Source organism: Eumetopias jubatus, unplaced genomic scaffold (genome assembly GCF_037043125.1).
Source record: "Eumetopias jubatus isolate StellerSeaLion01/CBP00866 unplaced genomic scaffold, mEumJub1_p1.0 scaffold_12, whole genome shotgun sequence".
Lineage (NCBI taxonomy): Eukaryota > Metazoa > Chordata > Mammalia > Carnivora > Otariidae > Eumetopias > Eumetopias jubatus.
In genome coordinates this window covers 24,863,488-24,924,435 of record NW_028274818.1, presented here as the reverse complement: position 1 = coordinate 24,924,435, position 60,948 = coordinate 24,863,488, and the positions used below count along the sequence as shown (strand labels likewise).

The 60,948-nt window shown below is 46.2% G+C and overlaps 2 protein-coding genes and 1 long non-coding RNA gene across 8 annotated transcripts; 2 read left to right on the top strand and 1 right to left on the bottom strand.

Annotated features, from left to right (window-relative positions):
* The first annotated feature begins 269 nt into the window (after window positions 1-269).
* RHEX (regulator of hemoglobinization and erythroid cell expansion) lies at window positions 270-17,119 on the top strand. 5 transcript variants are annotated; one of them, XM_028120212.2, is made up of 7 exons: window positions 270-288; window positions 12,757-12,901; window positions 13,124-13,224; window positions 14,269-14,397; window positions 14,893-15,002; window positions 15,670-15,765; window positions 16,306-17,119. In XM_028120212.2, exons 1-7 carry the CDS (start codon window positions 270-272, stop codon window positions 16,504-16,506), a joined length of 801 nt encoding a protein of 266 aa, XP_027976013.2. In that variant the 3' UTR covers window positions 16,507-17,119. The 5 variants fall into 5 exon arrangements, with proteins under 5 accessions (XP_027976013.2, XP_027976016.1, XP_027976012.1 ...); XM_028120215.2 differs by lacking the exon at window positions 270-288 and adding an exon at window positions 295-507 and having other exon boundaries at window positions 15,695-15,765; window positions 16,306-16,408; XM_028120211.2 differs by lacking the exon at window positions 270-288 and adding an exon at window positions 298-507.
* A 5,820-nt stretch (window positions 17,120-22,939) lies between these two features.
* Window positions 22,940-28,050, bottom strand: AVPR1B (arginine vasopressin receptor 1B). Its single transcript, XM_028120045.2, has 2 exons — window positions 27,111-28,050; window positions 22,940-23,386 (listed from the first exon to the last, which is right to left on the bottom strand). The coding sequence occupies exons 1-2, from the start codon at window positions 28,048-28,050 to the stop codon at window positions 23,007-23,009; spliced, it is 1,320 nt and encodes a 439-aa protein (XP_027975846.1). The 3' UTR covers window positions 22,940-23,006.
* A 696-nt stretch (window positions 28,051-28,746) lies between these two features.
* On the top strand, window positions 28,747-36,743 carry LOC114221870 (uncharacterized). 2 transcript variants are annotated; one of them, XR_003611827.2, is made up of 3 exons: window positions 28,747-29,119; window positions 36,394-36,490; window positions 36,579-36,743. It is a non-coding gene; the product is annotated as an uncharacterized LOC114221870 (long non-coding RNA). The 2 variants fall into 2 exon arrangements; XR_015766451.1 differs by lacking the exon at window positions 28,747-29,119 and adding an exon at window positions 33,418-33,623.
* Window positions 36,744-60,948: the final 24,205 nt, after the last annotated feature.

Genomic DNA, 60,948 nt, shown 5'->3' with positions numbered 1-60,948 from the left:
TTGCTAATATCTAGAGACCTACTTCTTCATTTTATAGAGGAAGAACGTGAGTTACCTGATGGGAAAGTGATTTGTCTGAACTCATGCAGCAAGTGAATGCGGGAGGTGGAATTTGAACCCAGGCCTCTAGACTCCTCCGCCAGTGCTCTTTCCATGCTACCAGGCTATGTGCATATTTGTGGTATTTAAATGTGCATTCACATGGAGATAAAGAGACTACTAATTTCCTCCATCTACGTAAACTGTCTGCAGAGGAGCAGGTTAGAGCCATGCTGAGAAAGATAGAAGGTATTATCTGTTGCTTCACTCTGCTGTCCTCAACTGAGCTAGATTATTATCTTCCGAGCATCAGGCCCCCGCCCTCTTGGCAATGGTGAAACATTTGTGACTGACCTCCAATGACTGAGAAGCTTCTGGGTCAGGGTGGGGGGGTTGGTGAGGACGATGTTTCCCTCAGGACGTTGCTGAAACACAAGCTGGGGTCAGACTTTGCTTGTGGTCCCAGGGGTAAGTATCATCTGGGGAGATGGATTTTTTATATTAGTTGGAGGAGTGTGTGTCTGTGAACATAGAGGTGCAGAAGTCTCAGGGGATTCTCTGTCTGTGTGCTGGGATTCCAGAGGGTGGAAGTCAGTTGCATTTGGCTTGGAGGGGGCCTAAGACTGAACGGTTTGTCCTTGATGGACATTAGTCTCTTGTTCCCAAGACCTAAGATGTGTCTACGATTGCACTGGCAATCAGGGCTCCGGCTAGAAGCCACGTAGACCTTGGATCCAGACAGAACTAGAACCAAAGAACTCTGCTAAACCTGTGTAAGCCTCAGTTTCTTCTTTTTTTTTTTTTTAAGATTTTATTTATTTATTTGAGAGACAGAGAATGAGAGCCAGAGAGCACAAGAGGGAAGAGGGTCAGAGGGAGAAGCAGACTCCTCGCTGGGGAGGAAGCCCAATGCAGGACTCGATCCCTGGACTCCAGGATCATGACCTGAGCCGAAGGCAGTTGCTTAACCAACTGAGCCACCCAGGTGCCCAGTTTCTTCTTTTGTAAAATGGGTATATAACCACCCACCTTCCAGTGTTGCTATGAGGATAACAGACAAGTAGTAGATTTGGTGCCCAGTGAAGGGCTCCATCATTAATAGTTATTAATTAATCACTCTTTTTTTAAGTCAGCAGGGAACCAGATCCCAGAGAACGTCTCCCTGCAGGAGTATTTTCTTTAAGATTTGTTCTGAGTTGCAAAAGACTGGCATATGTGCAGGGAAGGGACTGGGGTGGCAATCTGAAAACGTTGTGAATGGGAGTCAGAGAATGCATGCTGTCACAGAGGAAGGTTGTGGATTAACTGCAAAGAGTGATCCGTGACCCTTACTTAGAGTTTACCCCGAGCCAGGAACTGTCCGAAGAGCTTTACATAGATTAATTCCTCTTATCCTCACAGCAACCCTGAAGATGCCAGTGCCATTAATAACACCTCTTTACAGTTGAGGCAACTGAGGCACAGACGTGTCAAGTGACTTGACCGAAGTCAAACAGGGAAAGAACAGCTTGTGGAGAACGTTAGTGCAGTGTGTTGGTTGTTAGCGCAGAGTGTGCTTAGCGCCGGCCTCTGGGAGTTTCAGGAGGCTCCGTGCTTGCAAGTGTCGATGAGGCACTCGGGGAGGACTTGGTGATGGGCCCACCTGTTTCTTGCTCTGTATATTGACCTTGTTGTTTGAGCTTTGGCAACTCTGCTCAAAACCCTACCTTGAGTGGGGTCGGATGTGCAATTGGCGGGACCCAGTGCAGATGAAAATCTGGGGTTCCTTGTTAAAAAATTATTAAGAATTTAAAGATGGCAACAGCAGAGCAGTAAACCAATCCAGGGGCCCTCGCCCCACTAGACTGCATAGGTGACAGGCACATGAAGCCCGCCCTGGCCCTGAGACCCAACAGTGAGGCAGAAACAGTGCTGGAAGTTTCCACAGTCTCACTTACCCCCCGGGATAAACTCTACGAGGGAGACATTTGACTTCCCAATCAGGAGAGGAGAGACTGAGACTCAGGGACATTAAGTGGCTCCCCCAAGGCTCCCCCAAGGTTCTAGGTAAATGGACTGAATTGCAATGTGTACAGAACGTGACAAATTGCTTGTTCTACACATTGTTTCTAAGTCTTCTGCCAGGAATTGTGGAGTATAGAATATGGACAACATGGGCCCAGCCATCAAAGCACTCACAAACTGAGCATAATCTGTAGAAGGTACTTAGCGTCTATGAAATTTAGTTGGGCAATCTATGAAACAGGATGATTTGGCCCTTTCGATACACCTGGAGCTTTGTGGGAACCAGCAAAGATGAATCCACGAATACTGCTGAAGTTGCTTGCAATTCCTCGGATACTTGCTGATTTAGGACTGAGGACTTCCCAGGACCATATGGCTTTGTATCTTGGGTTGCTTATACCTCTCATCTGAGAATCATGGGTGAGCCCCGTTTTCTTACAGGGCCCTCTGGAAATGGGTGCATTTTTATAGTTAAGCCAGTTTGTGTTGAATCCTCTGTTTGGGTCTGAGGATCATCCCCTGTTGAGCACCTATATATGCCAGGCACTCGACTAACCTTCTTAAATATTGTATGCAGTATGGTGAAGATTCTGGCCCCAAACAGCCTGGGTTTGAATTCTGCCCTCTTCAAGGGGTTTCTCATATGTAGAATGGGGACACTACCTCATAAGTTTGTTATTCCGATGATTAAACAAGATAATTAATAGGGACACCTGGCTGGCTCATCAGTAGAGCCCGTGACTCTTGATCTTGGGGTTGTGAGTTCGAGCCCCACATTGGGCAGAGAGCCTACTTTAAAAAATTTAAAAATAAATAAGATAATATATGCAAAATGCTTTGCATGATGCTGGCACATAACATGCCCACGAAGTGTGTGAGTTAAAAAAACGAAACAGGTGCTGTCCCCGTTTTTCAGATAAAACACTGAGGCCCAGAGAAAGAAAGCAACTCATAGCCAAGAAGGTCAGAGCTGAAATTCCAAACCCAAGCCATCTGGCCACCGAGTCCCCACTCCTCACCATCTTCCTACACTTACTTGTGAGGCTGCCTTGCAGTGTATCCAGCTTTCTCCCACCGTATCTTATTTACGTGTGGCCAAATTTATATGGAAACTTGTTGAAGGCAGTGGCTTCCCCTGCAGCCGGGGCTGGCAGACGCCTTTCGCTGGGCTGCCTTTCCCTCCTCCTCCATTCATCCATTGCTCGTTCTTCAAAGTTCCTACTCAGTGACTCCTCTCTGAGTGTTCTCTTGAGTGGGGATCAATTTTTCCTCCGAGATAGCACGTATTATGGATACCACTCCTTCATCATGCTTTGTTGTGACATCTCTTCTGCTTTTTGATTTTTCACATAATTAATGTCTTGATTTTTCAAGTACAATGTGAGCTTTTGAATGCTCAGATGGCTTTCGTCCTATCCATCAGACTATTTCACACAGGGCCACGCACCTAGACCACTCAATATATATTTGATTGGAACTCACACACGTAGCTGATTATTTCAATCCTTTATTAACATGGTAAAATACAATTTAGATTGTAAATAAATTTTTTATGTAGATAAATTTAGCACTATGTTAATTGAGGGACTCAGAGTTTCTGGGCTTGTTTCAGTACTCTTAAAATATTTTTTTTCCTGATTAGAAAAAAGATATGTTAATTGCAGAAAACCTTGACAATGACAGATAGTAGAAAGAGTTAAATAAAACGTCATCCACAATCCCAATACCCAGTTTTGTTAACATTTAGGTATATTTTCTTCTTTTTCCTCTTATTGAACAAAGTACATTTAAGTGAAATTCCCTATTTAATTTCCGTAAATTTACATTTGTGAATAAATCTATATTTGATAGGCAAAATTACTGTCAATGAACTATTCTGGATTTGGTGAACCGAATCAGGTGACTGGGGGTTATTACTAAACTAATATAATAGACAAAAAAGTTTAATGACCCAAAGTTTTCTTTTTTGCACAAATTTTTATTCTTTTTATATTTTTTAATATGTTTTGTATGTAGCTAAATATAACTGCATGGTACTTCTTCATGGAACAGACTCCTTCCCCAGATTAATTTTTTCTCAATATAAGTTTAAATGTTGGTGTAATATTCCATTCTATACCTTCACCCTGATTTATTTAATCTTTGTTTTTCAATTAGATTGCTTCCCATTTTCACTTTTATAATTAGTGGTGGATAAGGCTACCTTGTAATAATAGCTTTGGTCCCATTCCGGATTGTTTGTAAATTGTTTGTTCCATGCCTTTTACCAATTGGAGGTGTAGGGTTTTTCTCAAGAATTTTTGTAAAAGGGCCCCTGGGAGGCTCAGTCGGTTGAGCGTCTGCTTTTGGCTCAGGTCATGATCCCAGGGTCCTGGGATCCAGTCCCATGTTGGGCTCCCTGCTCGGCGGGAGCCTGCTTCTCCCTCTGCCTGCCACTCTCCCTGCTTGTGCTCTCTCTCTCTCAAAGAAATAAAAATCTTTAAAGAAAAATAAAAAAAAATCTAAAACCTTTTAACGTTCTGTATTGCACACGTTCTAGCATTTTTATTTATTTGCCTTTAAATTTTGTTTATTTGATTTAAATATATGAAGTTTTAATATTTTAGAGTCAAATCTATTTTTCCTGTTGCTTTGTGATTTCTTCCATTGCGTATAAGCTGAGAAAGTTTTCTCTCATCTGGGATTTAATAAATATTATTGAATATGTGAATATCCAATCCATTTCCTTCTACTTTTAATGCCTCAACTTGAAAATATTTACTTCTTTAATCCCTTTGGATTTTATTTTGTTATATCATGTCTGGATACGAGTTATTTTTTGTTTTTCTTAAAGGTAGCTAATTCATTATTCTGTGCACAATATTTCTTAAATGACGCTTTCCTTTCCTCCCACTGCTTTGTGAACCACTTTTGTGATTTATTTATTATACATCCTAGCGAATTTTTTCAAGTCTACACCACCTTTTAAAAGTGGTGTGTCAGGGGACACCCGGGTGGTACAGTCGATTGAGTGACCGACTCTTGGTTTCGGCTCAGGTCGTGATCTCAGGGCCGTGAGATGGAGCTCCGTGCTCAGCACAGGATCTGCTTGAGTTTCTCTCTCCAACTCCTTCTGTTCCCCCTGTGCTCACTCTCTCTCTCAAATAAATAAATAAATCTAAAAAAAAAAAGTGGTATGTCAGGAACCTGCCTGGTCACAATTCCTTTTCACACATGTTTCAGCTCTTCTCAACTGTTATTTTTTTCCCCAGGTAAATTTTGGAATTAATTTGGAGTTGTAAAAAATTCTCATTGTAGTTTTGATTGGAGTTATACAGAACCAACAAATTAATTTCAAAGTGATTTTTTTAGTCTTTTGGATTCCCAATCTGAAACATCGTGTGTCTATTAGTGTATGTCTCTTTAAAATTGATTGATTGATTGATTTATTAAAGATTTTATTTTTAAGTTTCTGCACCCAATGTGGGCTCAAACTCACAACCCCGAGCTTAAGAGTCACGTGCTCCACTGAATGAGTCAGCCAGGCACCCCAATTTTTAGATATCTCAGTACATTTTTATTACTTTCTACAAATTACTCTTCAAATTATTCTCAGCTCCATCTGGTGTGATGGCCGCTAAGCTCCCTGGTTCACCCTCCCTGCAATTCCATTTCCTAACTGGTTATTGCTGATATAATAGGGAGAATAGCTGATAATTTTAGAATATTATCATGCCCTCAGGACTTTCTCGAGTACTCTCATCAATTTCACTACTTTTTCAATTGATTCTTTGGGGATTTCTAGGTATAAAATCACGTCTTTTGCAAATAAGGATGAATTTGACTTGCCCTTGCCCCAGACCATACCTTTATTGCTTTCATGTATCAGTTAATAGCCCAGGCTCCAGCACAAAACTCCCTGGGCACAAAGCCCTGTTAACTCTTCTTATCATCTTGAGCAAGTTGTTGAACCTCTCCGTGTCTTAGTTTTGCCCTCTATAAAGTGGAAATAATAATTATACTTCAATTAAAAAAAAGAAAAGGAAAAGAAAAAAATAGTACCTACCTCTTCGGTGGCTGTGAGAATTAGATGAGTGATATATATAAAAGTGTCTCAGAACATGCTCAATAACTATTTCATACCCTTATTATTATTGGAGGTTGGAGGTTGGAGGAACTTCCAGCTTCCTAGAGTTAGAATTGCCAGGATTAATTTTTTTAAATGGTTACGGCAGACATCCTTGTTCTCAAATAACTGCTAAAACATTTTACCACTTGTTAAGGTGTTGATTATTGGTATAGAAGAGATATTCTTTATTATAATAAGAAGTCTCATGTTCTTATTTTATTAACTTTAGAAATAAGAAATGAGTATTTGATTTCATCAGATGAATGTTTTTTGGCATTTTACTGAGATCATCATTTCAAAAACTTGATCTATTTATGCTCTCTTCATATTATGTAAGAGGCAGTTCCCTGTAATGATTGAGAGCTGAGCTTGGTTTGAAATTTGGCTCTTCCAAGAGGGGGGACCAGGGAAAATTGCTCAACCTTCCCAAGCCATACTGTCCTGTCTAGGAAACAGGGATAATGTCTATTACTGCAGAATGAGAATATAGAAGAGCATGGTAAATACTCAACACTAGTTTTCATTATTGTCAGAGTTGATTTCCTGGATGTCCTGGAGTAACTTCTTGATATTATCTTATATTTACTTCTGTATTCATAAGTGACATAAGTGATCCTGCAGAGTTTTCCACCTTTTTTCTGTGCCCTGGATCTGAATAATAGCACAAAAATTACGTGTTCCTCAAAAGTTTAAAATAACTCATTTTCTAAAACTATTCGGACACAAATTTTGAGTAGATTAATTCCAATAATGCTTTTAATTTCTGAATAATAATAACTGTCATTTATTGCATGCTTATTATTATGTGACTAATAGCTATAATAATTACTTCACGTAGCTCATCTTATGTCATCCTCAGAAGCAAGTATCATTTATATTTGTCCTATTCAAACCTGAGAACTAGTTATTATTGTTCCCATCATACAGATAGGAAAACTGAGGCTTTGAGGAGTTCAAGAACTAGACCAAGCTCATGCAGGGAATGAGCGAGGATGTGAACTCAAGCTGACTCCAGTTCTCTGCTTTTCCATGCTGCTTCCCAAATGTCTTTCTTGTTTGCTTTGTTTTCATTTTGGTCTCTTTAAGCTTCCTGTGCCTTATGGAATCAATTTTGCTAATTTATATTTTTCTAGGAAATCATGAATTTTATTGAGATTTCATTAAAAAAAACCTTAGTAGCCTCATAATTTTTGATCTCCTCTGTTTCTGTGGCTATATTCATTATGAGTTTGGCTTATTTATGTTTCTTCCTTTTCCTGATTATTCTAAAGTGCATCTTAAATTAGGGGAGAAAAGTCCAGTAATGTGGAGAAGACTGGATGATATTATAAAATGGAAACAGATTTTTTTTCTTTTAAAATATCCCATTTCCATCCAAATTTGCTTCTCTTTCCCCTTCCTTACTTCAGTCCTTATTATTTTTTAAAAGATTTTATTAATTTATTTGACAGAGAGAGAGAGAGCACAAGCAGGGGGAGCAGCAGAGGGAAGGGGAGAAGCAGACTCCCTGCTCAGCAGCAGGGAGCCCGATGCAGAACTCGATCCCAGGATCCTGGGATCATGACCTCAGCCAAAGACAGATGCTTAACCAACTGAGCCACCCAGGTGCCCCCTACTTCAGTCTTTAAAAAGCAGAATGCTTGGAGCTTGAAAGAGCCTGAGGAGAGCTTTCAAGTGTCCAGCCCTTCATTCACCAGGGCCTAGAAAGGACTTCTACTTGTCTCAGTTCCACGGTGAGCAAGTGGTAGGGCTGGGAGGAGAAGCCATGCTCTCATCTTTTTGGCTTGTTCTCTTTCCACACCATTCAGCTGTGCTATCGCTCAAAATTTTAATTTTAAAAACAATAAATTAATGAAGATTGCAAAAAAAATCTTTTTAAGGGACGACTGGGTGGCTCAGTCAGTTAAGCGTCTGCCTTCAGCTCAGGTCATGACCCCAGGGTCCGGTGAAGAGCCCTGCTTTGGGCTCCCTGCTCAGTGGGGGGCCTGCTTCTCCCTCTGCCTGCCGCTCCCCCTGCTTGTGTTCTCTCTCTTTCTGTAAAAAAAAAAAAAAAGATTGATAAAACCTTAACAGTATTGATAGCAATTATTGATTATTATAATCCATATGGTTTTCATATAAGTCATCTTCTATTGTGCTCGTGTTCTAAACCACTCTTCATAGGATGACTCTCTCCAAAGAAAGCATGTCAGGCAGGAACGAGGTGTGTCTTTATTATTTCACCTCCATGTTAGGCTGTATGGACTACGAAGGCGCCACGAAATCTCCTCTATCATTAGAAAGGGGAAGTAAGGGGCGCCTGGGTGGCCCAGTTGGTGAAGCATCTGCCTTCGGCTCAGGTCACAATCCTGGGGTCCTGGGATCAGGCCCCGTGTCGGGCTCCCTGCTCAGTGGGGAGCCTGCTTCTCGCTCCCCCTCTGCTGCTCCCCCTGCTTATGCTCTCTCTCTGTCAAATAAATAAATAAAATCTTAAAAAAAAAGGTGGGGGGGGAAGCAATATGATGGGATCCCCGCCTAACTGGAGGTCTTGGGATTTCCACGCAGGCTTGAAGCAAATAGAGCAAATGCTCCCAGCACTCTGCTGGAGCGGGGTTGGCAGGTCCCTGGCAGGGAGCTATGTTAGTGTTGGTTTCGGTGTCAAAACTCAGCGTGCGAAAGATGGCAGGACAGTCCAAGTCTTGATGATGGAATGAGCCAGTGGCAAACTCTCTCATGGTCCAGGCAGTTTTTTCACAACCTAATTGCCCTAATTTGCTCATTTCCTTGTTATTTGGTATGTGTGCGGGGGGAGGTGCAAATGAGCAGATGTTTTTGCCCACTGTCTGATCAGCAATCTGCAATTAGACCCCAAGGAACAACCTGTTCATTGCGGTTAGGGGCCATTAGCCACTTAAATAATGACATCTGTCATCATTTTCATACCTCATCCTGTCCCGGATCTTATCTACAAACTATAGGCAACATGAACGTCTGAGTTTCCTAAAACAGACCAACTCGATTTTAATAGCTCTCCTCTAGGCGCCATCTTGGTGAAGCATTTCACATCTTCCTCCATTTACAACAGGGTCAGGTCCCCATAATCCCATCGTAAACTGAAAATATCCTGTCAGAAACGCAGTTACTCCCCCTAACGTACTAAGCATAGCTTCGCCTAGCCCATCTTAAACAAGCTCAGAACACTTACATTAGCCTACGGTTGGGCAAAGATCATCTGATACAGAGCCTATTGTATAGCAAAGTGTTGAGTATCTCACGTAGCTTATTGAACCCTGCACTGGAAGTGAAGAACAGAATGCTTGTAGGGGTACAGAAGGGTCGTGAGTGTATAGGTTGTGGACTCTCGTGGTCGCATAGCTGACTGGGAGCTGCCCAGCATCAGACAGGGTACTGCACGGCTTATGGCCAGCCCATGAACAGATCCAAATTCAAAGTTCCAAGTCCAGTTCTACTGAATGGGTATGCTTGTCACGTCTAGAAATCATTAAGTCAAACTGTCGTAGGGGCCCATCCGTAGTCACTGAGTGCTTCCCACGCGCCGAACATTGTACACTGGTCTTTAGGAGCAGCACAGGGCCTTGAGCCCACACAAGAATGCCCACAGGCAGGTGCTGTCATTCTTCCCACCTTCCGGTCCAGAAGCCGAGGTCCTGAGAAGTTTAATAATTCCCACCTAGAAGGGGACAGAACTTGGATTCTTACTGATGTCTGTTGGACTTTAGTCTATATCCTGGCCCAGGTACTGTGTGTCATTTGGCTAGTAAGATGTTCATAATATGTTAAAACGATGGAAGAAAGTATAGGCGTTATAGTTTTGTATAAAGAGCCAAAATAAGACATTGGTTTTAAAATAATGGAACACTGATTTAATGCAGTGATTCTCGACTGGGGGCAGGAGTTGCTGCCTCGGGGTGGGGCATTTGGAAATGTGTAGGGCCATTTTTGGTCATTTTGGTTGTCACATTAACGTGTGTTATGATGGTGGTCTCCCGGGATGCTGAATGTCCAGCACAGTGCAAAACAGTTTTAGACAACAACAAAAGATCTGTTGGTGCTAGATCTCAGAAAGTGCTCAGAAACACTGATAAAGGCGAATAGTAGGAATAGCAGTAATTCACAATGATGCCATAAAACTCAAGGTTAGCAAACTCAAATGACTTCAGGGGTCAGTCAGGGACTGAAGAATCTCAGGGCATCGAAATCCAAGTCTTGAGAAAGCATCTCATTAAACAAAATCACCTTGGTGCCGAATTTGGCCTGTGGGCCTCCAGTTTGGAGATTTTTAATGGAGGCTTTTCCGATCTGGAAACATGTTTACAGTGTAGTCAGCGAAGAGGAAAAGCTGCTAATCAGTATGATGCCGTGTTTAGAAAAGATTGTATAAGTGTATACATATATTTACATGCACACATATACAGAGTACCTATAGTTATATGAAAATATGTAGAAAATGTTATGGAATAAAATGTGGGTGGTTTTGTGAAATGTTTTGCTTATTTGCATTTTAAATTCCACCACAAATGTCTGTTGGTTGTTTAATTTTTAATAAATAAGGAGAGAGAGGAGCCTTAAAAAATTAAAATTTGAGTGTGGTTTCAGAACACAGCCCTTAGTGGCTTTCTGTCCATCCCCTTTGATGAAAGAAGGAGAATAATTTCTGTGATTAAGGACAAATGAGACACTGAAGATGAGGTAATCAATACTAAAGCACTAGAGCGCCTTTAAAACTGGAATACCACTTGGTTTCCCAGACACACTGGCCTCGCTTCTAGTCCCATTTTCATGTCTTTTGTGATTCAATAAAGCTCTCCTGGTAAAGGCCAATCGCCCTTTTGCAGCTGCCCCGGAAGTCAATACTGGAATTTGCTTGAGAAATCAGTACCTGTCGAAATTTTAAGAGGGTTTATCCAAAATAAGGCAAGGGCAAGGCATTAAAACTATTATCTGTGCCTTTTTTCAATCAAGTTGCCCAATCCTTCAAGATCATTGTTTTTATCCTGAAAAATCCTCATTTTGCTTCATTTTTGTGTTTTATTTCCAGCTCTGCAAATTTTATTTTGTGCACAAGTCATTTTTGACTGAGCTTTCTTTCTGGGGTTTGCTGATCCCCAGGGGTTGGGGGGGATGGAGGGGGGTGAATACTGGATTTTCTACCCACTTGTCTATGGACTTTGGGAACTTCCTGGAGTCCTTTCTCACCTGCCTGTCTGGGTTATGTCTACCTCCTGCTCCCCCGTAGCCCCTTTTTACCAGCACCTGATGCTCATGAGGCAACCCGACATATTCAGCTTGAAAAGCAAAAGGTAGCGGGAGAAGTAACTAGAACTTATTATATAGAAAAGGGGGTGGGTTAAAGATGTATGATGAATAAGTTGGCTATGTGTTGCTTCTAACTTTTGATCTTTTAAAGTCATTGCCAAGGGCTAGCTTTGTAGGTGTTGAAGAGATGGTGGTGTTTTCTCTCTGGAAACTTCCAACTGGCCAATAACCCACAGCCCTGGGAGGCTTTGGTGGCAAACCCCACACATCTTCCCGCCCATCACCGCCTTCTCTCTCTCTCGACTCTTGGTCCAAGTTCTGATCTTAGAAAGCCCCTGTGTGAAAACCACAATAAAAACAAAAGTTTTCAGGACTTTCCACACCGCCCTTAGCACTTGGAAACCCTGATGGGGAAAATAAGCCACAATGGCAGTAAAAGTCTATTAAAGGTTTACAGCCTGTAGCGGGAAAGTAGGTGGTCTCAGTGCTGAGTAAGTATCCTTTCAAAAGCTTTGAAATTGGGGCGCCTGGGTGGCTCAGTCGTTAAGCGTCTACCTTTGGCTTGGGTCCTGATCTCAGGGTCCTGGAATCGAGCCCCGCATCGGGCTCTCTGCTCGGCAGGAAGACTGCTCCTCCCTCTCCTGCTCCCCCTGCTTGTGTCCCTCTCTCGCTGTGTCTCACTCTGTCAAATAAATAAATAAAATCTTTAAAAAAAAAAGCTTTGAAATTATCCTGCCTTTGTCTTGTAGTAAACTCCATATTCAGCAACATGCTGATGAAATGCATAAGCTGATTTTTAAAATCAATGTATTCATGCGTATAACAGCATCCAGCACCTTGGTCCTAAAACCCCATGAAACCACGCCTGGTGTGTGTATTTAAGATCTGGATTTCTTTCATGACTCTCTGCCACTGTATTTGCTCCAGTGGAACCCTTGGCACTTCCTGCAGCAGGCTCTCTGGGAGCCGAGACCAGGGGTTGAAACTGTAGCCTTGGGTTTAGAGCCCAAACCCAGGCCCAGCCGCTTGCCAGCTGTGTGACTTCAGACGTGTCCCTCTGCTGTCGCAATCTCATAGGCTCCTTATTAAAGGAGGGCTCATGACATCTCAGCCATGGGGCTGCGTGAACGAGGTAGGATGGGGCTCAGAGTTGAGGTCTGCATCGAGTGAGTGCCCCCCCCACTGCTGTCAGGTACTAATATCTAATGACTAGTTACTGCCTATTTTATAGATTCAGAAACTGAAATCTGGGGAGAGGAAAGCCAGTGACCCCGGAGCAGCCGAGTTTGCCCAAGGGGAACTGGGGTGTAGAGCCCTGGAGTCCTGAGCAACCACCTTGCCTCCTGCAGTTCTCCCGGACGGTCCTGCGGGTGGCACTGTGTGCAGACCAGGTGCCCAGCGTGGTGCCCCCCACGTCTCTTCCTTCTGCCCCCGGAAGAGCCTGAGGCTCACTGACACCCCACCGCCGCCCTGCAAGCTCATCATGCTGACAGAGTGAGTGGGGTTTCAATCAGGCTGATGGGTGTAGCTGGCTTCCAAGCATGCACACCACCCTCCCTGGCTCCCCATGTCTTACCATCCAGAGAGGCAAAGGGACCGGCCCTGAGACACAGAGCAACACTGGATGGCTGTCTCTGGCTGGGGGGCCAGGACGGGTGTGCAGCTATATTGGAATCACTGCAACCTCTAACTCCAACCCTTCTCCTCTCCCAACAGAAGCATGAAGCTCTGGCATGGGTTAGTGATTGCGGTGGTGTCGCTCGTCCTACAGGCCTGTCTCTTTGCTGCCATCAGCTACCTGCTCAGCAGGCACATGGGTAAGTGGACTGGCATTCTCTTCCCTCCTAGCCACGTGCAGGGACCATCCCCGAGCCTACAGCAAGACGAGCCCCCGAGCACCCCGGAATACCTACTTGAGGATCCACTGGCCAGATCACCCCTTACTGGGTAATCCCCACTCTGACCCAACCTATTTCCAGTTGGGAATGACAGCCCAGAGCCCTTCCACCGCCCAGCCCTTCTACCTAAGACTAGCTCCTGCAATGCTCATGAGGGTGGGCTCATTTAGCCTGGGTCTAACTAATTTTCTTCATCACCACCAAAGGACTCAACGTGAAGAAGTGGCTTTGAGTTCCAACGGAGGGATACTAAGAGATTAGCTTAAACTCTTGAACTGATTCACAATGGAAAATAGAGAAGTTCTCTTCCGGGATGGCATTATAATTAGGGAAAGTAAAATAAAGGAAGTCTAAAATAAAGAAATAAAGGAAGTAAATAATGAAAGACTTCTCGAGCCATTCATTCATTCATTCATTCATTCATTCATTCATTCATTCATTCATTCAATACAACAGGGAACAAAACAAAATTCCCTGTCCTTCTCTAACTTACATTCCTTGGGGGGCACAGACAACAAACTAGATAAACAGGCAATATACACGTGTGTTAGATTATGGTGAATCCTAGGGAAGAAGATGAAGCAAGGCAAGGAGAGAGGAACTGGATGATGGCCAGCATCACTGACATGCCGACGTTTGAGTATAAACCTCTGGAAGTGAGGAAGTGAGCTGCATTTGCAAAGGCCCTGAGGCAGAAGGGTACTTGGTAGAGAACAGCAGGAGCGGAGAGGCCAAGGTGGCTGGAACTGAGAGGAGGAACAGTGAGGCCATGGAGGCCCTTTGGAGGCTGGGATTTCAGTTTGTACTCCAAGCCAGGCGAGGGGTGCTGCCGGGTTTTGAGTGGAGGGCTGAGGTTTGAAGAGGTCCCTCTGAATATTTTGCCCTATCGCGGGCAGTGCTCAGAGACAGGATGTGCCTGACCTGGAGAGCTGCCACTTTTGACCCCTGCCCTGTCCCCTTTAGCCAAGGAGAGTGAGCGGATACTGAAAGGGGCCAGGCTCCAGGCCCCGAGGCCCAGCCCTGCCCACCATCAGCTACTTGCTGTCAAGGAGGAGACTCCAGCCATTCCTGCATCTGAGCCCCATTATAAACGTGAGTAATGGGGCACGGGGGTGGGGGGGCGGTCTTGTCCTAAAGCTTCTTCTGCTCTGTCCGGGCCCCCTGGGAGCCACCCTGCCGCAGCCCAGCTCTGTCCTCACCTGCCCAATCCCCGGCTGGAGGATTCCTTGCACGCACCTCAGGGAGGGCCTGGCCAGCCTACCTTTTTCAGGAAGCTGCTCTTCCTGTCACATGGGGCCCATCTTGCTGGGTTTGTGTGGATCTAAGTTCTTTTCCAGGTTTGGTCCAGTGGGAGCCACTGCAGAGGGGGCTTGGGGCTGTCTCTGCTCCTGTCTTTGTAATACTCTGGCACCTGTTCTTCCACCTGGCCCGTTAGTGAGGCAGCCGAGATGTCAACGGCCTCTGCCTGCCTCTGGCCATGGGATCTGGGGGTTTTAATAAATACGAGTCTTGGTGATAGTTCAAATCCCCATCCCCCCTCGGGTGAGGGAACCAACAGGAACACCACCCTCTTGTTTTCTCTCTCAGAGCTGGGGAGACGCACCAGGCTGCCGTTCACACAGTGGAAATGGCTGCTTCCACAGCAAGACAACTCCCCCAGTCTACTCACTCCCCCGAGATCACACTGTTTCCCCTGGGTAATCTCTTGATTGCTTGCATTTGCTCCAACCTTCTAATTTTATCTTTTCAGTTGGAGGGATCTGGTGGTCAGGCTTCCCAGGCACTGAGATAAGAGCTCGGTGCATGTGAGAACCAGAAGAGAGCACTCACGTGAATTCAGTGAGGGGTGCTGGCCTCGTTGGGACCCTGGCCCTAGAGCTTCGCCGGAGCCCGGCCAGAGAATCAGAGACTCTGGTTGGCAGGGACCTCAGAGATCATCATCCAACCCTCTTGCTTCACAGGGAGCAAAACCAGACACAAAAAGGGATGTCACCTGCCTAGAGTTAGTGATGGGTCTAGAACAAAACCTGTGCCCGTGACCGCAGAGGCCCAGCTGTTGGCCCGGGGCCGTACTGTGTCAGCCTGTCCCTGCTTGCGCCTCCCAACACAGCCCAGCTCCAGGGCGTTGGCTATTGGTTTTAGATGGAGCTGGACAGAGCGGTGGTGCCTGGACTCTTGGGCGCATTCCTGCCTATTTGGGGGGGGGCTTTCTCCCCCCACCCTTTCTTTGTTCAATTCCTTCTTTCTTTTTTGCGGGGGCCCTGTATCTCTCTTCCCCTCTTGGCTTTGTGAGGCTGGTTCGGCCTATCTTTGTCTCCTTCTCCCTCCCTCCTCTCCCTCTCAACACCCCCTGGCTTTCCACAGAAGAACAGTTTCTATTTCTCCCTAGACGACAGCGACACATCCTCAGATAGCTCTGACAGCTCGGAAAGCTCAGACAGCTCGTCTCCAGCCTGCCAGGTAACGGACACCCCTAGTGATCCCAGCCTTTCATATGCAGTTGGGGTCTTTGCTGTACAAGACTGAGCACCACCCAGGCCACCCCAGCTACAGAGATGGGAGCAGGGAAGGCGGGGCTTCTTGAACCTTTACAGCATCCTTAGGTGATGGGGGGCTTAGGGGGGCAAGCTCACAGCAACATGGGTCATCCACCCAAAAGGGGGTCTCAGTAGGCTGTAAAAAGGCAAGTGCCAATGGGTCACCTCCTCATCCCTGTACCCCAGTCACTGGGTCAAAGTCCGCTTTGAGTCCTGACCTCACTGGGATTCAGTCTCCACATCTTTCCTTAACCCATTGATTCCCGACAGACAGGAGGCACTAGCCATGGGCAGTCTTCCCTATTTCCCCCTTCCCCGCTCTCCAACCCAGGTGCCTGGGAGCCAGCTTCTTTCCCTTCCAGCCTAGGGGGAGCCAAGCCTCCCCGAGGGAGAGTTCCATCCTGGGGCCCCCCTTCCTCTGACCCTGGTAGGAACCTTGACCCACATTTCTCTCCTCCCCAAGGCCACCCAGGATATGAATTACACACAAGTGGTCTTTTCCACCCCTGGAGAACTAAAAAATGAATCTGCCCTGGACTATGTGAACATAAAGGAAACCACAGATTATGTGAATGTCAATCCAAAAAGCTGCAAGCCCAATTTCTGGACTTTTGTGAGCCCTGACGACTCTGAGCTGGTGGAATACACTCAGGTGGCCATGTGAATTCTAGGTTTTTAATGGGATGAGGTTCTCTAGAAATTCTCGCACTTATTTTGTAGGGGCAGGACTTTTTTTTTTTTTTGAACAAGGCATAGGAGAATAAGTAGGCCTGTATCTCACTCAACAAGAAGGATTCAGATCAGATGTCAAGAAGAACTTCCAGGATCAGCATGAATGAGTGGAGATATCAGTAGAGAAAGCAGGAAAGTCTTTCTCCAGAGAAAATTGTGAAAAATTTTTTTGCATCAGCTGTAGTAGAGTTCTGTTTGGCAGTCTTACCATTAAATGACTCTTTGAGCTCTTTAATGTTTGGCGACAGACAACTTCCTTAAAAGTTTTAAATAAAATGGTGACCACCGCATCTTCATTTCCTCTTGCCTGATCTTGCATGCTGCCCCTTTTCAGGGCTGTCTCTTGCTGAGCAATGCTGCCCTTCCCTCAGCACTGTAAGTAGGTCACTCAGAAAGCTCACCATCATTCAACCTGTGAATTCCCTGTTTCTTAGGCACGAAAGCTGACAGAGCCCCGGTAAATACCAACTAGCATCACAATCTGTGATTCCAGGGAAAAAAAATCTCCCCAAATTCAACCCAATAAAATGCAATATTCTTTTCTGGTTTGTTGTTGGTTGGTTGGTTTTAAGCTGATTAGGAATAAAAGGGCACTTTCTTAACTGGATGAAGAACAGCTTATCTCAAATCAGCTGATGGCATGATACTTATCGGTAAGGTCCTAGACGCAGTTTTATTCAATCATGAACGGAGTAAAAGTGTCCTCAAGCCTGTCACTTCCTTCATCTGACACGGCCCTAGAAGTTCTCATCAGTGGAATAAAACAGTTGACAAAAACAAGGGCTGTTACTGTTGGAAAGGAGGATAAAATTAGTCATCGTTTGTAGCTACCTTCCTCCTCCAAAACCTCGGAGAACTAACTTAACATGTTTTAAAATTGATAATGAGAACATATCCAATATACTTTTTCCAACAGCCAATTAAGACATGGAATGAAAAGATATTTGCTCACAACAGCTAAACAAACATCTCAAACAATGGACGCCCTAGGAGCACGCCTCACCAAATTCAAACCCTAGAGGAGGAGCCTTCAGGTCTTGGAGAGGATTTGTTACCTGGGCTCCACCTGCTGGCTGCAGACGACCCTTCTAGCCCTGGTACCGAGAGCAGGGGACCGCTTTCATCTTCCCAGGCTCCTCTTCCCCAAGATGATCTGAAGACACAGTTCTGGTTTGGGTTTCTGAGACTGTGCAGTTCTGCCGGTCTATGTGTCCCTCCACCTCTTGGCTATGATTGTGGTTCCTCTCCTGCTACGATTCGAATGTCTGTGCCCCCTTAAATTCCTATGTTGAAATCCTAACCCCCAAGGTGATGGCATTAAGGGGTGGGGCCTTTGGGTGTGATTAGATGGGGAGGGTGTTGCTCTCACGTGTGGGTTTAGTGCTTTTGTCAGAAAGACCCCACGGAGCTCCTTAGCCCCTTTTGCTTTGCGAGAATACAACCCATGTAACCTCTTCAACCCCAAAAAGGGCCCTCATCCACCGTGCTGGCACCCTGATGCTGGACTTCTAGCCTCCAAAACTGAGAGAAAGGAAGTTCTGTTGTTTATAAGCCACCCAGTTTGTGGCATTTTGTTATGGCAGACTAAGCAGACTAAGACATCTGCTTAGAAAGCTTTTCTTAATAGGGAAAAAGAAATTTTATTGATTAGAGGGGCAGAATGAGGAAGAAACACCCACAATGTCACCACCAGCAACACTGTCTTTGTATCTAGAAATGAAACTCCACTTCTTACTGATCTCTTTGAAAAAGGAAAAAAAGAATTTAAGGGTGTGTTGAAGAGGTTCAGACGAGTTGCCATACACCCAAGGGAGGCTGGGCAGGGCCACCGCTGAGACAGTTCCCACACCAGGAGAGAGGACGATTGAAGTAGCTCAGGTAGAGGGCCTCCTTTCCGCAGGATTCTGTAAAGGCTGGGATTCTGAGAAGAACACGTTAAAAGAACACTTGAACATCTGGGTGGGTGAGGTCAAGGCACTTAGGACCCAGTTGTGGGGGCAGGCAAGAACACATACCAAACATGTGACAAAAGGGAATTAACACAAAACAATGAAAGCAGACCCTATAAATGTTTGGGCAGATTGGGTATGGACTGTTGAGATCAGACGTCATCAGTGAAAACATCCCAGAGAAGGGTGATTTCTGATCTCAGTTTAGAAAGAAGGCTGAAAAATTGATTGATGGGAGAAGAGGCAGAAGGAGAGGGAGCAGGCCTACCCGATGCAGGCTTTCCATAAATGTTCCAGGGACTGACCCATCCTGAACCAGAGGAGTCCATGCCTGGGCCCCCCGGAGCGGGGAGTTGAGGTCGGCGAGCACAGAGATCTGAATGCCACTGACCATTTGATTAAGGTCTGTAATGAACTCCGCTCTGATTGGCTTCCAAGGTATGATATTTGTAGCAAATAAATATATCCCGGAGGTTATAAAATTAGCCCCTGGCCCCATTGTTCATCCGTTCTTGGAGGATGCTGTCTCTAAATAGAATTGAACGTGAGACTCTGCCCAGTGACTAACAGAGATGGGGTTGACCGTCGATGGTGCAGATGACTTCTGCAGATGCCTTGATAAGGGAAGAGGAGGGCTGGTTTCATGTCCTAAGGAGTTCAGGCCAACAAGCTGATGACTGAGGCCAGCTAACAATTTGAAGTGATCCTCAAATTCATTGCTAACCATGTTGCTAGAAATACAACGTCTTTTCTACCTCCATGAACTCGGAAGGTCAGCTGTGGAAATCTGCATGAATGGTCGCCTGTATGAGTAATCACCTTTTGAGGAGCTCAGCGTTCAGCAAAATGAAGTCACTTTCTCCCATGTTGTACGCCATCGGAACATCCAGGAAACGGCCATGCTGCCCCACTCTGGATTCCCCCGTGAGTGTGGACTGGATAAAAATCTCTTCAGATTTATCTTACAAGATACAAAGAAACTGGTTTGCTACTGGTGACAAGTAGATGGTTGATTACATGCCAATAATGAACTGGGACTCTATAGTAGACCAGAATAAATGTGACTTGTGGTCAACAGAGTCTTGGTCTAAAGGAGCCAGTATCCAAATGCCCACTACAACTGCAGCAGAACTCCATGAGTGATGCTGTATTATTGGCCAACAAGACCCACTAGGGTAAGGAGGTGTTTTATGCCCACCATCAGTGGACTTTTCGCTTCCGGGATCAGGACACATTTCTGGGCCCAGAGGGGCTCTCAAAAAGCCTCCTACTCCAAGCCCCGGCCTCTAAACTGAACACATTATAATAACTCCAGCTCATCTGTGTTTTTGAGGTCCCGCTCGCTCTCTCAAGCACTCATCTTTTCAGGCAAAAATTTCTACACTCAGTCCCTCACCTTGCCCTTGTTCTTTGCCCTTTCTTGACAAATACATCCTCCATGAGCTTAGAGAGAGAGAAGCATGTGTCCAGGTTATCTCTGGAGAACTGGGTCAAATGGAGGAGCCATTTGTAGGGAAAGGTAGTAGGTATTAGAGCTGAGGGGCTGAGTGACTTTCCCAGCCTTCCCTGTGGGTCAGGTCAGCTTCAGACTCACTTTCAGCTCCATACTGCCACCTTGTGACTCCAGGGCAAATCCCAGGACACTCTTGTTTCCCTCTTAAGTGGATGAAGGTCGCTCCCCACCCCCTCAAACTCTCTTCCCCATTCAAGGGGAGCAAATTGTATTTCAGATTGAATATCCCGTTGTCCCTGCTCCTAGGAAACAAACATGCCCAGAAATTTCCTGGTTATTAAGGAGTTTTATTGGTCAGTTTTAACCCCATCTCTGGATGCCTGACCCAGGATCAAGCTGCGGCAGCCTGGGCTTAGTCTAGAGCCCCTTGATAAATAAAAGACCTATTTACATACAAAACACAGAGAGGGATATCTGGAAACTTACTGGCCTATACCAAACATAAAAAAACCATTCTGAGAAATCGCCATAGTCAACAAATTCACCTCCTGCCGTTCTCGGCCCTGGCCACCCCCTACCCCCCTGATCTCATGTGGGTTCTAAGGGACCGAGTACTGTATTCTGTAGAGTCCACAGGATGGCATAAACATTTCACAAAAGTGCCCAGCCCAGAAACAGCCGGTTCCATTTCTCCTGGGGTTAGCTGTCAGAAGTGAGATTAACCCCAGACAACAGAGACCTTCCTTCATGCTTCCCATAGGAGGTTACTCACCAGACGCAATCTGGAGCCAGGCCATCATCATCTTCCCTGTAGAGTGTTCTATGGTCTACGGTCTTACAGCCCACCACATCCCCCCAACAAGGTAGGCATTGTTGTTTCTATTTAAGGAGGAAACCATTGCTCAGAGGGATTAGAGGACTTGCCCAAGATCATACAGATAGAAGGGGGACAAGAGCAGCACTCAAACCCAGGTCTTTGGAGCACAAAGCTGGTGTCCCTTCTACCTCCCAGTTATCGTGATGAGCAACGGTTTGCCCAGTACTGACTTGGGCACGAGGGACGGGACCCGTGGTGTGAAGGGGGAGGGGGGTTGGCTTATATACGCAGAGCAGGAGAAACTTCAGCAGCTCATGCTGGCATGGGAGCCTCCTGAGCCCAGCTCCGCCAGGATGGATGGACAAGGAAGAAGTGGTTGGATGTCAGGGACTGACATGGGCAACAGAACGCAGTGAAGAGAGACCGTGGGCCCTCACATCTGCCTTGAGCCTTGGTCCCGTTAGGGTCTGTGTCCCACTTCCTGGTTCTTTAGCACTGAAGGCTAGGGACACTTTGCTCACTCACAACAGTCAGTTTAGGTTCTTTTAAGGAAGCCAAAGGAGGCTTCTCAGAGCTGAGGGACCTCTTAAAGCTCAAACTTACAGCCATTTCCTGCAGTTCCCTAGGAGTAGAGGGCAGAGAACCTGTTCCCTGGAGCTGCTCTCAGGAGCTCTTAATTAGTTTAGCAGCCCCTTCCACTAGTAGAGAGCTCCTGGGTCTACCATCCTCTTTCACATCCATGGTCCTATTTGACCCTCATAACAGAGATGATTGGCCAGCATTCTCCCCATGTTGGTCATCAGTGGTGGCAGAACCAAGACCCGGTTCTCCTGACTTTTCTGCTGATGCTCTTTCCACCACCAAGGCCATCTCTTAGATTAGAACTGGAATTGGGGGGGAAGCCACCCCATGATCTAAATCCCACTGGGGATAATGAGGAGGAGCAGGGCAAAAGCCCAGATTCCACCAGCTCGGCTACATCTCCCGGTTTCAGCATCATGGAATTGAGGGCAAAAGTAGACAGTATGGCCATGGCAGGACCCACGGTCACCAGAATTGAGTTAAAGGGTATAAATGTCATTGTCATGAAAATCCAACAATTCTTCTAGAACCTATTGGTTAGAAAAGGCTCTACTGTAACCCCATGCCCAGTCTTGCAAAGTCACGACAGGGTAGAGCTGGGAAAGACCTTATGGATTATCTCTGTCCTAACAGGTGAGAAGCTGGAGGCCCAGAGAAGGGAGAGGACCTGCCCAAGGTCATACATGCACCTGAAGGCAGAGCTGAGTCTCAAATCCTGGGCTCCTGACTTCCTCACAGCATGCATGGCTGGTAGGGAAGCTGCGAAAAGCCTCAGGGAAATCCAGAGCCGTGATCCAGCCACACTTTCTATAAGGATGTCTCCTTTGGACCGTCCCAGAGGAAGGCGCAATGTGGATCCCTTGGGGGAGGAAAGAGAGCCACCAACGTGTGCTGCCTCAGAGGCTTCGTCCAGTCTTAATCTTATTGTGATCATTTTCACCTTCTTCTTTCCTCCTTTCCTCACATGCTCCCTCCCAGGGGGTCACACCACTGAGGGCCTACTTTGCCCTGTCACCCATCCTATAAAAGTGGACGATATGGGGAGAAGAAAAACTAGCATTTGTGGAATTTTTACTAGTAGCAGGTGCTGTCCTAAATCCTGCACCTCCCTTCAGCAGACAGGCGGGCACAGCGGGCAAAGCAGCTGCACCTGCACCACCCATCCCCCCTTCGGTTTCCTTCATGAAAGAAGCCCCCCTACACAAGACAAACAAATCCAGGATCTAGATAGAGAAATAGGATCCTTCTCGCAAGTTTTCACTTCCCCCCGCTCCTGGTTGCGCTGGGTGTGCTAGTCAGGTTAGGATGGGGACAAATAGTCAAGGCGGGAGGAGACCAGCCTGAGTCCCTGCCACCTGCGGACCCCCAGACAGAGCCAGCCTAGGCCTGCCTGGGACCTAGGGCACCACATCCACCCCATGGGTGGGCTCCCACGCACGCTGTGAAGGCGCAGGAGCAGGGAAGCAGATGCTTTGACTCTCTCTGATTCCCAGGGTGTGAGATTGGGAGCAAACGAGGGTCCGCCCACACACCAGAGGCACCTGTAACACCAGGGGTAGTGGGCCATTCTGGCCCCCTCACCCTGCCTCAAAGTGGGCTCCCCCCAACTCCAACCCTGGCCCTCCCAGCTTTTACACCCAGTGCTGAGATGAGCAGAGATCCTCCGCCGGCCCTGCGGGCGAGTGTTCCCTAAAGGCGATGGTCTCAGTGGAGGCTTCACCGTCCACCTGCGCTGAGCCCTTCAGTGAGCCTTCGGGCGCATGGCCCCCACTGAGTCTGGGGCTGAGCGTGAGGGTGGGCAGGCCGCTGGAGCGGGTCAGCAGCGTGGTGCGGCGGCTGGAGGGGCTGTCGCCGGAGAGCTGCGGGAGGGGCCGGGGTCCCCTGCAGCAGGCCAGACGGCGCAGGGGCCACGGCCGCAGGTGGCTGTTGAAGCCCATGTAAACCCAGGGGTTGCAACAGCTGCTGAGGTTGCCCAAGAGCATGGAGATGGTGAAAGCCACGTTGGTTGAATCTGTAGAAGGATAAACACAAGAAGCCTCAGAATTACAGAGCTGGATGGGACCTGGGAGAGAGTCCAAGACCCCACTGAGAAGAGGGGGAAACTGAGTTTCCAGAGAGGAGAAAGGACTCACTCGGGTTCTATAATTAGAAAGGAGCACAGCTGGGACTTGGAGCTGGGACTTGTCTGTGGGTCTTGTCCGTGACTATAGGGTCAGGGTAGGAGCTGAGGTTTGCTCCAAGTTGACTTTCAAGGTCTAAACATAGTCAGGGACAGGACCAGCCCAAAGAGGACACAGTGTCTTCATTCCAAAACCTAGACCTTGAATCCCCTAACGGATGGAGATCTAGAATGAGACACTTGTATTGTCATGCAGGGACAATAACTATGAGTCTAGGCCAAGCTCAGGCCCCCTTGACCCCCATTCTCATTTATGTCATAGATACGGATACACACTCTCCTCCTTGACACCTCCGGAGCAGTGCCTCTGATCCTGTCACTCAGGCATCGAGCATGGGAGCACTGCCAGTGCCAGACCATTGCTGGGGGCCTGGGAGGGCAATCAGCCCGACCGCCCTGCAGGTACCATGGCATCAGCTCCGACTGCACAGAGGGGCAGCTGCTGGGAACAGGGCACCCAAGCGTCCCCTTCCAGATGAATACTTGTTCTGTGTCCTCAGAGATTATACCCAGGGAACGCACCCTCCCGCAGGGAAAAACTAATTTCTCTCTTGTGCAGGCAAAATAGGAGAGTGCAGACTGATAAGATGTCTTCCAGACACAAGATTCTTTCTGAAGATTACATGGAGCTCCACAGGCCGGTAGGACAGCTTCCAGGGCGGACTCCGACCTCCTGCAGGATGCCCCACGTTCCAGCCGTGGCGCAGGTTGCACACTGTGGTACCTTCAGCAGAGGCTGTGGAATCGCTGAAAGCAAGGTCAAAGCTCCAAGGAATCTTAGGGGTTATGGCACAGACGTGAAGCTGGGTCCACCGACTCTAAGACAGCCATCCTGCACCCTTGTGCAGTTTCAGCCAGCGAACTCAGAGGCAAAGCTTAAGTGCCTACTCTGTAAAGCACTGTGAAATCTTCAGATTCTCTGGTTCCTTGTGCACCTCACCCATAGGTGTGCTCATGCGTGCAGCTACTCATAGCCCAAGCAAAGGGAAGACGCAGGGTCAGAATGTTTGAGTGAAGACATGAAGCACAGTGGTGAGAAGCTGAAGGCATCTGTGCCTGGACTGACCCATGTAGGGCAGAGGAGGGGGGCAGGGGGGAGTATCTATAGGTGGAGGAGGGACCCATCCCAGCAACAAACAGAGTCTCCTTCAATTTTCCCCACATTCTGGCCTGCTCCCCAGTTCTCAATACCAGGGAGCTGTGGAAGATGTGGGAAGTTGCTCTGGCTAAGGGGGTGGTGTTCACCCTACCCGCTCCCTAGATTAGGCCAGGGGCTGAGGGTTTCCATGAGTTCCTTCGCCTGGGAAACAGCTGTTTGACTGGGCCCCCTCAGAGCCAGGCCCGGTGCAGGGGCTAGAAATGTGGCCCGAGCACCAGGGTCTGCAGAGGCTCCACCTCTCAGCCCTTGAGGGCAAAGCTGCACTGCATCCGAGCAGGAACTCAGCTGACCGTCGGGGGTGGGAGCAAGGGCAAGGAGACAGTCAGGCTCCAACCAGAGACTCAGGGACAAGAGCCCAGGAAGCCAGCGTGCTATGGACAGGAACTGGGTGTACTGGAAAGTAGGTTTAAAGTAATGGGCCTCAGCCCCTAGAAGGGCCTCCAAGGGCTTCCAGTTTTCTGAGAGAGCACGCTGTCTTGTAAGGTAACACGTTGCTCCTGCCCTCCTTGCTCAGAGAGGCCCTTGCTGATGATAAATCCCTCCTCCGCAGGGGAGGCATGTGTACTGAGGGGCAGGTTCATAATGACAGTGACACAGCAGGCAAGCAGGGAAGCCTGCACTGGCTGGGTGGCAGGGTCTCCAACTTCTGGTGGGTTTCTCGATGAAGGGGCAAATGACTACACCCCCCCACCCCCCCGCACTGCCATTGGCTAAGCCGGATTGTTGAAAGTAAAGCCATGTCTTGGCTAATGCTTGGGCCATAACGACCTCGATCCGGGTCCTGGCACCATGTCTTATTCGCCGTGGCCCTATGGACCAGTTATCTTACCTCTCGGAGGCTCAGGTTACTCAGACATAAAGCAGAGAAGGCCACCAGTAAGCACCAAGGACTGAATGTGCTTGGCACTATTCTTCTTTCTTCTATTCTGTGCTTGACTAGAGCAGGGGGTCCCTACAGTTGGTTAGAATCAATACATTCATTGCGTAAAGGGTAATTTGCAGCTAGCCTCTTGTCCAGAGGGATGTCCAAAAGAGGGGATAAAATGGGACCGTAATAGTTTGGTGTTGTTTTCACACTTCTCTTGCAGGGTTGTGTGCAATTCATGAACAGCCTGACCCTTATTTAGTCTTTCCAGAAAAGCAAAGTATTTGCTTGAGTGTGTCCTAGGATGAGCAAAATGAGATTAGAAACAAAAGCACAAGGGAAGGGGGATCCACTCCCTGGGGGCTGGTAGGAATTGGTAGCCTGGGTCTGCTGGTCAGCAAACTCTCAGGAAGCTTCCAGAAGAACCTGTGCACAGGGCCTCTCTCGGGCAGTTACATGCTGCACCCATTATATATCCCAGGCTGTGCACATGGCTCGCAGTGCAGAGCACCCAGTCACCCCTATTCAGAAACACTTAGACGAGTTGACTTGCACTTGTCCCCATATCCCACTCCTCTTAGGGGAGCAAGAAGGGATGTCTTTGAACATCCTCTTCAACATTTAAGCTGCCCAGACCCAGCCTTACCTTCGTGAGTACACACTCATCCCCAGATGGCTGGACCGTCTGGCAGTGTCTAAAGCTCAGGAGGTTTCCTTTGACCTCACCCCAGAAAAATGACAATAGCAAGGCCTCCTGTGTGCCGACCGGAACATGGTCTTCATGGAGGGTCCCAGGATCTCATTTTGTTTTTCACGTAGGAGGAAGACCCCGCTGCTTACCATTTTCAGAGCCAGGATTATGAACAGAGCAGGGGGTAAGGGAAAAAGACAAGGAGACGGCAGGCCTAGGTTCGACCCTTCACTTTGCCACTCCCAGGCTGTGTGGCCCTGGGCAAGTCACCTTTCCCCTCTGAGCCTCTTTTCCCCGTTAGCAAAATGAAGGGGTTGAACTTGACATTTCAGGGTTGTCATGTGCCAACAGGCTAATTAATTGGAAGGGGTTGTTGAGAAGGGGTTCAAAGTCATGCCCAGGCTCAGGAGTATAGAGTGCTGAGAGACATAGCTCTCAGCTGTGGTCACCAATTGTCATCCTGGGCAGTTTGAAAATTCTTTTCAACTCCATCATTCTATGATTCTAATGCTCATCTGTGAAACTGGCAGTTAGTTGGTTGGCCAAATCTGCCAACAGTCATATTTCCCTAAGGAAATATCACGTAATATTTTTAAGTGTTTAAATTAAGTGCCTCAAATTTAAACGATGGAAATTTTACATGAAAGGTACTCATGGCATCCGTAGGCTGGGTGGGAGTTGTAGCTGCCCCTTTGAGGGGGAGACAGGCACCACCTTTGATAATTCCTTCGCTCATCTGTTACCGGCCAGGCCCTGGGAAGCTTTAGAACCCTGTCCTAAGCTTGCTGGTCTCCCTTCCCTGCTCTTTTCCACTCCCCCTCCCCCACAGACATACACTTGCCTTCATCGGGGGCATTCTTGTCCCACACAGACCACATCTGGACGCTGAAGAAGGGTGCCCAGCAGGCGATGTAGGCCAGCACGATGACAAAAGTCATTTTCACGGTTTGGATCTTGGCCCTGGAGATAGCGCTGATGCTGCTGACTCGGGACGGCAGCCCCCGTGTAGCTGCAGCTGGGCCAGAAGGCGAGGTCCTGTCCCAAGTCCTGCAGCCCCTTCCTTCCACCTTCCGGGCCTGTGTCTTGATTTTTAGGTTCTTACAGATCTCGTGGTAGATGAGGCTATAGCAGGCCGTGAGCATGGCCACAGGCAGAACAAAGATGGCCAGGGTGGTCCAGGTGATATAGACCCGAGGTCCCCAAGGGACGTGGAAGTCTGCCCAGCAGTCCAGCACCCCAGTGCCCTGGATCACCTCCCGCAAAGAAAAGATGAAGACTTGAGGCAGGCTGAGGATGGCAGCCAGCAGCCAGGGAGCAGCGATGAGCGGGTAGGTGGACTGGCTGGGCTGCTGGAGGCTGCGCAGGGGGTGACAAACAGCCAGGTAGCGGTCCAGCGTCATGGCCAGCAGCATGTAGGTGGAGGCGAACATGCTGAGCACCTGCAGATACTTGATGGTCCGGCAGAGGAGGTCAGGGCCCTGGAAGCGGTAGGTGATGTCCCACAGCAGCTGGGGCAGCACCTGGAATAGCGCCACACCCAGGTCAGTCAGGGCTAGGTGCAGAACAAACAGGTGCATGCGGGAGCGCTTGCGGTTTGGCTGTCCCAGGGTCAGCAGCACAGTCAGATTGCCCCCTGTCGCCAGCACCAGGACCGTGGCCAGGACAACGATCTCCACCTTGGCCAGTTCCTCATCCCGGCCCAGCCAGGGTGTGGTGGCATTGGGGGCAGACAAGGTGCCCCAGGGAGTGGGGTTGGCAGCCCAGGCAGGACCAGAATCCATGGCTGACTTTGCTGGGAGGGAAGGGGAAGAGGGAGAGAAAGGGACGGACAGTGTGGGGGCAAGTGGAGGGGTTTGATGGCTGAAATGGGGTGGGAAGGTTTCAGATGGCAAGAAAGGAGAAGTGGGGGATGACAGGGAGAAAGTGAAAATAGGGAGAAATAGGAGGAGAGAGAAAGAGATAAGGAAGGAGAAGATACTGATGGCACAATGGGGACGGAAGCTTAGGCCCGAAGAGAAAGAGGGCTCAGGGAGGGGGACAGGGTGTCAGGAAAAGAAGAATGTTTGAGGCTGCGCAGGGTGAGGCTTCTGGAAGGGAAGGCAGCCTGGGGAGCTGCCACCACTTCTCAATCCACCCCAAATTCACTTTCTCCCAACTCTTCTGGAAGCAGAAAGCGAATGTCCCTAAGCCTGCTAGGTCGGGGCCATCGGCGTCGCCCGCTGGGCTGGAAGCCCCAGCGAAGCCCGCGCGGCCCCGGAGCCCTGACCAGCGGAGCGGAGAGCGCAGCGGCTGGAGCGGAGCGGGTTTTATGGGCTTGCAGCGGGAACCCAGCGGCCCCTGGGCACGCCGGTTGGCTCCTGCAGAGGAGGGCGGAGTGAGGCTCCCCCGCGCTCAGCCCGCAGGAAGACTGAGAGGCTGGGGAGGGGTGGGGGGGGCGGAGAGAGAAGGGACGGCGGGGCAGCGGAGCGGCTACCGAGAGCCAGAAAAGGGGAAGACTCAGGCAAGCGCTCACAGGCCTGCCAGACCCCCGGACCCGCAGACAGATGACTTCATCTGTGCTCGCACCCCGGAGCCCTCGGGCTGTCTTCCAAGACAGGTGCACACGCAGGGAATAAGGGGTGGTCACTCCCGGAGGCGGGGCCCCTAAGGCCGGCAGCGCTGTTGGGAGTGTCCCCTGCCCCGGGCTTCCGGTTAGCCCGCGAAGGGTCCAGAGTCTGCAGGGGTGGCCAGGTGGGCGACGTGGCGCCCCTACACGGAGCCCTGAAGCCCTTGGCCGCGAAGTCTGACCACAGCCACTCGTGGGAGTCTGGTGGGAGTCTGGTGGGAGACTTGGAGCCATAAGGCAGGAAGGTGAGAATCTGGTGGGAGACTTGGGAGTCATAAGGCAGGAAGAAAAAGCGAGGACCTGTGTGGAGAGGGAGCGGTGGTGGACATAGGACAGAGGCGCCGGGTGGAAGGGGCTGGACCTGGAAGCCCCGGGGCGCTGGGTGGGAGTGGCGCACGGGAGGAATTCCACTATGTGTGTCTCCAGAAGTCTTAACTTGCCACCTCCCCACAGTGTTTCATGGGCCAAATGGCAAAGGCAGTTAACCACCCTGTGGGGATAGAAAACAGGCCCAGAGAAGTGGCGTGACTTGCTCTAGAAGATCACAGAACCAGTATACAGGAGACGCAGGCCTAACCCGCGCCGTGTGCCTTTCCGAGAGGGGACCTGACCAACGCCCAGTATGTGAGAGGCACTGGTGCTCAGGGGACAGATAAATACACGAGGTGGATAATTAGGATTCTCTCTGGAACAGATTAAAAGTTCTTTAGGAGTGACAAACAGCATAGTCCGCCACCCTCAGGAAGCACAGGGTCCATCGTTGATCAGAGGTCCTCTTGTCTCTCCCTTGAGTCAAACCAGATGCCCCTTTACAGTGTCCCCCACCCACCCATGCAATTAACATCATCTTTTGAAGAGATTACCTCCTAAACACCTACAGATTCCTCTCCACTTCATCCCACTGCCAAGTTCAAACACCATCTCTCCCCCAAAATACTGTAGCTTCCTCTTCTGCACTTCAGCCCAGGCTCCACCTTCTCGAGGATTTTGCTCTCTATGAATGATAATTTTAAGTCTCTCTACTGGTTCATTCCCATCTACAGGCAAACAAAGTCTAGTGTTGTCCATTAAAAAAAAGTCATAACCCTCCTCAGACACTGTACCCCACCTCTAGCTACAGCCATCTCTTCCCGTTCACAGCAAAATTTCTATAAAGGACTGTCTAGCTGGTTTTCTCGTTCCCATTTGTGCCTTGATATATTCATTAAAATTATGTATATTTACACGTTTTTAAAACATTGTGTATTACATAAATGATACCATAACACCCTTTTTAAATTCTAGTTAATCTTTGAGATCTATGGTGGTACAAAGGATAGATCTAGTTCATTCAGTTTAATTACTGCATGGTATTCAAACATGTGAATATAACATATTTTATTTATCCTGAACCTTATATTTATCATTGAGTTTAGTTCCAGCTCTCTCTCTCTCTCTCTCTTTTTTTTTTTTGTTATTTTTTTAAAATACTACAATGAGTATTCTTATGTATGCCTCCTTGTGTTCATGTTCATGTGTGAAAATTTTCTGGGGTGTACATGCAGAAGTATATGCTGGGTATTGGTATTCTTGGGTTATACAATGTATGGATTTTCATTAAGTAGGACCATATCCTAACTTTTATCTCTAAATTCATTGTATTGATTTATTCTCGCACTGGCTGCACATGACTTTCCTGATATCCTCAGGGTCAGACTTTTTAATTTTCACCAGTCTGATTGGTATGAAACAGAATATCATTTTGCTTTTATTTTTTCTCTGATCCCTAGTTATTGGGGGTATCTTTCCATATATTTATTTGTTGTTTGGGTTTCCTCTTCTGTGGATTGTTCATATCCTCTGCATAATTTTTGATTAGGTCATTTTTCTTACTGATTTGTAGAATTTCTTTATACATTCTGATATGAACTTTTATGTATTCTGATATGTTGCAGATATTTTCTTCTATCTGCCACTTTTAACTTTGTTTATGGGGTCATTTGTGATACCAAAAATTTAAATTTTAATGTTATCAATACTTTCTTTAATCATTTCTGCTTTTCTGTTTTGTGTTCCCTGTCTTGAGAACAGAGATATCTCCTCTATATTTCTTTCTAACATGTTTAACATTTGTTTTTCATATTTCATTCATCACTTTAATCCACCTGGACTTTATTTTTGTGTATGTGTCAGGTAAGAACCTAACTTCATTTTTTTCCCTACATGGCAAACCAATTTCTTCATTTATTGAGTAGTACATCATTTCTCAACTGTCACCTGCATAATAAATATATCAAGTTCACAATATGTATGAGCCTATCTCTGGGATCTCTGTTCTGTGCCATTAGTTTATTTTCTATCCCTGCTCTAATATTTCACCATTTTAGGTACTAAGGCTTTATAATAAACCTTAATATATGGTAAAAACAAGCCTTCCTCTTTTTCTTATTTTCAAAATGCTTTTCACAGTTTTAAAATAGTGAAATTGATATCAGTTTGTCTAGTTCCACAAAAAATTCTGTTAAGGTTTTGGTTGGAAGCATTGAGTTTAGAGAATAATTTGGGGAAAATTCATGTCTATGATTTTAATCAGATCTACTCTTATGTCCTTCAATAATGTTTTATAATTTTCTTCATAAATGTTCCATCTTTTGATAGAGTTCTTTCTCTATACCTAACAGTTTCTGTTGCCATTATATACAGAATTTTGTTTTATCACATTTTCTGGTTAGTTATGGCCAGCATATGGGAACAATATTCATTTTTGTGTCTTGCTCTTATATTCAGCAATTTTGCTACACACTCTTATTAGTAAATTATTTTGGATTATCTGTGCATTTAATATTGTCTGCAAACAATGATCATTCTTTGTCTTTTATTCCCAGTCCATTTCTTTTTCTTGACTTATTGTGATGGCTAAGACTCTACTACAAATTTGAAGAGCAGACGTCATTGATATTTCTGACTTTAATGAGATTGCTTCTAAAATTTCACCATTAAGTATTGTATTTATGGTGGTCTTCTGCACTTTTATTTTTAAATATACCTATTTTTACATGTACATAGTATAAAAAGCCAAATGATTCTACAGCGATTATGAAAGAAAAACAACTCCCCCAAAACTGTTCTATTTTTTAACTCCCTAGAGGTAATAACTTTCTTCTATTTTTAAAGTTTTTTTATTAAATTTTTTTTAACTATATACAAACGTACAGAGAACAGAACTTCATAGGAGAACATAGTTATTTCTCTTTCCCTTTTGCAGTTGCTTGTCACTCCAATTTGTGGACTTACCATACTTTATTCATCCAATCCCCTTTAGCGGGGATTTTGGTTGTATCGTATCCAGTCTTGCTATTACAAGTAATGCTTCGATAAATTGCCTTGTATATATTTCCTTCTACACTTTGCCAGTATATCTTTGTGGTAGGCTTCTAGAAATGAGATTGCTGGGTTAAGGGTATCTGCATTAATAGTTTTACTATATATTGCCAAATTCTCTTCTCTAGGGACTGGCCCAGTTGCATTCCCACTAGGAATGTATGAGGGTACCCATTTCCCCATAGTCTTGCCAACAGTGTGTTCTTAAATTTTGGATTTTTGCCAATCTGATAAGATAAAAATAGTATCTCGTATAGTTTTAATTTGTGTGCCTTTTATTACGAGTGAGGTTGAGCATCTTAATGTCAAGAGTCATTCTTTTTTTTTAAAGATTTATTTATTTTATTTTAGAAAGGGAGAGGGAGAGAGAGAGAGAGAGAGCATGCCTGTGCCAGCAGGGGGAAAAGGCAGAGGGAGAGGGAGAGAAGCAGACTCCCCATTGAGCACAGAGCCCTGGAGCAGGGCTCAGTCTCACAACTGAGATCATGACCTGCGCCAAAATCAAGAGTTAGATGCTCAACTGAGTGAGCCACCCAGGTGTCCCTGTCAAGAGCCATTCTTACTTCTTTTTCTAATGATTATTGATATCTCTAGTGAATTTTTCTGTGATTGTTGGTCTTTTTATTTTCTCTTTTGGAAACTTTATATATTTCGGTAATGAACCCTTGTCTGATATTTGAATTTCAAATATTTTTTCTTGTTTTGTCATTGATCTTTTTACTTGATTTGTGGTATTTCTTGACAGAGGCCACCTTTTAAAACTCATTATTAGATTTATTTGCTATCAACCTCTGTATTTCTAAATAACAAACATACACTGCTACTTCTTCAGTTTTGGGTTTTAAGCATTACCTATTGGCCTTCCCTTTGGTAGGTGAGCATATAGTACCCTTTTGTCGCACTCATCATCCATCAGGCACTGGCCTTTCTGCCTGCCTGGGTAACCCTAGATTCACAGTCCCATAAAAGTCTAGATGGAGGAAGTGGTCTGGGGAAGATGGGCCATTACTGGGACTAATGCATCTTTTACAGCCGGGAGCAGGCCTTGCTGTTTCCACTGTCTTCTGTTAAGTTGGTTTAACTCCAAGATTGATGGAGAACCAATGAGTAAAAGGGGTAGATGTAGAGGGCAGGAGGATAGATGAATCAGTGCTGATTTCAGGGACTCCCAGAAAGTCTCCACTCATTCCTCTTGCCATAAAATAGCTTGTACAGTCACAGAATGTTGGAGTTGAAAGGGACTTATATTTTGGTTCAGGCCAAGAGGCGGAGGAGTGATGGAAAGGAACTCAGAGACTATCAAGTTCCATTCTCTCATTTTCCAGAAGAAAGTCCAACCTGAAAGCCAAAGACACAAGTGAGGTTCTCAACATCACATGGATATCGGAGGTGAGAGTCAGGACCCAAGCCCACCCATGTGTTGTTCTTTGCTCTTTTCCCCATCACCCCCTCAGGGCAGTGGCTCTCCACTCCGGCTGTATGTGAGAATCTCCTGAACAAAGTGTAAAATCGGCCCAGGGCTCATCCACAGAGATCTGATCCACTGCTGTGAGCCAAAAGTTTCAGCACTGAAGCTAATAAGGCCAACTCAGTGCTTTGTGTATAACAGAAGCTCAATAAACTTTTGTCACATGTGAATTCACAATTTAATGGGCACAAATGAGTAAATGAAATATCCTTGCTGGTTAATGTTCCTTCATTTTTTTTCCAACTTTATTGTAGAAAATTTTAAATATTCACAAAAGTAGAAAGAGGAGTATAATGATGTGCATAGTATATAATCTGCCTTTTGACCGGTTTTCTGGAGAGTAGAGGAGGGAGTGACTGTAATCCCACTGAGAATTCCAAGAGCCCCACAAGGCCAGGCTCCAGTTACCTGTGTGCAGCGTCTTTGGGAACCTCTCAGACCACATCGCACTGAACACGTGGCTGTGAGAGGTGCAGATGAGGGCATCTGGTGACCAGAAACATAGCAGGCAGCTAAAAATGAGTGGCCCTTCATACAATCCGGTGGTCCCCATGCCCAGCTCCAGGGAAGAGCTCAGCTCCAAAGGAGGAGAGGCCAAGTTAGTGCTGGATGGTGCCACTGGTGCTGGGATTGAGTCTCCAAAGGGTGCTTAGCTCTCCGGCATGGCTTCTTAGAACAGGAGATGACTCTATTCTGCTCAAATAGCACCACCCTTGACTCCCTTTGCAGGATGATTGAAACTTCTCCTATTAGTTATCATCAGTCCATGAGAAAGTTTTAGTCTTTCTTTCAAGCTCATTGTAGCTATCAGATCTCCATTAAGTTTTCTTGGAATTTAATAAAACGATGGCAGTGACTCCCAGAGAATCAAGTGCACAACATAGCTTCCAAGTTTCTGGGAAAGCTGGTCCCCCGCTGACTGGTAGGCTTGAGTGCTTGAAGTTAGGAGCTCTAGAGAGAGTGGCCCTGGGGTGGGGACCAGAGCAGGGAGGGGCACAGCTGCTGAGCCCGAGAGGGGGGGATAGTGGGGGACAACTGCCAAGTGCCATTTGCTCCTCCAGTGCTCCCCCCTGCCCTGCCCCAGAGAAGTAGTGTCAAGATGTATCCTTAGGAAGGCCCACGTACCTGCCCCACCACCTGCTTCAGCTTACATGCAAGGAGGGGGGGGAGAGGTTGTGCTCAGGGCCCTCACAAGCCTGTTTCTAGAGATCTGCACTTCTTTTTCCTACCCTTCTTGTCCCAATCTCCCCCCACATTCCCAGCGTACCAACACCATGCCCAGCAGCCCAGGGATCCCCACCCCGCGGCTTTACTGCCCAGGTTGGGTTGGTGGATGGGTAGACAGTAGCCCACATTAGAGACACTCCTCTCCATTTATCTTCTCACTCATCAACACTTCCCTATTATGTGCCCCCACCAGTAGGTGGGCGGCGGGGGGAGCTCGTTCCCATTGCTAATGTGTACAGGTAGGCAGCCTGAAATGACCAAGGGGTCTATTACTCATCCTCGATAATAGTATCCCTAGCTCTTACCGTGGTTCTTGGCACATGGTGGGTGCTCAACAAACACTTGCTGGAAAGATGGATCAGGAAAGATCATTGGCTCTAAAGCTGGGAAACACAACTCTTCCCTTGTTACCGTCAGAGGTTCCGTGAGCCCGTGATGAGGTCACCTCTTCACTCTGGCCTCAATTTCCTCTCACGTAAGCTGGGGTGGTTGGATTGGTTGAGCTCTAGGTACCTGCAGTGCCTCTTTCATGATTCTCTGGTGGAACAATTCTTCCCTATCCTGATCCATGCTGAGCTATTAAAGCTAAATACTACCCCTCTCGGGAGATAACTTATATTTAAAACAGGTCGTCTGAAAAACAGTACCTAACCCAAGAAAGAGCTCTGATTCTGAAAATTCAGAGCCAAGGGGGCCAGGAAGTTCAAAGTCATAGGCCAGATTAGTTTCATGGGGACAGATCTTGAGCTTGAGTCCCAGTCAGCAGCTGGGCTTGGCAGTTGCCCCGCAGAGGATGTCTGCATGCCACACATGGGACCAGACTGCAGGGTACTGTGGGAACGTGAGGTGACAGAACTCATCCTGAGAGGCCATGCCACTCTGTAAGATGTCGCCCACACTGGCTCTCACCCATGTCCCCTTCCCAGAGTCAGACCTAAATTCACACCTGGTTTGAACATATTTCATTCTGGTCACCGTGGAGGCCGAGCTCGAGGAAAAACTGCATGATGCAAAATGAGCACTTAGCAGGCTCGACACTGGAGCCAGGGTGACCGGGGCTGAGCGAGGGCCTGTGGACGTCACACAGTGTGTGGCGTCGGCATTCAGGCAATCTTCTCTAGATCCAGAGGAGCAGGTGGTTCGGCTGCTACCAGGTCCTGACCAGATTTACAAGATAACGCTTCTTAGTTCGTAGTCTATAGACTTCCAGGCACCACAACCTGCTGGGGGTACTTGACCGGAAATACAAGGCGGCTTCCTGACTTCAGCCTGGTCCTCCCAGCTGAGAGTCTCTGGGGATGAGAACTAGGTGGTTGCATTTGAAATAAATTCCCCATCAAAGTCTGAGAGTCACCAGGACATCGGAAGTAATAAGAAGTGTAGTTTATGTCTTAGGCAGCTTGCCAAGCAGGTGGAAATGGCCCCAAAGCAGGAAGGTAGTATAATCACCGTGTGTTTTAACAGAAAGATGACTCTGGCAGCAGTTGCCCAGGATGGCCTTGAGAGGGACGCTGGAGGCAGGAGGTCTGGTCAGAGGTGTCGGCGGTATGCCTGGCTGGAGGTGAGCGCAGGGGCGCTGCAGAGGAGGGACAGATGCCACATGTCAACCCCTGTCATAGATGTGGCTTTTTTTTTTTTTTTTATGGCAGGCCGTCACCAATTCCTTTTGGATGCTGGAAAGCTGTAGATGACAACCAAGTAAAAACAGTCCGAAAAAACCGATTCCGTTTATGCTAGCAGAGGCCCCAAGCCCTGAAAAGAGGATGGATGGTCTGCCTTCTCTGAGTATAATTCAAAATAAAACAACACTGAAGGTTCACATGGATGTTGACATTTAAAAAGCTTCTTTCTGGATACATTCATTACAGCTGCGCTTTTCTTATCTTTTTGGTTTCTGCTTTGCCGGGCCCTAAGTATGGGCTTAGTCTTTCTGTGAGGTTATCAGAACCAGCGAGGGAGGCAGGGTGGGTGGAAGGAAGTCAGGAGGTACTTTGGGAGGGGTTGGGGGTGATGAGCTTTGAGGCAGATTTGACACGGGATGATGAACATGGGATAAAAGCAAGAATGAGGGCAGTCCTTGCGGGAGGTCAAACTGACCGGGGAAGAGAAACTGCAGCTTCTGGATGGAGCTGAATTGTTCTAGAATCTAGAAAATTGAGCTGGGTAAGAAATGGGAACATCCCTCCAGAGCGGGGACAGGCAGTCTCTGATTGTGAGTTCCAATGCTGTCTGCATGGGTGCACGGACTCTGAGACCTCAGAAAAATGTACCCCTTGGCTCAAGGGAGAGGTCAGGAAAAGTGACAGGCTAACGTGAAGCCAAATGAGCAGCTGAAAATGGACACAGTTAGCCATCTTTAGACACTGATTTTAGACCATGCAATGAGCCTGAGTTGGAAATCCAAATACCCATCAGTATCTATCAGTATTTATCTATTTTATCAATATCTAAAAGGTCCTGTTAAGTCCTTTTTCTAAAAAAAAGATTTTATTTATTTGAGAAAGAGACAGAGCATGAGCAGGTGGGGAGGGGCAGAAGGAAAAGCAGACTCCCTGATGAGCAGGGAGCCCAACTCAGGGCTCGATCCCAGGATCCCCGGAATCAAGACCTGAGTTGAAGGCAAACGCTCAACCGACTGAGCCATCCAGGTGCCCTAGCCCTGTTAAGTTCTATAGTTAAAAAACAACAAAAATCTCCCTGTTTTTTGCTTCTTATTTTATTTTTTTAAGCCAGCATTTTCTAAAACAGGTAATCACCCATACAAGGCAGAAGTTTCAAACTGACTGACTGACTGAATCTGGCCCTGGCACGTTTTGTTTGTTTCATGGAACATTCGCAAAAATGAACTGGTTGCCACCTTAAAAAATCAGGTGATTTCACCGAAAAATCCAGATTACCAAATTCTCTTGAAAAAAATCAGATCTGGCCATTTCAGGACCTACTTCCCATGTGGCCGCCCTCCGATGGACCTGAGAGGTGGTCATTTTGAGAAGGGACAGGCCCTCTTCAGTTTGCCGGAGTCCCCAGGACTCACCTTTGTCCCCTCACCACCCTGAGCACCGGCTGCCATGGATCCTCACACCTGTGCCACTTTTTTCTTAGCAAAGAGCACGCAGAAGCATATTTATATGGAAGTTCCTATTGAAAGCATTGTTTCATCCAGCCTGCTTCACTCCTTCATAGTCATACCTGGCCCTTGTCGCGTTTACGTCGGGAGCCCTATTCGAACCTCTCTCATCATCACGCAGCACTGGATGAAGGAAGGAACTGCCAAGCTGCATTCCCCACCACCCCTGAAGAGTGACAGACAGCCGGTGACTACACTTGTGGTCAGCATTTCATAATGTATGTAATTGTCTCTGCTGTGTTGTACGCCCTGAAACTCATATGTGATACATCAACTCTACTGCGATTAATTTTTTTAATTAAAAAATGGAGATGCTAGAACTGGTACAGGGAGCTTCCCAAGGGGCATTAAGTCGCCCACCCTCCCCCAGAAGCTCAAGGCAATGTCAGGAAAGCACGATTGACATGAACACAGCTGTAATCTTTCGAAATGGTGTTATGTGGCTAATGGATGAATAGGTGTTTAGAAAGAAGCATATCATGGGGCGCCTGGGTGGCTCAGTCGTTAAGCGTCTGCCTTCGGCTCAGGTCATGATCCCGGGGTCCTCGGATCGAGCCCCACATCGGGCTCCCTGCTGCGTGAGGAGCCTGCTTCTCCCTCTCCCACTCCCCCTGCTTGTGTTCCCTCTCTCACATTCTCTCTCTCCGTCAAATAAATAAAATAAAATCTTAAAAAAAAAAAAGAAAAGAAAGAAAGAAGCGTATCGTGAAAAGAGTCCACTGGAGGTGTTCTAGGTGTGGAGAGGTCTGAGTGGGGCTCTTCCTCTCTCTCCACAGCCTGAGTAAATCCTCCTTCTCAGGCACCCCCCTCCTTTGGGCTGATTCTGTGTTCACCAAGCAACGTCCTGGTTATAAATTCCATTTCGGGACATGGGTGTCTTGGAAGACAGATGTGAATATTCTGGTTACTGGCCAGCCATGCTCATTCATTACTCATTTGCAGATTGGCCTTCTGGCACGCCTGCTTCTTGGGAGGTGTGATTAGCACAGGCCTGTATCCCCCACGACCTGAGCTCCTGACCTTTCAAAGCTAAGGAGCAGAATATTGACGAGCAGCATCCTCACCAAGGGACAGAGTCACCTGCCAGCCCCCAGCTCTGCCCAGGGCAGTGTCCACTCCAGCCGCAGGTCTGCAGTCGGAGGCCAGGGCATCTAAGGGTCCCGGGTTGCAGGTAGTCTCATGGTTGTTCGCTCCTGAGTTCTCACTGTCCCTGGGAGATATTCTGGCCTCTGATCCTGATGAGTGTCCTGTGCTGTGCCCGACACAGAGAAGCATTCTGTGAATGTTTGTGGGAAGGATTTCAAATGGAAACATTTCAGCAGAAGCCAGGTGACCCCCCTCCAACCCCCATCAGTGATGTCTGAGGGGATTCCTGCTCTGTTTGGGACGCTGTACTTCTTGATTTCAGAAGTCCCTTCTCGGGTTCTACAGCTCGGCTTCCCAGGCTGACGATGGCAGAGGGCAGAGCAAGGAGGAGCGAGAACAGCTCTGGCTCTGGCCGGTGGGCCGTCGAAGGTGGGTCTCTGAAGGGAAAGGGCAGTCTTGTCCCAGCAGGCTTCTGGCAGCTTCCTGGTAACAAGAGCCGCTCTCCCAGGATCCCTGGATACCCGGGAGACGGAGAAGAGGCACACGTTGATCTGCTCCATTCTCCTGTCAGGCCGCAGGTGCCAGGGCAGAGCAGGGCACAGAGGGGCTCCTGCCTACTCAGAGGAGACAGGCAGGAGGGGCCCAACGACCAAGGAGGATGTGCTTGGGGCCAGCTCAGCACCTAATGTTAACGAATGTTGTGCGTCCTTTACCTAAGGAGAGTTTTGGGGTGTCCTGCCAACACTCTGGGTGGTGAGTGGCTGGAGGGGATGCAGGAGACCCCCCCCATGGCCTCGGTGCCCTGCTCTGCAACCGGCTGCTGAGGCCTCAGAGGAGAACTGTGTGGGTAACCTATTCCTTCCTTCTGTGGTGCCCATGACTATCACAGCCGAAAGCATTGCTTTTGCGTTTTTCAGAAAGAATATTATGATAGTACCACCTGGTTGTAACATTATTTTCATGTTTCCATATTTACTTCTTCTTTATGCAAATCCCAGACATCATGGAATAAGAATCTTTAAAAAATAAAGACATTTTCTCACATAACTATAATACCATTTACTTTCTCGCATAGCCATAATACCGTATCATACCTAACACAATCAGCAATAAGTCCTTTGTTTCACCTAATCCCCAGGACATATTCCAGTTTCCCCAGTTGTCCCACCAATGAGTTTGTATGGTTGGTTTGTTGGTAACAGAGCTTTTTAAACAGTGTTCTCAGCACCCTTGGGCTTCTGCACGAATGTCTCAGAGACCAGCCCAGCAAAGGTGAGCCTGAGGGGAAGGCTCAGGCCCCCTCCCCTGTTTCAGCCAGAGCAGATTTTATTATTAGGAACAAAAGGGGTTTTCTGTTAAGACCAAAAAAAAAAAAAAAGAAAGAAAGAAAGAAAGAGAGAAAGATTTGAAAATCATTTCCATGAGGCATTACTTCTCTCATACATTCAAAGAGAATGCCTAGGCTATAATTGCCTTAAATCAAAGGGATAACATTGGACACCCCAGTGGTGGGGTAGTGGGAACCCAGGGTTGGGGTAGGGAGATTTGGCCGAGCCAAACAGTTATAGAAGAAGAGATTTTATTCCCACTGGACATGAGCCTAGACCCACAAAACAGACTGGAATACATTGTGTCCACTTGGTAGTTTCTCCCCTAGGTACCAACACATCTAACATTTTCACTCCTTCCTGTCTAGGTACCCAGATCTTGCTCTGTGAACCCCACCTCATTCTTGCTTATTCATAGGGCATATTGGCACATTCTGAGCCAATGAATTTTGAAATCTCCCCTGCTCAGTTCATACTTCTGCTTTTTCTAGGTAGACTCTAAAGAACATGACCTCAGAGGAATGGTCTTCCAGAATTTTCATCATTACAGTTTGGCATTACCAAAACAAGATGAACACAGAGTAGGAACAGAACAGCCCTGTTGGTAGCAAAGCAAGAACTGTTCTATTACAGATGCAGCATGTGAGCAAGAAGCTGCTGCTTTGTTGTATGAGCCTGAGCAACGCACACCCGCGTAATGAGAGAAGTGAGACACTCTAGGAAATTCTGACCTTTTCAGGGAACCTTAATCACCATAGCTATCGATAATAGCTCGAGACCTTTCTCCTCATCCAGAACAAGAGCCCAGATGAGCTCTTGGAGTTATATTTCAAATGATAATATTTGTCTGTCTGTCCTGCTCGACTGCAGAGTCGTACGCTCCATACAGAGGGTGACAGTGTCCATTTTGTATCTACACACATATATCAGTGAGCACATGTTTTTTTCACTAATATGGGGATCACACACAAATAAACATAGTTTGGGTAAAGGAAAACCAGGGAACATTTGAAAGGAGTCATCCTTTCCCACCACTAATATTTTTGTAATTTTTCAGTTAAAGGCTTGTAACATTCTAGCTTGCCTTTGAATCCAACTAATATTTATGACTATCTATTAAATACCGAGTTCCCCAGGGCACCTGGGTGGTGTAGTTGGTTAAGCGTCCAACTCGTGGTTTCAGCTCAGGTCATGATCTCAGGGTCGTGAGATCAAGCCCCATGGTGGGCTCCATGCTCAGCGTGGAGTCTGCTTGAGTTTCTCTGTCCCTCTTCCTCTGCCCTTCCCACTCTTGTTCTCTCTTTCTCTCTCTCTCAAATAAATAAATAAATCTTTATTTATTTTTTTTAAAAGATTTTATTTATTTATTTGAGCAAGAGAGAATGAGAGATAGAGAGCACGAGAGGGAGGAGGGTCAGAGGGAGAAGCAGACTCCCCGCCAAGCAGGGAGCCCGATGCGGGACGCGATCCCGGGACTCCAGGATCATGACCTGAGCCGAAGGCAGTCACTTAACCAACTGAGCCACCCAGGCGCCCAATAAATAAATCTTTAAAAAATTATCTAGTTCCCTTTGGATTAAGAGATGCATAAACCAAAGTCCACTCCCTAAGATGTTTGTGATTTAGTTGGTGACACAAACCTGCCCAACAGAGAGATGAAACCATGTAGGACAGTATGCACTCTCCCCTCCTGCCCGTTCAAACACGGCCCTGCTTTCAATGTCCAGATCAAATCTTCCCCTCACACCAAGCATTCCTCTACTCAACCAGCCTCTACTGAAGACCTACTGAGTGCCAACCAAGTACAGTATTGAAACCAGAGGTAGAGGTGGCGATCCTATCTTTTTGTCATTCCCTCACTAGCTAGAATTTGGTCATAGAACTTATTAAATAAAGTTTGAAAGGTTGGGTTGTACAGAATTTTCAGTAAACATGAAAAGCTATAAATCTTAACACAGGAGAATTGCAAAACACTAAGAACTCCTGCCCACCCTTTAAAACACAGCTCAAAAGTCACTTCCTTCATGATGCCTTCCCTCACTTACTCAGGCAGATTTAGTTCCTATCTTCCGAGTCCATTCTACTTGGTGAAGACCTCTATACATAAAATTTAGCATAGTAACTGTAAGTATTAGTTTACCAAGTTTCCCTTGAGACAAGCACCTGAGTGTTTGGGGGAAAGGGAAGGACATCCCATACCCTGTCCGTGGAGACAGCTCCTTCCTATTTCTCTGATGGAGGGTGCATAGAGGATACACGTGTCCAGCAGGCTTTTTCCTGACAGGATGACAGATGTGCAAATAAAAATGTGCAAACTTACCACTCCAGGTAAATACACAACAGTCCTCCCGACTCTCTTTCCTGAGAGTATAAAGAAAAGGCGTTCTTAGGGGAAAGGAATTGGGAGGTAAGTGGTCAAGGGTACAGAGTTTCAACTATGCAAGCTGAAGGAGTCCTAGAGATCTACTGTACAGTGTAGAGACAATAGTTAACAAGACTGTATTGGATACCTCAACTTTGGCCAAGAGGGTAGGTCTTAGTGAAGGTCTTATCACAAAAATATATATAATAATAATATTATATATATATATATATATATAGTGAAGGTCTTACCACAAAAATATATATAATAATAATAAAGAGGGTGGGAGGGAACTTTTGGAGAAGATGGATATATTTATGGCATAGAGCGTGCTGATGGTTTCTTGGGTGGATACTTATCTCCAAACTCTTTCAGCTGAATATTTAAAATCTGTATCGCTTTTTGGATGTCAGTTGTATCTCAATAAAGTGGTTAAAAAAGAAGAAGAAGAAAGAGTTCTAGGTTTTTGAAAGAGGAAAAAAAAGAAAGAGATGGTCTAATCAAAGGCTGTAGATTTTGAGGTTGGGCTTACCCAGCAGAGTGAAGTAAGGACACTTGGGACAGTGTTCACTCAGCATTTCCAAAACAAGGAAGATGGTAGTAGTAGGTAATATTGGCTGTCAGGAGAAGGATTCTTCTCAAAAGAATCCACTAGTCAGGGCCCGGGAAAAATTTTACCTGAGAAGATGAGCGTCCGAGGGGAGAGTCTGGTAGCCACAGACATTGGTGTAGCTGACAGGCCCCGGGGAAAGAGAGGTGATGGCCGTGGGCTGAGGGTCAGGAGTTGGAGTCAGAGACTTCCTTTTAACTTGGAGTTAAAAGGAAGCCTGAGATTCTCTCTTTCACTTCCTTGGACATTTAGATTTTAAACTCATTTGTAAATGTTGGTTTGGGGGGAAGCCTGGAGTAGATGATGAGCCAGGTTTGTGATTTTAACCTGAAGCCAAATTTTAAGGCTTTCTTGTAGCATACCCAGCTAACTGGAAAATTTGAAGGTAAATACATTTTGAAGAGAGAGAAAAAAAAGATATGTTTCCACTGCTCTCAGAGGAGGGCTTTGCAACCTGTGAGTGACATCATCGTTTTGTTGCCTGTGAGAGAACTGAATGGGAAGTTCTGTCTTCACTTTTTCCAAAGCATTTATGTGTCTAGGAAGGTGCTAGTGGGTCTCTAGGAATTGTTTCTTAACTGCCTTGGTGCCCTCCTTTGGAAAACAAAGGCACATTATCCAAGTAGAACACTGAGCGGGGTGGCTCTGGGCACAGCCCTGCTGTGTTTGCTTTCTGCGGACATCTGGAGTGTGAGCCGTGGTGACCGGGCATATCTGACGGCTGCATATTTATCCCCCAGGACTTAGGGGAGCTATCACAGGGGTACTGGATCAAATGAACATTTTAAAGCCTGCTAATGCACGCATCACAATGTATCCAACTTGTCTGATGGATCTGGTATCTGAGTTGAAGGCGGGGGCGGGGGGGACCACTTGCCCTATTGCTGGGACTGAGGGATTTCCTGGGATGTGGGACTAAAACCAGAACAGTACCCCACAAACTGGGATGGTGGCCGCCCTGCTAAAGAGCATCCCCCTTTCCTACTGTTGACGCCAACAAGAGAAGACCGGATGGGAAGAGGAGAGACTGTACGACTCCTTAACTCCGTGGCTCTCAAACATTAGCCTCCATCGAAACCACCTGGAGGGCCCACTAAAGTGGGTTCTTGGGTCTCATCGCCAGAGCTTCTGATTCAGTAGGTCTGGGTCAGACCCGAGAACTTGCATTTCTGACAAGTTCCCAGATGCTGCTCCTGCTATGTATAAGACCTCTGCTCTAACACCCAGGGTTCTTAGCTACCCATTGGAATTATCTGCGGATTGGAGTCTCTGACTCCACCTCCTGGTGCTGGGTCTCACCCCGAGACCTTCTCACCCCCAGATGTTCTGATGTGACTAGCTGCCGTGGGGATTTTTAAACCTCCCCAGGTGATCCTAATGGGCGAGAAAGCTCTGCTACCCCTGCAGTGCTCTCACCTGAGTCTGTTTCCTGGCATTTGTTCATCTGACATTTAACACGCTCTTTGTTGAGCGGCTACTGTGTGTCCTGCCCTGTGTCAGAGGCTGGATGGCTACAATAGACCGCATCCCTCCCTCAAGGAGATTCCTGTTTAAGGAAGCGCAGGACACACTAGTCAACCAAAAATGCTGCCCAGTGAAAAATCGTGACCAGAGCCCTGGAGAAGAAGAGCGGGGAGCAGGTGGAAGAACGAGGGGATGCGCGGGGAGCTGTCTGGGACAGAGAAGTCGTGGGGGATGTCTCGAAGATGGCGTTTCAGGTGAAACTTGAAAAATTAGGAACTGGCTATGCCAGGTGTGGGGCGAAAAGCACCCCAGGGCAGAGAAACCGCTTGTGTGAAGGCCCCAGGTTGGAAAAGGGCTTGGCCTATTCCCGCTACTGTCGGACGCGAGTGTTTCTGGAGACAGTGCCAGGGCAGGCCGGCTAGCCACCCTGAGCACGGCCTCCCAGGCCCCGGGGACGAGTGAGGGTCATAATCTAAGTGCAACGGCAAGCCACCGAGAGAGAGAGAGAGAGAGAGAGAGAGAGAGAGAGAGAGAGAGAGAGACATTATTTGTGTTTTTATATATCTTTAAAATATTTTGATGACTGTTGTGTGGAATAGAGGTTGGAAGCATTTGACTCAGGTCCTTCACCAAAGACGCATGAGGGTGAGAGATTCAGGCACTGAGAAGTCACGAGGTCTCCCCCGCGGGCAGCTGTGTGGGGCTGGAGCTATGTGGAGAGGGGGGACTGTGACTGCCCATCACACGGAGTCGAGGTGGCTGGGCTTGCATCTCCTTTGTGCCCCGCATGGGCTGATTCACCAGATATTAGGTTACGTACACTGGTTTCACACCTCTGCCTCTTCTCGGTGTGGACTGGGGCTGGAGGCTATTCTAATGAGGGGCCAGCTTTACAGTTCCCTGCTAGATGAGCTGGAGGGTCCGGGGCTGCCAGCCAAGCAGGGAAGTTCAAAGCCAGGCCCCGTGGCCCGGGGCCTCGGGGGTCCCAGATGCATGGCCATCTGCAGTGGCCCTCGGTGTTGTGCGGGGACTTGTCATCTATTGTGCAGACGGAGGATTGCATGAAATGGTTCTGGCACGTACCCAGAAACCTGAGGTGGGAAGGCAGCAACATGGACAATCTGTGGAAAAGCCTGTCCTGAGTCAGTAGGTGCCCACACTGTCAGGGCAAGAGAAGGTGACTATCTCTTGATGCATACGTATACGCTTTGTCACTCAAAAATAATTGCAGAATACATATGAGCTGAAAGTAATGCTTCTAACAAGTACATCAATATGCCTCGTGTAGCCTTCCGTGGCCAAAACCTTAACCCTGTCCTAAGCTGCATGCAAGGAAAGGAGAGAAGAGCAGGGCTGGCTCAGAGGAGGGCAGGCCTGCCTTAGGTTTGTGGAGCATGAGCTGAGATCAGGTGCCCGTGCTGCTAGTCCCCAGCACACTGCTTCCCCCCAGGGAAAGCTCTGTAGGGAAGGACTTTGTGCCAGAGGGTGCAGTGTGGGACACTTTGTCCGGGGCCTGAGGGAGGCAGGACTGGGGTAAAATGTGTGAAGATGGGTCTCAATGAGGTACTCAGTAAACACTTACTGATGGTGCTGGGCGAGGTCCTGGGAACAAGAGACCCTACCCCGGGCAAGGGAAAGAGATGGAATAACTACTTGGGCACAAGGGCCATATTTTATTCGTCTCTGTATTAGCAGTGCCTGTCACATAGCAGACACTCAACACACAGGATTGAAAGAAAGGCATTAAGGGCTTCATGAGTCCACTGAAGCATCCCCTGGCTCTCAGTAAGCTCTCCACACCTGTTTTGTGAGCATGTTGGAGTGTTGCTTTGACAGGAGACTCTGCCTAGATCTCTGGGAAGAAAGGTGTCAGGTAGAAGAGGTGAGATGATTGGGGCACCTGCGTGGCTCAGTGGCTAAGCGTCAGACTCTTGGTTTCAGCTCAGGTCATGATCTCTGGGCCATGAGCTCAAGCCCCGCGGTGGGCTCTGTGCTCAGCAGGGAGTCTGCTTGAAGATTCTCTCCCTCTGCCCCTCTCCCTTTGTGCTGTCTCTCTCTCTCTCTCTCAAATAAATAAATAAATCTTTAAAAAAAAAAAGAAGAAGTGAGATGATGAAGATTTGGGGAGAAAAAAAGAGAGATGAGGATAAAGGAAATAGAATGAAGTAAAAGAAAAAAATGCAGAAACTCAGGGTGGAGAAAAACTAGAGAAGAAATGTAATCAGAGCACACTCCGTGTCCTGGGGTCAACAATATTTCAGGGTCATAAAAACCTAACAGAATGGCAGATGGCAGAGAGAATCTGGGAATGGTTAAGTGTGTGAAAGACTCATCTACCACTGCAGGAAATAAATAATGTCTAAGTATGGAGGTTCCTCAACAAATTAAAAATAGAATTACCGTATGATCCAGTAATCACACTACTGGGTATTTACCCAAAGAAAACACTAATTCAAAAGGATACATGAGTCCCATGTTTATTGCAGCATTACCGACAATGGCCAAACTATGGAAGCAGCCCAAGTGTCCACTGATAGATGAATGGATAAAGAAGAGGTGGTTTAGATATATACAATGGAATATTACTCAGCCATAAAAAAATGTGAAATCCTGCCATTTGCAACAACATGGTTGGAGCTAGGGAGTCTAATGCTAAGCAAAATAAGCCAGTCAGAGAAAGACACTCATATGTGGAATTTAAGAAACAAAACAAATGAACAAAGGGAAAAAGAAAAAAAGAGACAAACCAAAATAAAAAACCAAAACCCCCCCCAAAACCAGGCTGTTTTTGTTTGTTGGTTTGTTTGTTTTTTGGGGGTTTTTTTTGGTGCAAAAAGGTGGTTTTTTTTAAAGCACAGGGACGGGACCCGTGGGCAGAAAGAGCTGCTGCCCCCGGGGTTGTGAGGGGCGGCTGATTATATACTACGGGGTTGGGGGAGGTAAGGAAAAGGGAGGTTTCAAGAGGATTTTCGTATGTTAAAGAAGACTCACAGGATACCAGAGGCCTTGCCATTGTCAAGTTCAGGTTGTTGACCCCTCTAGTAAGGCATTAACATTAAGATAGTTGGGAGCTTCCTGGAAGAATGTCATACATGTCCCACCCAGGAGTGGGGGGGTTGGGGAGGTAGCAGGGTGTTGGCTTATGCTTCGCCTTCAGCCAGCCTTCTGTTCCCTCATCATTCCCCCCTGGACAATTTTGACCCTTTAATCTTTAAGGTTATTGAAGGTGGAAGGTCTCATCTTCTGTAATGTCTTCCTGCTGAACAGGGGCGTAGAGATGTCCCTACCTATGGGTCAATATTGGTCAGTTAGGGAATGTTAGAGGAGTTACAAAAGGGGGAGGCAGCTGAATCCAACACGGTCAACATATGTGAACCTCCTTGAGTCGAAAGGATCATGTGTTAGCTGGAAGTTCCGGCAGTGAAGGGGTCTTCTGACGCTAGGCACAGAGACACCAGAAATGACAACAAAGTAAGGTTAATATTATAATGAGAAAGAGGAATCTGAAGAAAAGATCTTTGATAGTTGACCTTTGATAAATTTCTTCCAGTCCAGGAGTTTAAAGCAATCACTAAAGAAAAGAGATCCTTTAAAGCACCCAGAAGTCTTTTGTGGTAATCTGGACTGTACACACAGTATTCTGTCTTTATAGGAGCACAAGTTCCACCTTGTGCAGCAGTTACAACATCTAAGGCCATTCTGTTTTGTAGAACTGCTTTATGCATTTGAGTCATTTCAGTACTTAGTAGAGGAATACTGTTTTGGGTACCATTTAGGGCTTTGACCATGTGTCAGACAACATTTTCCAGTCTCAAAGAGGTAACAAGGATGGATGCTAGGTGGTTATACCAATGAGACACAGAGCGTGTCCACCATGGTTTTAAATTTTAAGGGTTAGCTGGGTTGGTAAAGACTTTAATAATGCGTCCATGCATCTAGGCAAAACCCAGAGTATAGTGGCCTATCCAGCCTCGGGGAGGCCATGGCCACAGGTTAGAGCTGCATCGCCATTGGGTCCCAGCCAGGAGCCAGCCACCTAATACTGGGCCTCCTTGAACTATAGTCAGGACTTTAAGGGCTACTTGATTTTGTAGGGCCATTTTTTTGAGGATGCAGTAATTTCAGGCCTATATTTGATTGGGTAGTTACGGCTTGATAATAATCCCCTTTTCTTTAAAGAAATTACTCCAAGGGCATGTAAAACTACAAAGACATATTTGAAGTCAGTATAAATATTTTTAAGGCTTTTGCCAATAGCAAAGCACAGGTGGGTGCTATCAATTCTGCTTTGGGGGCAGACGTGTTTCCTGACAGAGCTCTGGCCTCAACAGTCTGAGTTAGACTGACTATAGCATACCCAGCTTTTCTTACTCCTTTTTCCATGAAACTATTGTCATCAGTAAACCAGCTGTCCTTCGCAATTTTAATAGGGGCATCTTCAATCTGATCAACTCAAGAACCTCTGAACAGTTATGCTCTATAGAAGTACAATGGTCAGATCCAGGCATAAGGCTAGCTGGGTTTAAAGTTTGACAGGTTTTAAGCTGTTAAATATAGAGAACAAACAGCTGTTTCTCAGAGGGGAGGAGTGTGGGGGGATGGGTGAAATAGGTGATGGGGACTAAGAATACACTTATCTTGATGAGCACTGAGAAATATATGGAATTGCCGAATCGCTGTATTTTGCACCTGAGATGAATATAACACTGTATGTTAACACACTGGGATTAAAATTTTTAAAAATAGACGTCTAAAACTGAAAAACCTGCACAAAGCAGTAGACATTTATTTTTCAGATATGTGAAGGACCAAGAAAGAGTTCAAAGTGGTTGCCTTTGGGGAAAAGGACAGGAGATGTTCCAAAGACTTCCTCCAGCCCTAGGTTAGTTTACGGGCCCTAATACTCTCCTCTGCTCAGACCCAAGCAGCAACTGGAGCTGAGTCCCCTGGCAACCAACCCCTGTTACTGAAACTGAAGAGGAAAGACCAGGGCTATAAAATGGAGAAAAAGGCAGGCCTTTGAATAGGAAGGGATCGCGAGGCACCCCAGGCAGCTGCAAGGCTAACTTCCAAAGTTGAGATCTGCTAAAATGATATTTGATTTTCTGGGTTGAATGGGAAACTTAAAGTAAAAAAATATCTTTCTTGGGTAACAGCTGAAATAATGGAGGAAACCATGGGACGTAGGAGGGTTCAGGGTAGGATCAAAGCTAATCTTCGGGTTGCTCCTTTCTCAGATGGCCCAGTTTGCCCCAGACTAATTGGGCCTCACACAGCTTGAAGACAAGGGGAGGGGGCCCTTAAGAGACAGAAGCACAAAATAGAGGCAGAGAACAGAATGCCAGGGCTGGAACCAATCTCAGCAACCATCTTTGCATGGAATGGAGGGTGGGAAAATTCAGTATGTTTGATCAATCTCCAAGGACACAGAGACAGACAGGGCAAAGCTGTCAGCTGACATTGGGTGTTCTGACTCTTGTCTAGTTCTCTTTTCCTTTCCACACCACTGCAGAGAGAGCAAGATAAACAGAACAACAATCTGGAGACTTGGGTTCAAGGTGCGGATCCAATGACAACCAATTGCCAAAACTTGGGAAAGTCGCTTAACATTAAGCCTGAATTTTCTCATTTGTAGACTAAATGACATTTTATTAGGTTCTAGTTCACTCTCAGGCCAAGTTCCTAGCTTGGAGAGAGATATTTCATACTCCTGTCAAGCTGGAAGATCTAATTCCATATCTAGCGGGCCTCTACGCGTAGAGGCCCAGATCCCACAACTAGAGAGCCAGATCCTATGCCTGAGAAACAAGAATTCACATCAGGAGAAACTTTCCATGCCTAGAAAGTCAGATTTCATACTGGAAGGGCCAAGTGTTATGTCTACAAGGTCAGGTTATATTTGGAGGACCAGATCATATGCATGAAAAGGCAGAATTCACACGTAGGAAGGCTAAACCAATGCCAGAAAGTTCAGATTTCATACACAGTGTTCAGGTTCCATGCATGTGGAACTTCCATCTATAACTCATATACCAACTTCCATGTCTGGGGTTCCAGGCTCCATGCTTTTTAGGTCATTTTTCATGATGAGACATTGATTTCCACACAAAGAGTGCCAGGTTCCAAGCTTCTAGATTAAGATTTTGCATATGGAGTACCAAGTGTCCTGCTAATAGGGCAAAGTTTAATTTTCTTGTGAAGCAAATTTCTATTCTTGAAATCCCATGTGTCATACCTAAAGTGACATAGCCCTCATTTGTAAGGACATGTTCCAGACTTGGAGATTCAGATTCTATCCATGGGGTGCCAGTCTCCATGTTTGAAGGCTATGTTCAATTCTTACAGATTGAGATTCCATACATGGATCACCAGTTTCCAGCTTTGGAGAACAGGTTCCATGTCTTGGACTTTTAAGATAATCAATTTCCAATTTTCTAACTTCTAAAAATGCTCCTTCTTAAAATTAATCTGCCTTCCAGAGCATCTGAAGTCAAGGTGCCACACTGGCTTACCTTTTCTGCCTCCCTGTTTGTAATTGCTATTTTCCATTTTATTGAAACAGAATGAGTGAAGGAATAAATGAATGAATGAACGAACGAATGAGTGAGTGACTAGCACCCTTCCTGAACTGAATTTGGAGCATTGCACTGGGGTGAAATGAACTCCAGAGTGGTAGCAACAATTCAACATATTGTACTTAGGGAAGCCTCCTTTATTCAAGACACTGTCATCCTACATCAGGGCTGTGTGACTTTTTCTGTCTTATCCATATTTGTGATGAGGGTGATAAGGGCATAGTGTAGAAACAAGATATTTGGGGATGTCCTGAATTCAGATATGTTATAGAATGAAGTGGCAGGAAGGACGGTAAGTTTTGTTTAATGATCTTGCCTTTTCCATCTGGTTATTTTCAAAGAATGCATTACTACTATGGGAGAGTTCTGTGAGAGCAAAGCAGAGAGGGTCAAACTATTGAATTTAGCAGAGCCTTTTCATCCAGGTGACAAACTCATGGCAAGCCAATCCACCCCTCCTCCCTCCCTCCCTCCCTCCCGTCCTTTCTTCCTTCCTCCTGTCTTCCTATGCATCTTAAGAAATCAGCATGTATTAAAAGTATGTTGGAGAATAGCAGTATACGCCACAAAATGTCACCTGCATTCGCCCACATCTTAGTTGAGTACTTTGCATTATTTCCAAAAGGAGATGAGAAGCCCCACATTCACTTCCCACGTGTCAGCATTAAATCTTCAAGCTGGGAAGGGACCTTGAAAGTAAGTAGAGGCACTCTACATTTCCTTAAACACTCATTGAGACTTGTGGAAAATACATTTTTATTTATTTTGGCCAAAAGATTACTGACATCATAGACCCATATTCAGTTTTCACTTGGTTGCAATCTCCTGCTATTCCTTATCAACCACTGCTCCAATGGGCCAGTCATCTGTATTATGTAAGAATTGGATTTAGATGAACTCGTTGGAGATACATTGTGAATTCAACTGTAAATAATGCACTTAAAATAAGAATTAATATGTCTTTTGTAAGCACCACGCTTATCAGTGGCTCAAAACCTTCTTTTCCTTTTGCTGTTTATTTCCGTGAGGTAGATTAACCTGCACTCTTTAAAAGCAGAATGTTTACTTATGTAGAAAAAAATGTTCCTAAATTGCATCTAGCATGTAATGACCTGAGCACTTTAGAAAACCGGCTTCATTAAATTTATTTTGGAAGGACATAAATTAAAATGTTTAAAGACCATTAGGATATGAGGTCGTTTGCAAAATCTCAAGGAGAGAGAGATAGGAAGCCAAGCTTAGAGTGTGGGCAGCCAGAACTTACCTTGCAGCTGCTGTCCCTGCCACCCGACAGGCTGAATGGTGGGCAGGGACACTCTGCCAAACCCCTGCGTCTACTTGGTCTGCAGGCTGGATGTCTCTGCCACCCCTGTACTCTCTCCTGAATGGATCCCACTGATGGCCCTATCTTCATGACATTTTCTTCCACACTGAAGTCACACGCAGGAGCACCAACGGGAGGAGCTTGTGCCCCGTGCCTGCACCCTAGCTTTAAGAGAAGCTGGGAAAATTTGGCTTCTTTTTTCAAAACACAGACCCACTACATGGGAGAATTCCAAAAGATAGAGTTCCCAAAGCATCTAGATGGCTGAAAGGAATGATAAATGTTACCACGCGAAGTATGTAATAATGACATGATTTTAAATACAAGTATTTAAATCAACACATGATTGAGGATTGCAATATACTGTTCATTTTACTACAATGCTTTATTGTAACAATGTCCTGCTTTTCCTCTTTCCACAAATGGTGCATGCTTCTTAATTTACTTTAAATTAATTGCATTAAAGGGAACGATTAGTCAACAAAGAATTTTTTTTTAAGATTTTATTTATTTATTTGAAAGAGAGAAAGTGAAAGTAGGAACACAAGCAGGGGGAGTGGGAGAGGGAGAAACGGGCTTCCTGCTGAGCAGGGAGCCCGATGTGGGGCTCGATCCCAGGACACTGGGATCATGACCTGAACCAAAGGCAGACGCACAACGACTGAGCCACCCAGGCGCCCCAACAAAGAAATCTTTAAAAAAAGACATGCTTTATAGTGTTTGGTCTGGGGTGTGCATATTAAAATACACATTGAAATTCAAGGCTTGAAATTTTATTCTCCCATTCTACATTTGAGAAACTTGTCAACTTTTACAGAATTAAAAAAAAAATGAAGTTGATAGCAATCCCACTTTAAGTGTGGAAAGCCCCTGGGACAACGTAATAGACCTGGCAGGTGTCACAAACCACTGGTCAGGAAACACTGCTTTCCTCTTCTCTGGGTGATACTTGAATCCCAACCTCCCGCTGCTTACTGTATTGGCTTGTGACATAATCACAGCTGGAGTAGTGATAGCTAATCCCAGACCCACCCGGCTGCCTGAGATCCAGCTGACTGCTCGCCCTTCCACCCCATCTTTGCTTGCTTGATGTTGAAATCATATTACATGCTTGAACTGATCAACGAATGGATGGCCAGGGCCATGTTGAGTGGCTGCCCTCCAACTGCCCCCCAAAATTCAACATGAAATGACCCAAACCCAGAAACCAGAGCCCTCGCCAGATAAAGAAATCTAGAGTGGACTAGAGTGCCCCCCACAGCCTGGAATTGGAACCCTAGAGCCTGTGCTGCAGGGTCAAGTGCAAGCAGTCTCTGGTTGAACCTTAAAATAGACTATCCCATTTGGCTTTTCATTTACTGGGAATAAAGACTCTTTACACCCACAACGTGTTATTTGCTGAAAAGTGCTTATAAATAGCAGCCTGTAACCTTTTATCACATTTGTTCATTTAGAAACAAAACGGTTGGGACCTTATCTTTAGTTAATGCATATGGTATTCCGGTTGTAACCAGCGACCTTTTAGTTAAAAGAAAGTGACTGCAGCTTTTGCTTTCAACCAACCCATAAAATGGAGACGAGGAAACAGATTAAATGTTATAACAGGGACCTAATCCCTTAGCAGCCCAGCCGGAGTGAGAACGGAGGCTTTCACTATTGAATAGATACCTCTTGGAGGTCATGAAAGACCCATGTCAGCAAGGGTCCCACCTTACCTACCACTTCTCCTTGAAAGGTCCCCAGCCCAGAGTAGCCAGAGCCTGTGGTCGTGTAGAGGTGCTCCGAGAAACGTGCCCACAGCCTGCCATTCAGAGCCCACTACAGTGTGGCTCCAGGCTCACCAAATGCTTCCTGGCTATTCCTGTCTGTGGTATTTTCACCTTCTCTTTCAATTCCTACTTACCAGCCAGATCCATCATTCTGCCACTTCATCATATTGTGCATTCTGCTGCAGATGGTTTCACATGTGTATGTCTTGCCTCTCTTTAAGAGAAATGTATTGTTGCTCGATTATGCTGATTATTGTCTTATTAAATTACTGTCCTATTGTGCACTGGTAATGGGTGGGCACTTGTTAAAAAGAAAAACCACAGGCCCTGGGGCTCTGCCAACTCTGCCAACTGTCTCAGTTAGTAGAGCATGCGACTCTAGATCTCGGGGTCATGAGTTTGAGCCCCATGTTGGGTGTGAAGATTACTAAAAAGAAATAAATAACTAAATAAAAAAAAAAAAAACCACAGGCCCAAAATGGTGTCACTTAAGCCAAGTTTCAACCCCTGCCCCCCTGAAATGTAGTCTTATGCAGGTCAGTCAGGAATTGTCTGATTAGCATGAATAGGTCCCGCATGATCTGGTCTCTGTCTACCTTTCAAATTTCATCTTCTGCAGCTCCAACCACGACACAGCAATCATTGACTCGCTCATGGTGAGCTTTTCGAACCTCATCTGAGGCATACTGCTGCTCCTCCTTGGGACAGATTTGTACTTATCCTTCAAGTTACAGTTTATGTGGCCTCTTCGAGGAAAATGTCCATAAGAACATCTCAGTTTTCATTTCCTGCCCTTCCTCTGGGGTCCCACCATCCTAAGCTTCCCTCTTCATGGCACTTACCACTCTGGGCTATAAATATCCATTTTGTCGCCTGCCTCCCTCACTGGTCTGGGAGCTTCTAGAGGCAGAACCAGTGGGTTTTATCTATTTATCCTTCTCAAGCCTCGGACAGTGCCTGGGATGCACAATGGGAACTCAGTTATTATTTGTTGGCTGGTAGGTTGAATGAATGATGTATGAGATTTCTGAATTGAGCCTGAGGCAGGCAATTTTGGGGTCTTTATAACACGTGGGCCCAAATGAGACCAAGAGGAAAGTCTGGATGGGTTGCATTGCATTCCCCTGTGGCCCAGGGAGACAGGGTTCCCAGCCTGACTGGCCAGTGTGTGGGGCAGGCCTCTATCTCGGAACAGCCAGTAAAAACCTGAGTGTGGACTTGCCCCGAGGCCTCCTGAGACTTTGGCCGTCCTGCTTTGGGCAGTTGATCTCAACACAGAATCTGTCAATGTTGCCTCTTTAGGTCCTGCTTCATAAAAAAAAAAAAAAAAAATTCATGAAGTTATTTCTTCAGGTTTTGCTTAACAGGACCCCATTTGGGAGCCAAATTCGAAAGGTTACAAAGATACGGGGCATTTGGCTCCTCTAGCACTTATTTGCTGGATGATCCTGGGCAAATCACCTAAACTCTCCCGGCTTCAATGTCCCCATGTACTTGCAGCTCCAGCTGCATAACAGCAGAGCCTTAGGGCCATGCTTTCCATCTCCTCTGTTATTTCTGGACTCTAGAGGAAATCTCTCCCATATATTCATGTTCTGCGGACAAGTTATTTGGGGAGGATCCCTGGCCACCGTCACTGCTGCCAGGTCTGAGGTCTGATTTAAAAAGCAAAAGTTTGGGGGCGCCTGGGTAGCTCAGTCGGTGAAGTGTCTGCCTTTGGCTTGGGTGATAATGTCGGGGTCCTGGGATGTAGTCCTGCACTGGGCTCCCTGCTCGAGTGGGGAATCTTCTTCTCCCTCTCCCTCTGCCCCCTCCCCCCCGTTCATCCTCTCTCTCTCAAATAAATAAACACAATCTTAAAAAAATAAAAATAAAAAACGAAAAGTTTGTATGAAATTTTCTTACCGACAAAACTTTAGAAGAACCCTCTTATGATGCATTTTCAAGGGACCAGACCTTTAGGTAGAAAACACGAAAACATGACCATAAAGAAGACACCTAAATCTATAAGCATAGCCCCAGGGAAAACCTCGCGAGGACATTGAACCATGTTCAGAACGAGGCCTCATCTTTGCCAAAGTTGTTTCTGGCTTAAGGACAGCAGGTGGCAGCAAAATCAAACTTTTTGGTAGCAGAAACTTCTGGAGCTTCAAATGGTTCTCAGAAGGAGGAGTGACGGCTTTTAGTGAAAACCTTTCATCTAAAAATCTAAGCTCAGCACAAGAGCAAAAGCAAAACAGAGCGAGGAACTGCCACAATCGGCCTTAGTCTCTTCAGATCCGGATGTCATTCTCTGCCTGCCATCCACAGAGCCACACCTTGTCCCTCCAGGGAATTCTGGGAAGTCTAGGGACCGTGGCCAGGAGAGGAACCCTGGGGTCTGTCTCTCCTCGACTAGATATTTGACAGGATTCCCGTCCTGATGGTGCCCTTGTCACATGTCGAAGCTGGTTCACCAGGAAACAGACTCTGATCAGGTTTGGGCTCACTGGAGAGGTCAGCCTAAATTCAGAACTAATTTGTGCATGAAGGAAGGGTTTTTTCCAAAGGAAATTTTGTGGGAATAAAAAGAAATACCGATACATGCTACAACATGGATAACCTCAAAAACATCCTGCTGAGTGAAAAATACAGTCGTAGAGCACCGCATAATGCATGATACCATTTATAGGAAATGTCCAGAATAGGCAAATCTAGAGAGAAAAAATAGACTAGTGGTTGTCTTGGGCTGGGGAGGTGGTGCTTGGGGAACGACGGCTAATGAGGACAGGGTTTCTTTTGGGGGTGATGAAAGTGTTCTGAAATTAAGTTATGGTGATGCTTGCATAAATCATCCTAAATATACGATCAAATTATACACTTTAAATGGGTAAACTTCATGGGATGTAAATGATTTCAATAGAACTGCTTAAAAAAGAAGAGAAAGGGGAAGTATACTTTGATCACTAATATATTTCAAGTGAAAATAAACCTCAACTCACTATCCAAGACCCCGAGAATGGAAAATTAGGTCAATGATAACATTGAGGAGGAGGCATCCCCTCTCCGTGGCTGCCTGAAGCACAAGACCGGAGTGAACCAGACACATGCCTACAATAGAAATGTGGACAACAGTGGGATGGAAACACTGTCCCCCCCCACCACAACCAGTTCATGTTAGAGAAGTTAATGCATTATCGTCAGAAGCATTTCTAGAAGTTGCGGAACATTAGGATAAGATGTCAACATGTTAGCCAGCATTGTACTTTAAATTCAAGCAAGTCATTAACTCCTCAGGCATCCTACTAACTTTGTGGGTGGGGGGGAGGTAAATTATACTGTCCGTGACATAAGGGATGAGAAACTGGGCTTAGAAGCCAGGCTGCTTTCTTTCAAAACTTGGCTCTGTCTTCTGTGAAACCAGGTCAATTGAGGGAATAACTGTATCTATCTTAGAAGGCTTTTGTAAGGATTCTACGTGTTAATGTAAAGTGCTTGGCACATAGTCAGCACTCAATAAATTCATTCATTCAACAAACGTTTATTGAATGCAGCGGCGGTTCAATATGTGACACCGTGTTAGATGCTAAGAACACTAAGGCCAATAGAACAGATTAAGTCCTTGCTCTCATGGAGCTTACTTCAGGGTGGGAAGAGGCAAGCAGCAACAAAGATTGCACATACATTGCTGTGGACTGAATTGTGTCGTCTTCCCCAATTCATATGTTGAAGCTCTAACCCCCAGTGCAATGGTATTTACAGGTGAAGCATCTGGGAGGTAATTACAGTTACATGAGGTCGGGGGCCTCATGATAAGATTAGTGCCATTATAAGAAAAGAAAGAGACACCAGAGTGCTCTTTGCATCATATGAGGACATAGCAAGAAGGTGGCCATCTATAAACCAGAAAGAGAGCTCTTACCAGGAGCCAAATCTGCTAGCACCTTGATCTTGGACTTCCAGCCTCCAGGGCCACGAGAAATAAATATCCATCATTTAACCATCCAATCTATGTTATTTTGTTACAGCAGCTTGAGCGGACTCATACAGATTTGTATATTAATATATATTTGATATAAGAACCTTGCATAGGTACATAACTGGTTTTACTGATAGAAGGAGCCATATCCTGAACGACAGTGGGGAGCCTGCATTCCCATTTTAGCAATGATACCTGCTTTCCACAGTGTAGACTCGGAGAAGCCACTTGATGGCTCTTATGTCAGATTCCTGTGTCTGTAACTTGATGAACTGGATGATCCTTGAAATGTTTGGTTCTGTCCATGTCACAGTTGGAATAACAATTCACCTGTTAGGTAAGTCACACACACAGATATGCCAATACTCAGGGTGACAGAGAGGGTGCCCTTAGAGTAGACAATAATTATTTCCACTGTACTCTTCAAATGGAAGATTAATTAAAACACTAAATTTGGATTTGACTTCCTAGTTAGCAATGTTTCCTTCCTGGAAAATAAATAGTGTGTGTCAGACAGAACAGCTCCCTTGGATCACTTTTTTCCCTCTTCCTTGGCTTATTGTGAGCTCTGACTGAGTAGTTCTCCTGGAGTCTCTTCCTTCCCAGAGAACAGCGGAGAGAACAGAGCTCATGGTTTCCCTGAGGTTCTTTTGATAAATGACTGACATCTGATTGATCCATTCTCATTGCACTTGTTACTCACACAGAAAAACTGTAAAAAGTGTAATGGCAGAAGAGTATCATTTTAAAGTCATTCAGACATGGGGCACCTGGGTGGCTCAGTTGGTTAAGCGTCTGCCTTTGGGTCAGGTCATGATCCCAGGGTCTGGGGATCGAGCCCCATGTTGGCCTCCCTGCTCAGTGAGGAGCCTGCTTCTCCCTCTCCCTCTGCCCCTCCCCTGCTTGTGCTCTCTCTCTCTTGCTCTGTCTCAAATAAATAAATAAAATCATTAAAAAAATAGTTATTCGGACATTTTGTAAAATTTTATTTTTCTGCTTCTCTTGCTTCCGAACACCTTCTGTGGGGTGTCTTGGGTGTAAAAGATTTATTCAGATTATTTTGCTCTTGGATGATCCAAATTCTCTGAGCAGGTGACAGCCTGTAGGAACCTATCCAAGGAAGCATCTTATCATTTCCATCCTTTGACCCCTGGGAAGCTTCCGCCACCAAATACACTGAGGGAAACAAAAGTCTTCTCTTGTTGTCTCTGGAGCAGTGGAATTGAGGGACGACCACCAGAATTCAGAGTATACAGTATCTCCTGTTTTAAGTTCCTGTCATACCACTTTGCCTTCATGAAAGACCTACAATAGTTTTGGCTAACTGAAAGAAATCCAAAGAGGAATTTTGCTTTTATAAAAAAAAAGTGCCTCACAGAGGCAGTGTGCACCCCTGAGCAGCAAGGGGGGGCCCTACACCCCCCTCCCCCAAGCTCCTGCCCCGGGAACAACACTCAGCACCTCAGCGTCCAGCCGCCAGAACTCCGAACTGTGTCTGGGAGCATCTGTGCCTTATCTCCATTTATTTTGTGCCTCTCTTAGCAAGATGTGTCCCAAGGTATCAGAAAAGCCTAAAACAGGTCATTTTTGGGGTCTGGAAATGCTCAAAAATTTTTTTCCATATAAATTAATGGTAATTACTTCTTTGCTTTACCCCATTTCAGGTTACAAAAGGTTTTGTAGGAAAGCTCTGCTTTCAGATAGTGGGGAAAGCCTGTTTTGTGAAAGAGAACTGCCCGGTAGCTTGTGATGGCACAAATATTTTTTTTTTTTTTTCCTGGAGGTAAGACTAAAAGGATCTTCATAAAACCATCACATACATTGTTTTCACTTCTGAATAGTCCATTCGATCATAGACTCTTTCTGAAAAAGGAAATAGAAATGAAAATTTTTAAATATAAAAATATGCTCAATCTCACTCTTAAGTGCAAACAAAAATTATAAGAGGATGTTTGGTGGCTTGGCAAAAAAAGAAAAAAAAGTGAATAAGCTCCTCTGTTGGCATTTTCACATAAAGGTTGTGGGAGTATCGTATGGAGGGCACTTTGACAATATCTACTACCAAATTTTATAGTGCTCAAAGCCTTGGATTCCATGATTCCACTTTTAGGAATTTATCCCACAGATGTTCCAGATGTGCTCAAAGATGTAGGGATGGAGATATTTATTGCAGAATTATTTATGAGAGCAAAACAAACACTCAAGCCAATAAGCAAACACAGAAAAAAAATCCCTTCGTGAAGAAGATTGGTTAAATGAGAGAGTAAGCCAGAGCACACTCATACAATGGGATATTATTAAAGAATGACCCTCCACCATGTAATGCTGGGGGGAAAAGGTACAGAAACATTTGTTGGTAACTACATTTGTTTAATATACAGAAACGACTGGCACATGTTGCATCTGGGGAAGGGAA

What these genes read in the sequence shown, in the direction of transcription:
- RHEX (XM_028120211.2), top strand. Translation starts at nt 399, where the DNA reads ATGACTGAGAAGCTTCTGGGTCAGGGTGGGGGGGTTGGTGAGGACGAT. An exon ending in CTTTGCTTGTGGTCCCAGGG is followed by an intron (nt 508 to 12,756) that starts GTAAGTATCATC and finishes TGCCTCCTGCAG; the next exon opens with TTCTCCCGGACGGTCCTGCG. An exon ending in GATCACACTGTTTCCCCTGG is followed by an intron (nt 15,003 to 15,669) that starts GTAATCTCTTGA and finishes GGCTTTCCACAG; the next exon opens with AAGAACAGTTTCTATTTCTC.
- AVPR1B (XM_028120045.2), bottom strand. Translation starts at nt 28,050, where the DNA reads ATGGATTCTGGTCCTGCCTGGGCTGCCAACCCCACTCCCTGGGGCACC. An exon ending in CAAGAATGCCCCCGATGAAG is followed by an intron (nt 23,387 to 27,110) that starts GCAAGTGTATGT and finishes ATCCTTCTACAG; the next exon opens with ATTCAACCAACGTGGCTTTC.